Source organism: Desmodus rotundus, chromosome 8, assembly GCF_022682495.2.
Source record: "Desmodus rotundus isolate HL8 chromosome 8, HLdesRot8A.1, whole genome shotgun sequence".
Taxonomy (NCBI): domain Eukaryota; kingdom Metazoa; phylum Chordata; class Mammalia; order Chiroptera; family Phyllostomidae; genus Desmodus; species Desmodus rotundus.
Window position 1 is genome coordinate 52,595,648 of NC_071394.1, and position 72,089 is coordinate 52,667,736.

The 72,089-nt window shown below is 40.5% G+C and overlaps 1 protein-coding gene and 1 long non-coding RNA gene across 3 annotated transcripts; one reads left to right on the top strand and one right to left on the bottom strand.

Annotated features, from left to right (window-relative positions):
- Positions 1-25,150: 25,150 nt before the first annotated feature.
- On the bottom strand, positions 25,151-53,883 carry LOC123478467 (uncharacterized). Of its 2 annotated transcripts, none has more exons than XR_006653673.2 (3): positions 53,678-53,883; positions 31,905-31,950; positions 25,151-28,808 (listed from the first exon to the last, which is right to left on the bottom strand). It is a non-coding gene; the product is annotated as an uncharacterized lncRNA (long non-coding RNA). The 2 variants fall into 2 exon arrangements; XR_008427558.1 differs by having other exon boundaries at positions 53,285-53,883.
- Positions 53,884-56,532: 2,649 nt separating this feature from the next.
- SOX17 (SRY-box transcription factor 17) lies at positions 56,533-58,907 on the top strand. Its single transcript, XM_024578281.3, has 2 exons — positions 56,533-57,039; positions 57,619-58,907. Exons 1-2 carry the CDS (start codon positions 56,733-56,735, stop codon positions 58,530-58,532), a joined length of 1,221 nt encoding a protein of 406 aa, XP_024434049.3. The 5' UTR covers positions 56,533-56,732; the 3' UTR covers positions 58,533-58,907.
- Positions 58,908-72,089: the final 13,182 nt, after the last annotated feature.

Sequence of the window (72,089 nt, forward strand, 5' to 3'; positions counted from 1 at the left end):
TCCTCACTGGTAGGAGGGGTGGAGTCCTGCAGCCAGGGTGAAGAGGACTCATTGTTAGGAGGTGGCTGGTGGACCGGGACAGGTGAGGAGGCAGCTGGTGGAGCAGGTGATCCCACATTCGTGTGTGGATAAACAGGGAGAAACAACTGGAGAGTGAGACAGACGTGCAACCCAGGGTTCCAGTGCACGGAAATAAAGCCTCAAAACCTCTGACTAAAAAATCCTGTGAGGGTTGAGGTGGCAGGAGAAACTGCCAGCCTCACAGGAGAGTTTGTTGGCGAGACCCACAGGATCCTAGAACACACACAAACCTACCCACCCAGGAATCAGCACCAGAAGGTCCCAATTTGATTGTGGGTAGTGGGGGAAGTGACTGAAAGCCAGCAGAGTTGAGCAAGCAGCATTGTCCCCTCTCAGACCCCTCCCCCACATACAGCACCACAACGCAGCAACATGGATTGCCCCATCCTGGGGAATACATAGGCCTCCGCCCCTTACTACGTAACAGGTACACTGAGACAAAAAAAAAAAGGCCCAAATGAAAGAACAGATCAAAACCCCAGAAAAAAATACAACTCAGTGATGAAGAGATAGACAACCTATCAGATGCAGAGTTCAAAACATTGGTAATCAGGATGCTCACAGAATTGGTTGAGTATGGTTGCAAAATAGAGGGAAAAGTGAAGGCTATGAAAAGTGAAATATAGGAAACCAATTGTGAAGGAAAGGAAATCAGAACTCAGATCAACAGTTTAATCCAGAAGGAAGAAATAAACATTCAACAGAAACAGAATGAAGAAACAAGAATTCAAAAAAATGAGGAGAGGCTTAGGAACCTCTGGGACAACTTGAAACATTCCAACATCAGAATCATAGGGGTTCCAGAAGCAGAAGAGGAAGAGCAAGAAATTGAAAACTTATTTGAATAAATAAAAGGAAAATTTCCCCAATTTGACAAAGGAAATAGACTTCCAGGAAATCCAGGAAGCTCAGAGAGTCCCAAGAAAGTTGGATCCAAGGAAGCACACATCAAGGAACAACATAATTACATTACTCAAGATTAAAGATAAGGAGAGAATCTTAAAAGCAGCAAGATAAAAGCAGACAGTTACCTACAAAGGAGTTCCCATTAGACTATCAGCTGATTGCTCAAAAGAAACCTTGCAGGCAAGAAGGATCTGGAAAGAAATATTTGAAGTCGTTAAAGGCAAGGACCTGCATCCAAGATTCCTCTATCCAGTAAAGCTATCATTTGGAATGGAAGGGCAGATAAAGTGCTTCCCAGAGAAGATCAAGTTAAAGGAGTTCATCATCACCAAGCCCTTATTTTGTGAGATGTTAAAGGGACTTATCTAAGAAAAAGAAGATCAAAACTATGAACAGTAAAATGGCAGCAAATTCACAAGTATGAACAACGGAACCTAAAAAAAGCCAAAAACAACTAAGCAAACAAGTAGAACAGGAACAGAATCACAGAAATGGAAATCACATGGAGGGTTATCAGTGGGGAAGGGAAGGAGAGGAGTGGGAGAAAAGGTACAGGGAATAAGTAGCATAAATGGTAGGTAGAAAATAGGGGGAGGTTAAGAACAGTATAGGAAATGGAGAAGCCAAAGAACTTATATGTATGACCCATGGACAGGAACTAAGGTAAGGGAATGAGGGTGGGAGAGGGTGAGCTGGGTGGAGAGGAATAAAGGGGGAAATGGGACAACTATAATACCATAATCAATAAAATATCTTTAAAAACGGAGAAAAAAAACCCGACTTAAAAAATGGACAAAGAATTTGAAAAGACATTTCTCCAAAGAAGATACACAAATGACCAATAAGCATATCACAAAAGGCTCAACATTACTAATTATTAGAAAAATGCAATCGAAAAATACAGTGAGCTAATAATTTATACTCATTAGAATGGATATTATAAAGAACAAACAAAACAAAACCAGAAAACAAAAAATATCATTGAGGAAGTGGAGAAATTAGAACATTCGTTCATTGTTAACATAAAATGGCTCAGCCACTGTCAAAAATAGTATGGTAATTCTGTAAAAAATTAAACAAAGAATTACAATATGATCCAGCAATTCACTTCTGAGAGTACCTAAAAGAAGTGAAAGCAGAGACTTGAAGAGATATTGGTAAATCCGTGTCCATTACAGCATTATTCACAATAGCCAAAAGGAAGCAAACCAAGTATCTGTCAATAGATGAGTCAAAAACCAAAATGTAGTATATTCATACATCTGAATATTACTCAGCCTTAAAAAGAAAATTCTGACTCACTATGCTTCAACCTGGATGAACCTTGAAAACAGTACGTTAAGTAAAATAAACCAGTCATGAAAGGACAAATACCGTAATGTATGATTACACTTATATGAGCTACCTAGAATAGTCAAATTCATAAAGATATTAAGTCGAATTGTGGTTTCCAGGGACAAGAGGAAGGAGAAAATGGGGAGTTGTTGTTTAATGGGTATAGAGTTTCAGTTGAGTAAGATGAAAAAGTTCTGGAGATGGGTAGTGGTGATAGTTGAACAACACTTTAAATGTACTTAATGGCACAGAACTGTATGCTTAAAAATGGTTAATTTTAAAGCTATGTGTATTATACCATGGTAAAAGAATAAATTTTTAAAAATAATAGAAAGCCAATCCAATTAAAATATGGGCTAAGATATACAAATAACCAAAAGTTCATAAAAAAGATTCTCAGTGTCATTAGTCATCAGGGAAACACAAATTAAAACCACAATAAAATACTTCTTCACAGCCACCAGGATGGCTATAATCAAGAAGACAGATAATAAATGTTGACAAGGATGTGCAGAAATTGAAACCCATATACACTACTGGTAGAAATGTAAAGTGGTGCAGACACTTAAGAAAACAGTTTGGCAGTTCCTCAAACAGTTAAAAAACATAGACTTACCATTTGACACAGCAATCCCACTGCTAGGTGTATACCCAGGGAAAAAATGAAAACATACATCTACAAAAAACTGGAACTTAAATGTTCATAGAAGCATCATGATAACAAAAACAATCCAAATGTCCACCAACTGATGAATGAATAACTAAAATGTGGTATACAAAAAATAGACTATCATTCTGCAATAAAAAGCAATAAAGTACTATCACATACTAAAACATGGATGGACATTTGAAAACATTATGCTAAGGAGATGAAGTCAGTCACAAAGGACCACATATTGTATGATTCCATTTATATGAAATATCTAGAATAAGCAAATCTGTAGAAACAGATAACATATTAGTGGTTGCCTAGGGCTAGGGGTGTTGGTAAGAATAGATCACTATGGACTCTCTAGAATGGCTAAAATGAAACAGACTGACAATAACAAGTGTTAACAAAGATGTGGAGTAACTGGAAACTTCATGCATGGATGGTGGAAATGCAGAACAGTACAGCCACTTTGGAAGAGTTGATGGTTTCTTAAAAAGTTGAGCACATGCATACCAATAACCCAGCAATTCAACTCAAGAGAAATGAGAAGCATCCACCCAAACTTGTACACAAATGTTCATATTTTATTCATAATAATCAAAAACTAGAAACACTGCAATATCCATCTACTAATGAATAAATAAATAAAATTTATATATATTTATTTAATAAAATATCACTCAACAGTGGAACTTAAAGAAATATTAATATATGAAAACAACATGGATAAATCTCAAAAACATTAAGTGAGAGAACCAGTGCTCAAAATATTACCTGTGATAAAATTTGTATATATGTATGGGTTTTTTTGTTTTTTTTTAATTTTTATTGTTATTCAATTACAGTTGTATGCCTTTTCTCCCCATCACTCCACCCCACCCCAGTATATATGTATGTTTAAAATCAGAAATATAGAGACAAACAGCAGATATGCAGGCTTGGGGTAGGAGCAGGAATTGACTGCAAATGGGTACCAGAGAACATTTTGGGGAGATGAAAATGTTCTAAAACAGAAATGAGAATTTGGGACAACTGTATAAATTTACAGAAAATTATTGAGTTGTAGACAAGATGGATGGATTTTATTGTGTGTAAATCATACCTCAATGAACTTTTAGAAAAAAAAGGAAAAGGGTAATAAAATCTTACATCATCATTTTATTTCCATAAGGAAAAGTAGGAAACCTCTTCCTAATGGCCCACACTTAATTAACCTCAAGGAAAACAGCCTTGTTTTTTTAAAAAATATATTTTATTGGTTATGCTATTACAGTTGTACCATTTTTTCTTCCTTTTATCCTCCTCCACCCTGTAACTCCTCTCCCACCATCATTCCCTTACCTTAGTTCATGTCCATGGGTCATACATATAAATTCTTTGGTTTCTCCATTTCCCATACTATTCTTAACCTCCCCCTGTCTATTTTGTACCTACCATTTATGTTTCTTATTCCTTGTACCTTTCTCCCATTTTCCTCCTCCCCCTCCCTGCTGATAACGCTCCATGTGATCTCTATTCTTGTGAATCTGTTCCTGTTCTAGTTGTTTGCTTAGTCCATTTTTGTATTTGTTTTAATTTTTTTAGGTTTAGTTGTTGATAGCTGTGAGTTTGTTTTCATTTTACTGTTCATATTTTTTATCTTTTTTTTTTAGATAAGTCCCTTTCACATTTCATATAATAAGGGCTGGGTGATGATGAACTCCTTAACTTGACCTTATCTGGGAAGCACTTTATCTTCCATTCCATTCTAAATGATAGCTTTGCTGGATAGAGGAATCTTGGATGCAGGTCCTTGCCTTTCATGACTTCAAATACTTCTTTCCAGCTCCTTCTTGCCTGCAAGATTTCTTTTGAGAAATCAGCTGATAGTCTTATGGGAACTCCTTTATTCAAAACTCTCTCCTTTCCTCTTGCTGTTTTTAAGATTCTCTCCGTATATTTCATCTTGAGTAATGTAATTATGATATGTTTTGGTGTGTTCCTCTTTGGGTCAAACTTCTTTGGGACTCTCTGAGCTTCCTGGATTTCCTTTGCCAGATTGGGGAAGTTTTCCTTCATTATTTGTTCAAATAAGTTTTCAATTTCTTGCTCTTCCTCTTCTCCTTCTGTCACCCCTATGATTGTCATGTTGGAATATTTAAAATTGTCCCAGAAGGTCCTAAGCCTCTCCTCATTTTTTTGAATTCTTGTTTCTTCATTCTGTTTCTGTTGAATGTTTATTTCTTCCTTCTGGATCAAACTGTTGATTTGAGTTCTGATTTCCTTTCCCTCACAATTGGTTTCCTATATTTCACTTTTCATAGCCTTCACTTTTCCCTCTATTTTGCAACCATACTCAACCAATTCTGTGAGCATCCTGATTACCAATGTTTTGAACTCTGCATCTGATAGGTTGTCTATCTCTTCATCACTGAGTTGTATTTTTTTCTGGGGTTTTGATCTGTTCTTTCATTTGGGCCTTTTTTTTTTTTGTCTCAGTGTACCTGTTACGTAGTAAGGGGCGGAGGCCTATGTATTCCCCAGGATGGGGCAATCCATGTTGCTGCGTTGTGGTGCCGTATGTGGGGGAGGGGTCTGAGAATGAACAATTCCACTTGCTTGGCTCTCTGCTAGTTTTCAATCACTTCCTCTGCTACCCACAATCAAATTGGGACCTTCTGGTGCTGATTCCTGGGTGGGTAGGTTTGTGTATGTTCTAGGACCCTGTGGGTCTCTCCAACAAACTCTCCTGTGAGGCTGGCAGTTTTTCCTGCCACCCCAACCCACACAGGTTTTTTAGTCAGGGGTTTTGAGGCTTTATTTCTGTGCGCTGGAACCCTGGGTTGCGTGGTCTGTCTCACTCCCCAGTTTTTCCTTCTGGTTTATCTTCACAAAAATATGGAGCTACCTGCTCTGCCAGCCACAGCCTTGCTCGCCCTGGTCCTCCAGACACCGCCTTGCCACAAGTCCTCTCCACCCCGGTTGCACAACTCCACCCCTCCTACCAGTGAGGATGAATATTTCTTCTTTAATTCCTTGGTTGTCAGACTTCCATACAGTTCAATTTTCTGGCAGTTCTGGGGGTTTTTTTGTCTTTAAATTTGCTCTTGTCCTCTTTTGGTTGTGTAAGGAGGCAAAGTGTGTCTACCTATGCCTCCATCTTGGCTCAAAGTCAGCTTCATTTTTTTATTTATATTTTTTTCTGTTTGTGTATGAGAAGAAAGTGATTAACTAATTAGTTTTCATGATTCAGAAGTGTTTACAACTTGGTACTTTAATCATCTCATAAATATATATATATATATATTAAGAACCTTGTGTTTAGTATTTTTAATCTTTTTATTGAAATATAAGTCATACACCATACAATTCACCCATTTAATATTGGAATTACATGGTTTTTAGTATATTCATAGGCTTGTGTTCATCACCACAATCAACTTTAGAACATTTTCATTAACCTGAAAAGAAATTCTTTTTTTAAAATATATTTGTTGATTATGCTATTACAGTTGTCCCATTTCCCCCCCTTCACTCCACTCCATCCTGCCCACCCCCTCCCTCCCACATTCCCCCCCTATAGGTCATGTCCATGGGTCATACTTATAAGTTCTTTGGCTTCTACATTTCCTACACTATTCTTACCCTCCCCCTGTCTATTTTCCACCTATCATTTATGCTACTTATTCTCTGTACCTTTCCCCCCTCTCTCCCCCTCCCACTCCCCTACTGATAACCCTCCATGTGATCTCCATTTCTGTGGTTCTGTTCCTGTTCTAGTTGTTTGCTTAGTTTACTTTTGTTTTGGTTTTAGGTGTGGTTGTTAATAACTGTGAGTTTGCTGCCATTTTTACTGTTCATATTTTCTATTTTCTTTTTCTTAGATAAATCCCTTTAACATTTCATGTAATAAGGGCTTGGTGATGATGAACTCCTTGAACTTGACCTTCTCTGAGAAGCACTTTATCTTCCCTTCCATTCTAAATGATAGCTTTGCTGGATATAGTAATCTTGGATGTAGGTCCTTGCCTTTCATGACTTCAAATACTTCTTGCCAGCCCCTTTTTGCCTGTAAGGTCTCTTTTGAGAAATCAGCTGACAGTCTTATGGGAACTCCTTTGTAGGTAACTGTGTCCTTTTCTCTTGCTGCTTCTAAGATTCTCTCCTTCTCTTTCATCTTAGGTAATGTAATTAGGATGTGCCCTGGTGTGTTCCTCCTTGGGTCCAGCTTCTTTGGGACTCTCTGGGCTTCCTGGACTTCCTGAAAGTCTATTTCCTTTGCCAGATTAGGGAAGTTCTCCTTCATTACTTGTTCAAATAAGTTTTCAATTTTTTATTCTTCCTCTTCTCCTTCTGGCACCCCTATAATTCGGATGTTGGAATGTTTCAAGATGTCCTAGAGGTTCCTAAGCCTCTCCTCATTTTTCTGAATTCTTGTTTCTTCATTCTTTTCTGGTTGGATGTTTCTTTCTTCCTTCTGGTCCACACTGTTGATTTGAGTCCCAATTTCCTTCACATCACTATTGGTTCCCTGTACATTTTCCTTTGTTTCTCTTAGCATAGCCTTCACTTTTTTTCATCTAATTTACAACCAAATTCAACCAATTCTGTGAGCATCCTAATTACCAGTGTTTTGAACTGTGCATCTGATAGGTTGTCTACCTTTTCGCTGCTAGTTGAATTATTTCTGGAGCTTTGAACTGTTCTTTCATTTGGGTCATTTTTTTTATTGCCTTGGTGCGTCTGTTACTTAAAGAGGCGGAGCCTTAGGTGTTCACCAGGGCGGGGTAATGCTGGTGGCTGTGCTGTGACACTGTACATGGGGGAGGGGCCGAGAGGGAGCAATGGAGCTTTCTCCACTCTCCACCGGATTTCAGTCACTCCTTCCGGTACCCACAATCAAATGGGGCCCCTCTGGTGCTGATTCCCGAGTAGGTGGGCTTGTGCATGCTCTAGGACCCTGTGGGTCTCTCCAACAACCTCTCCTGGGAGGCTGGGAGTCTCTCCCGCTGCCACCTCAACCCCCACAGGTGTTTTCAATCAGAGGTTTGAGGCTTTATTTCCCTGTGCTGGAGCCCTGGGTTGTGGGGTCTGCTTTGCTCCCCTACCATTCCTCCTGGTTTATCTATGCACGAATGTGGGGCCATGGGGTCTGCTAGCATTCTCACTGCCTTCCCTGTTTGTCCCACAATCTGCCAGTCTCTGGGTCCGGCCCCGGCAATGCGAGTCCTCTCTGTCCCAGCTGCCCATCTGCGCCTCTCCTACTGATCTGGACGAATGTTTCTTTTTTATCTCCTTGGTTGTCGGACTTCCTTGTGGTTCGATTTTCTGTCACTTCTGGTTGTTTTTGTTTTTAAATTGTTGTCCTTGTTTTGGATGTGCAAGGAGGCACAGTGTGTCTACCTACGTCTCCATCTTGGTTCTCCTTAATCACGTGTTCAAGAAATTCTTATATTTTGAAAAACATAATTACTTTTCACACAAAGTAACATACATTATTTATGTTGTCTATAATATATTTGTTATTTTTGCTGCATTGATGACCTTTTTAAAGTTCTGTTTTAATTTATAATATGATTACTATTGATGGGTATAAGCCACAAAAACAAGCTTTGGGGGTTCTCAATAATTATAGAGTGTAGAGTGTTCTCAGTACCCCAGGGTTCGAGAAATGTTGGCCTACATATCCATTATAGTAGTCTCCCCTTATCCATGGGGGGTACATTCCAAGACCCCTAATGCATGTCTGAAAATGTGTATAGTACCAAACCTCATACAATTATGATTTTTTTGTACACATGCATAACTATGATAGGGTTTAATTTGTATAAATTAAGCACAGTAAGAGATTAACAACAATAATAATACAATAGAACAATTATAACAATATATGAGGAGGGACCCAAAAAACAGACTTTATTTATAAAAAAGTGTGTATTTATTCTTACATGTTTAAACTTCAGTCACCTTCAAAGTACTCTCCATTTGATGCAATACATCAATTGAAAAGTTTTTTCCACTGCTCAGAACAGTTTTTGAACTTATCAATTTTGATGCCTTTTAGTGCTTTTGCTGTTTTGTTTCACCTCTTCCACATCAGCAAAATGTTTCCCTTTGAGGACTTTTTTCATCCTGGGAAACACACACAAAAAAGTTGCTCAGGGCAAAATTGGGTGAATAGGGAAGGTAGGGTCATGCTGGTTTTGGTCAAAAACTACTGACCACTCAGCACAGGAGTTGACACGTGTGCTCAAAAATTACCCATCATGAAATGGGCAAACATGTTGAGAGTCTTCAAAAAAAATTCACTGAAGCTGAATGCAGCCTCTCACAAGAAGCCAGCTGGTACACTGACACAGATGGGTTCCTTGAATACTCACTTGTTGGGGGAAGCCTGTGCTGCATGGGGCTCACCCTCCAGAAAACATTTCTGGCTTTTTTTGGTCCCCCCTTGTACTATAATGAAAGTTATATAATTGTGGTCACTTGTTTCTGGGGGTCCCTTGCTGAAGTCTTATATAGACTCAGTGCTTTCAGGTGCAACACACTGCCATTAGTTGAAACACGTTTTCTGTTGATGTCTAGCACACACACATTTAATGTCTTCTCCATCTTAAATAAGTAGTTATCAAACACTGTGCCCACAACTTTTGCCATTCAAGGTGAGACAGCAACACTAGCACAAATTTCTTTCTATTTCACAATTTTACTAATAAAAGATTTGTTCTTACCATAGATCTTAGCAACCTCAGCATGTGATTTTTTTTGTTTCCTTATTAAGTTGAAAACTTTCACCTTTTTACTTAAAGGAAGCAGTTTACAGGTCCTTTTTGGCATATCTGAATTGCCAACATCACTGTTCCTGCACATTGAGGCCATTACTAAGTAAAATATGGGTTACTTGAACATAAGCAGTTGGATACTAAGAGCGTTGACCTAATAACCACGACCCCTCTTAAGCGACTAATGGGTGGGGAACTTACACAGCATAGGGATGCTGGACAAAAGGATGATGCATGTTTAGGGAGGATGGTGCAAGACAATGTAAACTTTCATCACACTACTCAGAACAAAACACAATTTAAAACTTATGAATTGTTTATTTCTGGAATTCTCCATTTAATATTTTTTAGATCAAGATTGACTGCAAGTAACTAAAACCATGGAAAGGAAAACCACGGGTGAGGGTGGAACAACTATATCTTGATTTCCTCAAGTCCCACACAGTTTTCAGCATTCTGACAATATTGCTTTCTTCTTCTACTACTTCCCTGAAGTTCTTTACAGTAAGATTACCTATAAATTATGAATTTAAAAATCCAACTCATTTTTCATTCTTTATCTTATTTGACCACCCTTAAGACTTTGACATTGTTGTCCTGAATCAACAGCAGAGAAATTAATTTATTTCCATAGTTAAATTAAGTTCTGAAATCATATTCCTTCAGCATGGAGGAAAACAGGTACAAAATAAATCTGGTGATAATGATGAAATGAAGTTTCCCTCTAGCTCAGGGATCAGTGATCATTCTCATAGTTTTGTTGTTTGCTTTCTCTCATAAATTAGCTAGGTGGAGAAGGATTTACAGAGAAAAAGAGATGCTCAGATGAAGGAAGGCATGGGGAAGTAAAAGGAAAACTAGGTGAGTCACATGGAAAAAAAAGGTACTGAAAGGGGAATGAAGGAGATAGAAAAATAAAAAAGAGAAATCATTGTGGGAAAGAATGTACAGAAACTGTACCAAAGAATAGTCTATTTGCTGCCAATAAGGAGCTACAGGGATAAGAAATACAGGAATGAGAGGAAACTCTGGCAGGATGCAGCTTCACAATTCTTTTCAGAGCTGGAGCTCATGCCAGCTTCTCTATATTGTCTCTAAAGTATGTGTCCACCCTGACTCTCAGATCCATGTAGGTTTTCCCTCAATGGCACTTCTGGGTCAAAAGGCCAGAGCCCCCCAAATTAGCATAGAAACTGTCTTTTCTGAAAATATGTACCATCCTAGGAAAAAATCAGCTGCCATCCCAATCATTTGTTGAAATAATTCCAATAATTGTGAGTTTAGTTTAAGATATTGATGAGATGCCTATAAAAATCTCAATTGTTATATTTAGTTTCTCCCATCTGTTGTGCTTATATAGGATTTTAATAAGAAGCTATGACAAATTTTAATATTTTTTGATGTCAAAAATCAGAAATAACTCTTGTTCCAAAAACATTTAAGAGATCAAGGCTACAGTCAATAAGTGCTTCAGTTAAACAGCAATAGAGCTATAAATTTAATCACAATTTTAAAATTGTAGTAGAACATAAGGATTGTGCTTACAAATCCCTCATTTTTTTTAAATGAAGGTTTTCCCCATAATTTGAACTTTTCTTTGTTTAGTAATAAATTATAGAGATCCAAAAGTTGAGACAGAAGTATTAATGTGAAAACATTTTAAAAGTGAAATGCTTTGTTATTGAATCTACTAGTGATACTTGCCTGATTTTGAAAGACAACATACCTCTAATTATTTTAAGGTCAGCAGAATATACAAGAAACTAAAGATTTTACAAACACATTATTATAATAACATTCATTTTAAAATACTCTGCCACCTATTATTCAGGCTATAGGGAAATCTGTGTATATATATCTTCACATCAGAATTATTAGTCCTTATTTTTCTTTTTAATCCTCTTCAAATAACAAACTATCGACTAAACATCTAGAAACAAGTAGTTCACAAGTTCTGTTACTCAAGTGTCATCAGTTCTGCTCAATGATTGACCATCAGAGGGGAGATGAATTTCTGATCAGCAAACGGGGGCAGAAAAATAACACTTTTGTCAAATTTAGTGTCTAGGTTAAGATTCTTCCTTAACTGCCACCTGCTTTCTTTAACACTCTGTCAAATCTTCAAGTCTGGTACCATGGACTTACAAAGTGTTTGAGCCTGAAGGAGTGGAGAGATCTTCACGGACAACTATTCATTTGATGCATCAAGAAAATGAAAGCCAGACAGGAGCAGTGACTTGCCCACAATCACTCTGCTAGTCTGGTGAAGAACCAAAATGGGAATTCAGGTGTAATTTAAGCACACTCTCTGTCACATCATGTCACATCAATGCTTCTCTGCCCATTGAAAAGATTGTATCTTTGGCATTTCCCAAAGTTCAGAAATACCTTCAGATCCATGAGGCAATTCATTTTAAGAGGACTGTGGTTGACTCCCCATGTTAGAGCAGACTATTCAGCAATCTTCTGTGTATGTTTACAAAAAATGAGAGGTGGGGAGGAGGTAGATGGACATGGAGTAGGATAGTACAACACAGATGCAGCTCAGTTTAGCAGTTAAGGTGAAAGACTTGCCTCTCATTACCTGGGCTTCTCCTTCAACTGGCTACCTATTCACTTATGTGTAACCTGGGCCAGTTTCTGGGTCTCTCTTGCCTCCATCTTATAGTTTCTTAAGTGAGCTAAAGCACTTACAATCAAGCCTGGTGCATGGTGAGCACTACATGTGTTAGCTGTTGAAGAAAGTGCTATATGGAGCTAGTTTATATAAAGGAGCCCAGAAAAATTGGGAGGCATTTGAACATGTCATGTACAGTCACTCATCTGCAAAGACGTGTGTCCTTTTCAGCAGTTCTTCCCCAGTGGGGTTCTGCACAGCTGCTCGAATTTGAAATCTCAGCTGGGTCACTCATGTGTTGCTTATAAGATGTGTTTTTCATAGGATAAGGGGTTAATACACAAAATTTATAAAGAACTTATAAAACTCAACACCAAGAAAAAAAGTCCTATTTAAAAATGGGCAAAGGACCTGAATAGAAACTTCTCCTAAGAGGACATACAGATGGCCCCTAAGCATATGAAAAGGTGCTCAGTGTCACTAGTCATCAGAGAAATGCAAATTAAAGCCACAATGAGATATCACCTCACACGTGTCAGAATGGCTATCATTAACAAATCAACAAACAAGTGTCCTTGAGGATGTAGAGAAAAGGTAACCCTCATGTGCTGTTGGTTGGAATGTATCCTGGTGCAGCTACTGTGGAAAGCAGCATGGAGATACTTCAAAAAATAAAAAAAATGGAACTGCCTTACGACCCAGGGATTCCACTTCTGGAAATATATCCAAGGAAACCTGAAACACTAATTCAAGAGAAAATATGCACCTCTAGGTTCATTGCAGCTTTATTTACAATTGTCAAAATTTGGAAGCAGCCCAAGTGCCCATCACTACATGAGTGAATAAAAAAAGCTGTGGTGTATTTACACAATGCAATACTATTTGGCTATAAAAAAGAAGGAAATCTTACCTTTTCCAACAGCATAGATAGGCCTGGAGAGTATTATGCTAAGTGAAATAAGCCAGTCAGAGAAATACAAGTACCATACGATTTCACTTATATGTGGAAAATAATGAACAAAATAAATTAACAAACAAAACAGAAACAGACTTGTAGATACAGAGAACAGACTGATAGGTGTCAGAAGGGAGGGGAAGGGAGGTTGGGGGGCTGGGTGAAAAAGATGAAGGGATTAAGCAGAAAAAACTCATAGACACAGACCACAGTATGGTGATTACCAAAGGGAATGGGAGGTGGGGGGAGATAGAAGAGGGTACAGCGGGGATAAATGGTGATGGAAGGAACCTTGACTTGTGGTGGTGAACCCACAATACAATACACAGATGATGTGTTATATAATTGTACACCTGAAACCTATATAATTTTATTAACCAATGTTACTCCAATAAATTCTATTTCAAAATTTCCTTGAAATTCAAAATAATAAAATAAGTAAAATAAAAATTAAAAAATATTAAAAAGTTGTTTTTCAGTGTGACTCTAAGAGATCCATTTGGAAATAAAACCCATGATCTCTTTAGAGCTGTAACAGAGCCAGCTCAGCTAACCCACTTAGTCTCTGCAGGGTAAGATACCACTGCTCTCTAAAATGCTAGAGGTAAGAGTTACCTCATTCCAATCAGTATTCCACACATTTGTTAGTTGGACATGATAAGGAGATTCCATCCTTCAAATCAGTCTGAGACAGGACCCCAAGTAGGTCAAGGAGAAAAACTACCTAAATCATCCAAAGATCTCTCCTTTCTCTCCATCCTCTATGACAGCATTTCATGCTTTTAGAGAGTTTGACTGTTAACATATTTCAGGTGAAACAAAATCATGGGTGTGTGCCCTTTGGAGAACCATGTAAATCAACAAAGCTGTACATAGAACAGAGTGATTGGCCTAGCAGCCAGAGTTTCCCACAGATAGCAGTTATACAGATCTTGCCAAAGAAAGGAAGAGCAACGATGGAAGTGCGATCTGTAGAATCCGTATTCTACAGATTACAGAATTGGCAATGATGGAGCTTTCTTCTGAAATGTCAGTGATAGATGTGTTTATTATTTTAGTCTTAATTTTAGAGGTAATTTAGAAATAGAATATCTAAGAGTAATCACTTATTTAAATTAATAGTGAATCAGCAAAAGTAAAATCATTTATGTATACTTTGAAAAACTATACATGCAGCTATGGTTTAATCCATTTGGATGACACTTTACAACACATGGATTAACAGGAATTCATGTATTGCTAATGGCTTTCTCACATTTCCTTAATGATGTTATAATCACCTATGGAAATACAGAAGCCATTTCCCATCTGCCCAACACAAACATGTTGACTCCTGTTTTGCGTTTCCTCACAGTGACATTCAGGACTTCTCAGGGTTTCCGGACAGTCTTCAGCCCTGAAGCTAAAGTTGTTTTTTGTTTCTCCTTAGATTGTGTTAAGGAGTACCTCATAAATCCTGGGCTGGCACCTCTTTGGAGACTGGAAACAACAGCGATGAGTATGGAGCTCTGGGGTTGAACCATGTGCTGCTCAGTGTGCTTCAGCTTTCATAACACCCTCCCAGTGTGCTTCCTGCAGAGGCCTATCGTAGACGTGGCCTCTCTTCTCTGCTGGCACTCAGGGATAAGCTTTCTGATTTACTCTGATATCTTTCCCTTAATCTTTATAAGAAAATTGGAAAAGAGAAAGAATTGCTTACTTTTTTAAGTGAGTTTCAGTGGTAGCTCATATTTCAGGGTGCTTGGTCATAAGAGCTTTTATCCAGGGATGCTCAGGGGCCTACTTTTGAAGGAAGATGTCAGAGCATTTTCTGGCTCTTTATCCAGAATTGGTAAGAACATGGCATTTATGAAGCCAGACTTTCAGATATTACTTCTACAAACTACATTCAGTAGCCACAGTTCACTCCATGTCTTGGTAAATACACAGTCCCATGGGGCTAGACTTATTTCCAACTGCCTATGACAGAGGCCAGCTATCAGTTAGAGTCCTTTTTATATATAAGCCAATTTAATTGGGAAAACAAAGATTTCTAGATAATATTATGACATAGCAAATTAATTTACTCTGTCTCATCTGTCTGAAAGCATTTTGCCTCTGACTGATCCTCAATGTTTTATCATGAGGAAAGTTTTCCCTGGTGCCTGAGGTAACTCTAGGGCAGGGTAAGGGGACTCCTTTGTGTGTCCATAGCCTATCATTTGTGTGCACAGCCCTTGCCCCATGACTTACTAGCTCTTTGAAAACCAGAAATAGGTCTTCTTCACCATTCTATCTCCTTGATTAGCAGGGCTCCAACGTGAACGGCACATATACTAGGTCTTTCCCTGGGCTTCTGACTAGGAACTCTAGGTACCTGCTAATCCACTGCACTCAGATATCACATTTTAAAATCACTGAACTCACCCTGTTCTCCCTTAGAGCTGCTTCTGCTCCTGGGCCCCTCGTCAATAGCCACTATTCACTTAGTTGCCCAAACATGAAACCTGGGAGTCACACTCCACTTTCCCACCCCTCTCACCAGAACCCCCTCACCCAAAAGGCTTCCATCTGTAACCAGTTACTTAGGTTCTGCCATCTTCTTGTGGTTCAAATTTATCAAGTATTTTTTATTCGTAGTGACTCTAACTTGATTTCAGCAACAATAATATGAATTAATGCAACTGCTTCTAAGTCAGTGTCCTTGTCTTTAAGGCTGCTGCCATCCACCATTGTCTCCACAAGAAATCATCTCATGCACATAGGTTAGTTGTCTCACTGCCCACTGGAAGGAGCCCAGTAGCCATATTGTGGTTTCATGGACCACTGCTCTTTCACTCTGTCCATCATCTATTCCTCTTACCTCTGGTCACAGTGTCTGACTTTCCTTGGGGAACCTACCCACCCCCTACACACTCCCTCCTTTTGCTTTGATTTCTGGCCATTCCTCTCAATCTTCTGTTAAGCCAGCTCCAGGGCTGAGAGACAAGGAAATGGGTTCCTCTGGCACAGTGCTTTTGATTTAGTCTCAGCCATTTGTCTCCATTAGTCCAGGGAAAAATCAATCTTTGGTAAGAAAGAGATCTTTCTGTTGAGTTTGCATCCCATGGAATCAGGGCCTGGATCTGGTGGCATCTGGGCATAGACTGTAGTCCTGCCAACAGTAATGGGCCAAGAGAGCAGACACTGAGACACACAGATTGCTGATACATTGGAGCACTTAGATTAAAGGCTTGCTCAACCACTTTACCTCTAGTTTTTTCAGTTACACAGGTCTTTTTCTCTATAAATTCATCTGATATTTTTTTCTTTTTAACAAGAGACTTGACTACCACAAATGGCCATAAAGACCCTTGGGGGTAAATGTTCCCTTGGTTTTTGATGACTCCATAAGGTCCATGCTTTCTCTTCCAGATTTGTGCACAAGGAACCCCTTTTTCTGGGATTTCCTTTCTTTTTCTTTGCTTGTATAATTCCCATTCATTTTCCAAAAAATCGGCTAAGACTTTACCACTTCTTCAGGCCTCTCCTGACTCCCCAGGCCCCCATATCATGACACTCTGACAGTACTTACCATGTTACATCCTGATTGCGTGTATATTGTTTGCTGGCATCCTCCAGGCTACAAGCTCCCTAAGGCAAGAGTCATGTCTTTTCATCACTATATCTCTGGAATCATATATATTCTCTCATATGTATAAAAGTAAAATGAGAGCCTGAAAGAGAGATAAAAGAGAAATTATGCAAATTGCCTTGGTTTAATTTAAATGTGATCATGTATGTTACAATGTTCATTCTCTTTGACTAAATCATAGAGAATAAACTGGGCAAGAGAAAGATTGAGAGCATGGAGGGCAGTTGCAGGTTTTAGGCATGAAATGATGGCATTACAAATCATTATAGTGTGAGTGGAATGGAGAGGAAGTGGTAGATTAAAAATATTCAAAAGCTATAAAAGCCAAAAATGGGGGGAATGGAGTAAAAAGAAAGAAGCTGATGACTCAAGATTTCTTTAGACAGGGAACTAGACAAGGAGGAAGACTTTTGGAGTTAGGAAAGTTGTTTTTATTTTCTCTTCTGAATTTCTAAAAGTTGAGATATAATTCATCTAATATAATATTCACCCTTTTAAAATACACAATCCAGTGGCATTTAGTATATTCATGAGGTTTTCCAACCATAATCATTATCTAATTGAGAACATTTCATGATTTTTTCAAAAACAAAACAAAAGAAAACAGTAGGATCTGGCCAGGTGGCTCAGTTGGTGGCAGCATCATCCTGTACCCCAAAAGTTTGGGGTTTGATCCCCAATTGGGGCACATACGAGAGGCAAATAATTGATGTCTCTCTCTCAAACAATTTCTCTCCCTTCCTCTCTCTAAAATCAATAAAACATATGCTTGGGGAACATTTAAAAAAATCTCAGCATTCTCCATTGCCCTATCATCCCTCTGGCAATGACTAAAAAGTCAAAAAGTAGTTTTTGACTCCATTCTGGACATTGCCTGTTCTGGATATTTCATACTAATAGATTTATATATGGTTTTTTGTGTCTGACTTACTTCACTGAGCATATTTTAGGGTTCATCCATGTTGTGGTATATATCAATACTTCACTTTTGTAGCTGAATAATATTTCACTGTATGGATATATTGTTTCTTTATATTTGTTTATTCTTGATTTGATGGATACAATTGTTCCTATATTTTGCCTATTGTGAACAATGCTGCTATGAACATTGGTGTATATTTTTGTGTAGACGTATTTTCTTCCCTCTTGGGTATATACCTAGGATTGAAATTGCAGGATTATATGGCAAATCCATGTTTGACTTTTTTGAGTAACTGCTAGACTGTTTCCCAAAGTGCTGCATCATTTTACATCCCAACCAGTAATGTATGAAGTTTCCAATTTCTCCACATCCTCATCAACACTTGTTATTGTCTGTTGTTTTGTGTATTGCCATCCTAGTACTTGTGAACTTGTGAATGGTATCTCATTGTGTTTTTGATTTGCATCTTCTTAATGAGTAATGATATTGAGTACATGAGTACTTTCATTTTCATGTGGGTTAATTTTTTGGTCATTTGTATATTTTCTTTGGAGAAATATCTCTTCAGGTCATATGGCCATTTTATTTTTTTAAGACAGTAAACAAAATTTTATTCTAAAAATAGATTTTAGTAATAACAAAAACTGATCTGGTAATTTTAATAAAAGGGGGAAATTTAACATAAATTTGCTTAAATTTTTTCTAAAACATACAAAATTGTTACTGTTATATGAAGGGAAACCACCCTGCCCCAAGAAAACAAAATTATCTTCTGGAGGGTGGGCCCTTTATAGCCAAGGCTTCCCCTACTAGGTGAGTGTTCTAGGAACCCATCTGTATCAGTATACCAGCTGGCATTGTTGTGAGAGCCTGCATTTAGCTTCAGTGAATTTTTCTTTTGAAGACTCTTTCAACACATTTGCCCATTTCATAATGGGTGATTTACAAGTGCACCTGCCCACACTTCGCTGAATGTTCAGCAGTTTTTGACCAAAAATGTCATGACCCCCATGCCCCACCCTCCCTATTCACCCACTCTTGCCCCCAGCAACTTTTTTTGTTGTTGTTCATCAAACTCAACGAGTCCAAAAACTGTCTTGAGGAAAAAAATGTCTTTATAGGTATATTGGATCTAATGGAGAGTGCTTTGAAGATGACTAAAGTTTAAACAAGAATACATAATTTTTTATAAATAAATTTTTATGGGGTTCCCCCATATGCTGCCAACTCTCATTTGTGAGTATTTAGATTACTCACTTTATGAATTATCCAAGGAAATTTTAAAATAAGGTAGAATATTGTCTAACATTTAGACATATGTATAGACTACTTTTACTTAATGTAAGTACATACCCAAAGAATACAAATAAATTCAAACCTTCATATATCTATTTTAAATGGGGTTATTTGTCTTTGTTATTGAGTAATAAGAGGTCTTCATATATTTCAGTTACTAGACCCTTCACAGATATATGATTTGCAAATATTTTTTCCCATTCTATTGCTTGCCTTTTTACTTTCTTTATAGCGTCATTTTAGGTACAAAAGTTTTTAATTTTGATGAAATCCAGTTTATCTATTTTCCATTTGTTTCTTGTGCTTTTGATATCACATTTAAGAAATGATCACCTAGTCTAAGATCACAACAATCTAGCCTATGTTTTGTCCAAGAGTTTAATAGATTTTAGCTCTTATATTGAGATTTTTTATCCATTTCCAGTTAATTTTCATATATGCTGTTGGGGATGGGGGTTCAATATCATTCTTTGGCAAGTGGATATTCACCACCATTTGTTGAAAAAAACTGTTCTTTCCCCCATTGAAGAAGTGTCTCGACATCCTTGTACAAAATCAACTGAACATAAATATATAGGCTTATTTATGGACTTTCAGCCTTATTCCATTTATCTATGTATATCTGCATGACTGTGCCTCAGTCTTATTTACTGCAGCTTTTTAGAAAGTTTTCAAATTGGGAGGTGTTGAGTCTTCCAACTTTGTTCATCTTTTCTAAGACTGCTTTGTCTATCTAGATTCTTTAAATTTCCATAAGGATTTTAGGATCAGCTTGTAAATATATGCAAATATATAAGTTGGATTTTGAGAGGGATGATGTTGAATCTGGAAATCAATTTGGAGAATATTGCCATCTTAATAATACTAAGTCTTTCAATCCATAAACATGTAATATTTTCCCATTTATTTAACTGATTTTTTAAAATAATGTTTTATAGTTTTCAGTCTACTCACATTTCTTTTGTTAAATTTAATCCTAAGCATCTCATTATTATTGGTGATATTGCTAATGGAATAATTTTCTTAATTTTCCTTCAGGATTATTCATTGCTCTTGTATAGAAATAAAATTGAGTTTTTAAAAAAAAATTGACCTCTGTCCCATAATCTTGATTAAATCACTTATTAGCTCTAGCACCTTTTGAGTACATTAGATCTATTTTTGAGATACTAAGTCATGGGTGTCTAGCATGCTACTGAAAACAAAAGTCCAAGGCTCAGGATAGTCTGAGATGTGTTTGGGATTCCTCAGCACTTATGAGAGCAATTCATTGGAAAAGATAAGGCAGAGCAGGAAGGTTGTGCACAGTGAGAAGAGAAGAAGCCTGTGCCAGACCCTCAGGAAACACCAACAAGCAGAGAAGAAGGACTCTGAAAAATAATACATTAATTTTATTTTCATCTAACAACCAAGGTTAGAAATTTAAGGTTTTTCCCCCAGAAGTCTTCTTGTACAGGATGGGGCAACAGTAAGTTTACAATTTTGAGTATGCAAAACACAAAGTTTATTTTTGTACTATCATTAATTATTGTGTTATTTTCCATATGAATAACTATAAGCATACTTTTGACTCACCCTATATATTTCTCCTGATTCTAGTAAATTTAGATGAAGAGCTCATATGAGAACTTTCATCTCGATATTTCCTTTTTCAAATAATATATAAGAATGTTAAGATAAATATTGCTAAACATTTTAAAGAGTAACTTTACTTCCTCATAGTATCATTCATTAGTGATGGTTACTGAACATTTTATGCCAAACTAGAGTGTTGAGGTCAAATAACTATTGATTTTTTTATATCTCTATAACTAGGTCTTTGTTTAAGATAATGGAAAACTGAAAATACCACATTAGAATAGTTTTTGAGGCCAGTTTTTAAAAATAACTAATTAATTTCATATTTACAAAAGGGTAGAAGAATTTCAAAGTTCCTATCTCCATTTCCTCTTGATTTTTTTCATACTTGATATTCTTTTTACCTTGACAGAGCAGACTCACATCTGCTGTGTGTTTTGCTGTTATTGATATGGATGCTCCAAAGTTAACAGATGTCTTCTGATGTCAGAGTCTTTTGTATTTCCTTTGGATGCATTCCAATGCTGGATAAAGTCATTTTTGGCTGATCTGGCTTATCTCTGTCTTAGGACCAATGGCTAGAAGATGCCAGAGGCCCTGTTGCCAAGGCATTCTCCATCACAGTTTGTCTAGACAATATCATCAAACTTACATGTTTGTGCTCTGGGTAGCATGTGTTGTATGATGTACACTGTGGCAGTGACAACATGGAAAGTGACTAACATTTGATTCAAAACTTTGGTATCTACCAGTACTAAGAATTGTTTTTAAAAAGAAATAGATATAGCACATGGTAGCCCTTCTTGATTTCTTACTAAATTTTTGGTCAGGAGATACACTGAGCATTTGAAGTTTGAATATATATTGTTATGTTTAAGCACGTGGTACAAAGCACAACATTTAAATAGTTCACATTATAAAGATCTGTCTTGGAGGCCAGTCAATTTATTCCTCCCATGAGCAAATCATATTAAAAATCCCAGATCCATCAGAAAAACAATTTTAAAAATTAACTATATTAAGAACAGCATATTCACTGAGAAATTACTTCTTTTTGTTAAATTATAAGCCTAACCCTATACTTAAACCTTACCTTAATCCTAACCCTACCCTGAACCCAAATACTAACCTAAACTAACACTAACCTTAATCCTATTCCTATCCTCAATCTCTAACTCTTAACCTAATCCTAACCTATGAATGTAACTTTAAACCTAACCATAACCATAACCTTAGTCCTAAACCTATGCCTGATCCTAATCCTAATCAAAACCCTAACCTAACCACTAATGCTAACTCTAACCCAAACCCTACACCTAACCTCAGCCCTAACCTTAACATATTCCTAACTCTAACTTTCTAACCATAATGATAATTTGCCCTTACCCTATTCCTAAACTTAACCCTAACCCTAACCTTAACCCTAACCCTAAACCAACCCCAAGTTTAACCCTTAAATCTAAACCTAACTTTAACTATAAATTTAACTCTAACACTAATTCTAACTTAACCCTAAGCCTAAGCCTAACCCTAAACCTACCTCTAATGCTAATTCAAAACATTCACCCTAACATTAATTCAAAACTATACCTAATACTAACCCTATTATTTTTTAGTTTTTTAATGCCCAAATTAATTTTTATTTTTTAAATATGCTTTATTGATTATGCTATTACAGTTGTCCCAATTTCTCCCTTTGCCCCTTTCCACCCTCTATTTCCTCTGGCAATCCACCCCTTAGTTCATGTCCATGGGTCATGCATTTAAGTTCTTTGGCTACTCCGTTTCCTATACCTTTTTGAGCCCCCTTTCTATTCTGTACCTACCAATATGTACTTCTTAATCCCTGCACCTTTCTCCCCATTCTCCCCCTTCCCCCTCCCAACTATTAACTCTCCAAATGATTTACATATCTATGATTCTGTTCCTGTTCTGCAGTTTGCCTAGTTTGTTTTCTAGATTCAGTTGTTGATAGTTGTGAACTTATTGCCATTTTAATGTTCTTGGTGTTGATCTTCTTCTTTTTCTTAAATAAGTCTCTTTAACATTTCATATAATAATGGCTTGGTGGTGATGAATTCCGTTAGCTTTACCCTGTCTGAGAAGCAGTTTATCTGCCCTTCTATTCTAAATGATAGTCTTGCTGGATAGTAATCTATGTTGTAGGTCCTTGCTTTTTATCACTTTGAATACTTCTTAGCAGTCCCTTCTAACCTGCAAAGTTTCTTTTGAGAAATCAGCTGACAGTTTTATGAGAATTCCCCTGTAGGTAACTGACTACTTTTCTCTTGCTGCTTTTAAGATTCTCTCTTTATCTTTAATCTTTGGCATTTTAATTATGATTTGTCTTGGTGTGGTCCTCTTAGGGTCCATCTTGTTTGGGACTCTCTGTGCTTCCTGGACTTGTATGTCTATTTCCTTCACCAAATTAGAGAAGTTTCTTTCATTATTTTTCAAATGTTTTCAATTTCTTGTTCTTCCTTTTCTCCTGCAGGTACACCTATGATTTTAATGTTGGTACATTTAAAGTTGTCCCAGAGGTTCCTAAGCCTATCCTCATTTTTTTTTAATTCTTTTTTCTTCCTGCTGTTCTGACTGAATGCTTTTTCCTTCCTTGTGTTCCAAATTGTTTATTTGATTCTTGGCTTCATCCTCTCTACTGTTGGTTCCCTGTAGATTTTTATTTCGCTTAGTGTAACCTTGATTTCTACCTGGGTCTTCTCTATGCTACTGAAGTACTCTATGAGTTCCTGGAACATTCTAATGACCAGCGTTTTGAACTCTGCATCTGATAGATTGCTTATCTCCATTTTGTTCAGTTCTTTTTCTAGAGTTTTGTTCTGTTCTTTCATTTGGGCCATATCTTTGTCTCCTCATTTTGGCAGCCTTCCTGTGTTTATTTCTCTGTATTAGGTAAAGCTGCTTTGACTCCCTTAGTAGCATGGCCTGTTGTAGAAAAGTGCACCTGTTAAGTTGTATGGGGTGAAACCTTAAGTAATCACCAGATCAGGGCAACCCATGTAACCCCATTCTGTTGCTCTGTGAGGGGAAGGGCTTAGGAAGAGGACTATGGAAGCTACCTGGCCTATGGAGTTTTGCCCGAGAGGAAACTGTCTCCCAGCACTGCCCTGTTGTCAGTCACTTCTCTTTCTTCCCATATGCCACTAGTGCCCTTCCAGCTGTTGTCCTGGTATTGAAACCCAGAGGGGGGTGGACCTGCATGAGTCCTAACTCTGTTGCAGGCCCTTTAAGAGGAGTCTTTTTAAGAATCCTGCAGTATCTTCCACCACCCCCACCCCCACTGGTTTTTACAGCCAGAAGTTATGGGGACTTATCTTCCTGGTGCTGGAACACTGGGCTGGATGGTCTTGCCTGGCATGGTATCTTTTGCTCCCAAGGTATCCCTCACATTTTTTATCCACCACATGTTCATGTGAGACCATCCATTTCCATCTCTGTGCCTCTCTGAACCACTCTGCATCTCCATGCCTCTCCTCACCTTTCCACCTCTCTGTGTCTCTGCCCCTCCTACCCACCCGTTGGATGAACGTGATTTCTTTAAATTTTGGGTTGTCAGACTTCCTACAGCTCTATTTTCTGGCAATTCTGGGTGATATTTGTTGTGTAGTCCAGTTGTAGTGTTTGCTATAGGTGTGTTCGGAGGCAAGGCATGTTTACTTTCACATCCATCTTGACCAGCCAAAGCTTGATATCTAGATTGTTCATTTTAGAAAGGTCCGTTTTAGAGGTCAGCCCATTTATTTACTTCGACCATGACGCTTCATGTTGAAAGCAAAAATCCTAGATATATCAGAAAAATAATTTAAATATATAACTACATTAAGATATGTATGATCACTGACATAATTTCTTGTGCTTAATTACCAATTTATTTATAAAAAGCATGTTTGGATTTTTTACTACATGAAGCTTAATTGCTCTAAAGTCTTAATTTAAATTGTTGGTTATATTATTTTTCTTCTCAAAGTCATTAAAGATGTTCCCAAAGCAGGAAAGAATTTTTGATATATTGTTAAAAGTAAAACATGGTCTTTCCACAAAAGTGAGTTGAGGAATTTAACCATTTTTCTCATGCTCTTTCCACTTGCAAGCAGAACCCTAAATGTCCATTTATCACATCAGGAATTATTTTCCTCAATTGCTCAATGACAGTCAAATTTGGTTTTCCTTCATAAACAAAAGCAAAGTCTTACAATTTGTTTTTAATAAGTATCAAAATTAGAATGTATTTAAAAGGTTAACCTCATAGGCTCTGACCAAGAGTTCTACTGTGAGAACTAAGAGAACTGGACCCCTCTCTTTGGGTATTTGAGCCAAACTGAAGCCAGTCCACATACATATGTGAATTATGAAGAAAAATAGATGAGTCAGGAGACTAACACACTTAATCAAGATCAAATCAAGGGACATTTATTGGAGATAAGTGGTGACATAATCTACAGAATAATTTGAAGAGAAGAAAATGTTTTTGAGGTTTTTAAATTACCCTTTAAGAAAGAGTTCCAGCAGGCTGGGATATGTTTCAGCAAGAAGAGTCCCTACTTCCAGACTTCCTATTTATTTTTGGCTCTGATCAGGACTATCCCTATCTGGGTTGCCTTTAGAACAAATCAACAGAGCGAGAAAACAGCCCCCTGTCCTCAGTGCTGCTCTCGGTGACCCACCTCTTTCTTGTCCTGGTGAAGCCAAAGCAGTCCACCCACAGCTCTGCAGATTTCCGTTCCAGCTCAGCTGCTGTCACTGCCACCCAACTTTATCCACAGTGGAGCAAGCCAGCCCCTCTGATGGAGGTCTTTCCCCCAAGGATCGTCAGAACTGTGGGCTCCATTCAATGTCCCTCCTTCCCCCATTCTCCCTTGCTGTGGCACCTTCCACACTCCCATGGCTTTAAACGGAGTCCTGAGCCCTGTCATCTCTTAGTCTTAGTGACCTCCCTTAGTCTCTTAGTGACTTGCTCTGTCACCACCAGTGCCAAAGTCTGGCAGTTTATACCTCTTGGAAGTTTAAACATTCTTCAGAATTACTTTGTTCAGAAAAGATCTGTTTTAGCTCATCTCTTATCATCCAGCTGAATCATGCAACTTAATTGGGTTGGGTTGGGGAATATTTTAGAGAAAGTAGATCACACAGTAGTGGAGAAATCCATCCTTGTGGGGTGGGAACTGAGATCCTCAGATTCCACAGCTACTCTAGTGAAGGTCTTCTTGGATGAAAACCAAAGCCTATGCCATTGAAAATAATGAATACCACAACAAGGTTGCTAGTGTTACTTAAGTGTAATCCAAATCCCCACCAGGGGTAATTTTCAAGCACACTTGCCCTCACATCTCCATTCTGTGTTTTTAATTCATGGACATGACCCAGCAGGCATATTCCATGCTGTCACTTCTGCCCCTTCCTAGCATAAGATGCCCCACTCCCCAGCCCACTCTACCTTCTGCTCTGAGAGCAGAGACCCTATGATCTCAACAAGTTCAGACAGAGTCAGGCAAGGGAAAAAAGCAATCAGATTGTCTGAATCTGAGAGGCCATGGGAATACTTGGAAGCAGAAGGAATTGCTGATCTTGGAGAGTTCAGCATTTTGTGACCATATTTTCCTCCTTTCTTCTTCCCAAATCCTTTATCCACCAAACTTACTATATTTGATAGTCTACAACTCTTGACTTACATTGACTTTTGAGAAATTAGGAAAGACGGTAGAAAGTCTGGGAAACTGCTGGACTGAATTTCCTTATCGATAATTCCTATCAGCTCCAATATGCCAATGCTCTCCTGACATCTCTGCATGTTTTCAGGTCATGCCTTTTCTGATTTGCCTTGTATTGTGGTTTGCTTTTCTAACATATAAGATCAGGTATTTAAATATATGCATTATTTTATTTTTGTGAAATAACTAAGTAATATTCAAAGGGAGGAGATCAATTAGTGGTATCTTACCTAAAATATATTTCTAAAACATACCTAAAATATATTTCTGAACTGCAAGTATTCCCAGCATGGGTGAGCTGGCCCAGCCCTTAGAAGTGGAATGGAAGAGGGAAGGGAGGGAGGGAGGAAGGAATAAAACCAAACCGTGCCTTCAGAGAGCCTCTTAGTGACATTTTAACCAGCCCCTGTTACAGACCGCCTCCATGGAAGCGGCTTTGATGTGGAGTTATTCATTCTAGTGGTTGCTGTATTTACTTTTGTGAACCAGAGGGGTAGCTAAGGATACAACAGAATGACTTGAAGATTTACCTTTGGTTAGATGTTTGGTTTGAAACCTGCCAAGGTTAACATAAGAGTGAATGTAAGTGCATAAAAACTACCAATCCTGGTGAGATCTACAGGGGCCTTGCTTTTATTCGAGTGCTTTGCATCAGGGGTCCCCAACCTCTGGGCTGCAAACCAGTACCAGGCTGTGGCCTGTTAGGAACCAGGCCAGCCACAAAGCAGGAAGTAATCTTGAATGTAATGCTCTTGAATCCTCCTGAAACCATCCCCCGCCCCCCAACCCTGAGCTGTGGAAAAATTATCTTCCACAAATCTGGTTCCTGGTGCCGAAAAGATTGGGGACCGCTGCCTTGCATCCATTATCCCATTGAATCTCACTGCAACCATATGAAGTAAGCACCATTGTTGCCTGTTGTAAAGATGAGAATAATTTGCCCAACATCACACACACTAACTGCAAGGCCAAGATTTGATATTAGACTTTTAAACGCTATGTTATATAAATACTACTATTCCTCTCTTACTGGCTCCTTTCCCCCTGTGTTAATTTATTTTTAATCCTCACCAGAGGATATGGTTATCAATTTTAAGGAGAGAGCAAGAAGTGGAGAGAGAGAGACAGAGAAAGAGAGAGGGAGAAATATCATTGTGAAAGAGAAACATTTACACCCCTACGGGGGATCAAACCCTCAACCTAGGTGTGTGCCCTGACCAGGAATCAAACCCTCAGCCTTTTGGTGTATGTGGCGATGCTCCAGCCACACCACCCAGCCAGGGACCTCCTCTGTTTATAATACATTATTTACTAAAACTGGAAAGCAAACAAACTGAGTTGTTTCTTATAGGACATAATCTTGGTACAGAAATTGTGTCTAGTGGGTTGGAACACCACCCACCAACAACATCCCCACCTATAGTCTAGGTGCTGGCATTCCACTTGGGGTGAGTTGGCTGAAAGCTTTGCTCCCCTAGATCCCATATCTTCACTGGGATAACACACAAAAGGAGTTACAGGAGACAATTCTGCCACATTAACCGTGCTTCCTCTGCTCCTTCAGTTAGAATCCTTCCTGATGGCTCAGTTCATTCTTCAGGTGTTTTTAGTCACCCATATTCTTCCAGTCCAGTGCCTTTCTGCTTGAATTAGCCAGATTTGATTGCTCTAGCAGAACCTGCATCTTTGGAATTCTTATAAAATTTATCATTGTACATGACATCAGCTGGTTTAATACTCATGATAAATTATCCCTCAATTTATAAATGACTATCCTGAGGCACCAAAAAATAACTCTCTCAAAATCATATAACTAACAAGTAATAGAACCTGTACAAGCCCATCATTCTTTATCCACAATTCTGAAATCCACACAGCTCTATAAACTTCTGACAAAAACTGAATTAACATGGTTGCTTACAGTCTTTATATTATTTAATGTGAAATTCAAGTTGATAAAAAAAATTCATGCTCCTCCCTACTTTAATGGGCCTGAAGGCTTCACCTGTTTGTGATGAGCCTACTGACCTACCACCATATGGTAGTGACCATTTGATGGTCCTTTTGATGAATATTAACTTGCAGGCATTGGAGCTGTGTGGAACAATATAGTCTCTCTCATGCAAACTTGCAAATCTTGGGTCAAATCCAGCCAAATACATAAACACAGCTAACTTTTAAAAATCATACTTTCTCCTTTTTTATGTCCAGAGAAAGTCTCCCTGTTTGTCCTCAGTCACTCCAGTGAGCACTGACATGACAGTTTGCTCTGCAGTGGGTGCAACTTAATTCCGATGTGAAATGTGAAGACCGGCTGGGCTGGATGAATCATTTTCCTGGTCTGCAGTCTTTCATCTGAAATTCTAAAGTAAAAACAAACAAACAAATGAAAACCACTGAAAACTAAAATTATTTGTACAACTTCTAGGGCAGAAAAAATCTGATGTTGAAGGTACCTTTTCATTTTATTCATCCACTAAATGTGAATATTTCTTTTGGGCAAAATTTTTAATATGTTAGTTTATAGGGTACTGTCCAGGCCTCTGGGCAATTACTGTATTTTGCTGTGTATAATGAGCACATTTTTGTCCAAATTTTTGAGGGAAAAATAAGGATGCTTATTATACATGGGCATAACAATTACATACTATGGATATAATAGTGGGTATAGTAATCCTGTGTATAATATGTACAAAAATGTGGGTGTGTACTATACATGGCAAAATACGGGTAATTACTATATGCCATACTCATCATATTCTCTTTCTACTTGGCCTCCAACTTTGAAGAATGGATTAAGATCCTGTAGTTGGTTCATGCAAGAGCAAAAGGCCCATTTCACCCTTCTGATATTAGTAATACACTGCCTGACAGCCTTTCTACAGTGCAGTTTCGATTCAGATACTAGATACGCTAGCTAACCACCCCTGCTATACATATGAAACATAATTTGCATGGAAATGATCATACAGACACTATGATTGTAAACCTGCCCATATTTTAAAATCGAAAAGTTTAAATAATGTTAGGAAATACTAAACATCATGTTTTATTTGAAAACCTACAGAAGTGTGATTTCAATAAGCAAAAAAGCATTACAAATAAGTCCCCCTACTCCCCAGGATTTTTCTTCCTCCTAATGATTAGTAGTAGTGCTTATGGTCACTGCATGGAAACACAAATCCAAGCCTGAACCTTGAGACTGAAACTGAGTGTCAGTGGTTGGGTATGACATGCTTATTCTCATGACCTGGAAAAAAATATTTTTATATATATTTATCAAAAACTAAAGCCAATCAAAAAACAAAAATTATTAAATTGCACAGAATCCATAGATCCCCAAGAATGTCTGCGATTTTAAGGCCTAATTATGTTTAAAAAACATAAGACAAGCCTATGAATTTATTTAGTCTACCAAAAGCTCTCTTGCTTTCAAGTAGTTCCCTGTGGTGTGATTAAAAATATAAGTGTTCTTGGCATCCAGTGGAGTCCTGCCAAGAAGGGCAATTAATTTCTTACAAAGGCTAAATAAATGGCCAAACCGAAATTGCTAAAGATGAGAAGTAAATTAAAAAATAAACCAATAATATTTCTAAACAAATCAATAATATATCAGCATATGTGATTGAAATTGAATTCAGTTGAAATTTAAAATGCCTACCTTTTATCACTGGAAGAAAAAAAATGTGAAGGAACTTCCTGTATTGTATTATCTGGAACTATTAAAAATATTTTGCTTATCCTATCTATACTCATATTTTTCATTTGGCAATTGTAAACATAGTGGATACTTTCTACTGCAGAATGCTATGTGCAATATTATGCCAAATGGTGTGTGTGTGTGTGTGTGTGTGTGTGTTTGTGTTTGGGGGTGGGAAGGAGATATCAGCTTGGTAGTAAGTTGCACTTCAAAGACACAATAAACAATGCAGGGGTTTTTACCCTTACCAGGCATGTTGGAAAATAGATGAGGAAATTCCCTCTGTTTCAGAGAAACCTAGAAAAGTTTAACCCTCTAAAAGGCCATCTGCAAAGCTGGACTGATTAGGACTAAGGTGAGATTCTAGGACCAAATATCCTAAGCTTCAGCATTTGGTTCAGGACTCCGGGACAATTCTGTCTTATCCCAAGGTTTTCTACAGCCAAAAAATCCACAAAAAGTGTTGAACATATTCTAGGGGTGGGTTAGAGAGTACATGGTTTTTGTTTTGTGGCTTTATCTTCTTCCAAAGTAGACGTTTGTTTGTGAGGATACATTAAACAACAACATGAGGTTTACTTGTTTTTAACCAGTACAATTCCTCAATGGTAGAAGACATTACCAATAAAAGATGAAGTTGATCCAAAACACTTTATTCGATATATATTGCTGTCCTATGTAGGCTTTTAATGTAAAAGTCAGTTTGTAAATTATTTCTATTTTTCAATTTCTAATGTAATAATTGATTGGATATGTGTGATTGAATTTATATAGAAATAGACACATATATATAATATTTAATTTACCAGTGATCATATCACAGCTGTTGTAAAAATATAGGAAAAACATACAAATTGTTGAATCCTGCCCAGAATTCCGCTTCAATTATTTGTTTGTTTGGTTCAGTAACTATTTACCTGTAATTGTATTCTCTTTATTTCAAGACTAAAGAAATAAAGAAAAACACCTCCAAAATTTTCCTGGCTAATTCTCAGTAGATTCCAAAAGGTCTGATTGTATCCTTGACCTCAAGCTTCATCTGAATACTAGTAGTAAAAGTCTATACTTTTTGTATGTTGGGGCAACCAAAAATCTGTGAATGTGTATGTCCATTTGATACTAATTTAACTGAAAGCTGTCTTCATTTATTGTCAATTGAATGTGACTATGATAAAGCGAGCCCATTTTCTCACAGTGGTTTTATATTCTCCATAGAGATTGTTTCTTTTTTCCAGTGGGAGACATAGTTCTGTATATTTTAGGCAAGGTAAAAATGAATGAAATCCTGCCTAAATGTCTAGCGCCACCTATTGGTAACTAAGTATGTATTGATTCTTGGTGATGATATTTCAACTAATTAAGTAGAGGTGACTTTGACGATTCTTTTTTCAATTCAAATATACATATGCATACTTTATGATGACTACTATATTTAAATATGATGGTAACCATAGTTACTGAATTTTTCTAAGTTATGGTTTGTATTATTCAGTTCACAATTCCCTTAAAGCAGCACATGCAGTGACAGTATACTTTTCAAAAGTAAAACAAAAAGGTAAAAAGATTCTAGAGTACAAGGAGGAAACAATAACATGACATCTTTACATTTTGTTTTGTATTCTTGTCTTGAAATATATATGGTCACTCACAACACAAAGGATCCTGATTACGTATTCACTATGTCTTTGAAGCAGACTTTGGATTTTTTTCCCTGACTTTTAAGAGTTTGAAAAATAGTTATTTAAAATTAACTCCTTACCTGTGTTAAGAATAGATGGGCCACAAATGGTGCTGATATAACTGAACTTCCACATGCAAAAGAATAAATAAAGTTACACTCTACTTCACACTATAACAACAATAATTAACTCAAAATGGATTGAACATCTAAACAAAATGTAGTATATACATTCAATAAAAGATTATTCATCCTTGCCCTTACTGGTGTGGCTCAGTGGATTGAATGCTGACCTGCAAATCAAAGGGTCCTCAGTTTGATTCCCAGTCAGGGCACATGCCTGGGTTGTGGGCCACATCCCCAGTTGAGGTTGCATAAGAGGCAACCACACAATGATGTTTCTCTCCCTCTCTTTGTCCCTCTCTTCCCCCTCTTTAAAAATAAATACATAAATCTTTTTAAAGAAAGATTATTCCGCCTTTATATGGAAGGAAATTCTGACACATGCTACAACATGGATAAACCTTGAGAGCACTATGCTAAATGAAATAAGTTTGAAATTAGTTGCAAACACAAATATTCTACTTTAGGAAGTAGCCATATTTATGGACTGAAAAGAAAATGATGGTTGCCAGAGGCTCGGGGAAGGAGAACTGGGATGTTGTTTAACTGCTATAGAGTTTCGCTTTTGCAAGATGAAGAGTTCTGGGTATTAGCTGCATGACGATGTCGATGTATTTAGCACTAATGGACTATTTAACACTAGTGAACACTTAAGCATGGTTAAAATGGTAAGTTTTATGTTATGTGTATTTTACCACAATTAAAAATAAATAAATAAAATGCTAAGGAATGGATCAAATGTAAGTGCTACAATTATAAAATTCATAAAAGAAAACAGGCATAAAGCTTCATAAACTTTAATTAGGCAATTGTTTCTTAGATACGATGTGAAAAGCACAAGCAACCAAGAAAAATTAGACAAAATGGACTTCATCAAAATAAAAAAGAACTTTTGTGTTTCTGAGGACTCCATCAAGAAGTGAAAAGAAAACCTGAGAGGAAACATTTGCAAATCATATATCTGATAAGGGACTTGTACTAGAATATAAAAAAATTCTTATAACTCAATAATAAAAAAACAACCCAATTTCAAAATGGGCTTAAGAGTCTGAATAAACATTTCTCCAGGGAAGATATGCAAATCACCAATAAGCACATGAAAAAAATGCCATTAGGGAAACGCAAACCAAAGCAACAATACCATTCTTACCCATTGGGGTGACCATAATAAAAAAGATTGGTAATAACAAGCATTGGTAAGGATGTGGAGAAATTGAACCCACATATATTTCTGGTAGGATTTTAAAATGGTTCAGCCACTTTGAAAAACAGTTCCTCAAATAGTGAAACATATAGTTACTTTATGGTCTAGCAATTCCACCTCAACAGAACTGAATACACAAGTCTGCACAAAAACCTGTATACAAATGTTCATAGCAGCATTATTCATAATAGCTAAAAAAAGTAGGATCAACCCAAATGTCTATCAACTGATGAATGGATAATAAAACATGCATAACCACACAATGGAATATTATTAAGTCAGAGAAAGAAATAAAGTACTAATACCTGCTACAACATGGATGAGCCTTGAAAACATCTCGCTAACTAGAGAAACCAGTCATAAAAGACCATTTATATGAAATGTCCAAAATTACTACAGCCATACCACCCTGAACACGCACGATCTTGTCTGAAATGTCCAAAATTGGCAAAACTATAGAGACAGACTATGGGTTAGTGATTTGCTAGGGTTGTGGAGGTCAGGAGGAAAATGAGGAGAGACTGCTAAAGGTTTCTTTGGGGGGTGATGAAAACATTTTAATATTGATTATGGTATGGTTGCAGATTTCTGTGAATATACCAAAAGCCATTGAATTGTACATTTCAAAAAGGATGAATTGTTTGGTATGTTAAATATATCTCAAAAAGAGCTGATAGTAACACAAGAGTGGATGGGTCAATACTAGATTTACCATCATTGACTTGTGACATTGATTAAAATAAAGGTTTAATATGGGTCAAACTAGAAAGAAATAAGCAACCTTCATGGTATTAAGGTGTATACTGTAAAATTATCAGTTTAGATTTAATGAATGTGAGGTTACTACAGTGTTTTATAGATTGCACATTTATTTTTGTCACAGTAAATAATTTCCACTAAAATTGAAAAGATACTTTGTTCTTATAATTCTTTATCTCCCATACTCATTTTTTACAGCAAGTAAAATGAAAAAGTGGCTTAAATCTAGAAACTGTCCCCCAGCTATGACTACCACCCCTCTTCCTTGGATTGTCTTTTATATATGTTAATTTCCTAAGAACACAAGCTGTTACTTTCATTCAGAATGTGAAAAATACCCTTAGGTAAACTCTTAAAAATTGCCTTTTTTTTTTCACAGCCTTCTTACATTACAAGCTTAAAAAACCCCTAAGGCAAGAAGACTTGACCAAGCCAGGGTTTTAAGAATGAAGCAGGTGATAATTTCCTCAATTGCTTGGTAAAAATGCTATTCATGGAAGTTATCTTAGACCAACCACAGCCCTAGGTGAACTATATGCATACCAGAATATGGAGGGTTAAAAATATTCTACCTCCCTACTTCGTCAGAGAAGTAGGGGTTTTGAAATCTCGTTGTCATATGGAGAAAATTAGTAAGAGTCGCAGAATGTGCAACCCATCTTGTGCAACCCTCACATTTTATGGAAGAAAAACAAGATGATTAGTCCAAAGCCATACAGCTAATTTGGGCTCAGATGGAGCAGAATTAGGTTGATTGGGTACCATTGAAGTACATACAACATCCATCCATCATTAGGTGGAACCTTGAATCTTTAATTCTAAATATAAGTAGGGTGATCTAGAGAAAAAAGGAATGTAATAGTATTTGAGGAAGGGGTCACTGCAAAGGTGATTTTATTTTCTTTGCCACAGCTCTTTTATGTTCACCACATAAATTTAAAGTTCAATTTTTAGTCTCTTGGAAGATTTCATGCTCGCTCTTACAATATTATGTATGTATGTAAGTAAGAAACCTTACTTACCTCTCTATTTGTAGGGTTGACTATATCCCCTTTGCTTTTGGGGTGCTTGTGGCTCCCTACTAAGAATTTTCTAAATGTTGAAATTTTTCAATAAAACAATTTCACAAGATAGTTCTACCCACACTCCCACCTTCTCTCTTCCCCCAACCCCCTTTCTTCTTCTGGTTCTGGAAATTGGCCAGCAGGATTATTTATGGCTCTCAGTTCACAACACACCTTAATAATAAACAGGAGCAGTTTCCCTTTGTTTTCAAATTTCAACAGTACAGTAGTTAAAAATTGGCTCCCTTCAGAACACTCTTTCTCCAAGTCTAATGTGCTATGCCATGTGTATACATGACTAACCGGCACAATACGTACAGTAAAGAAACCAGGCGAGAGATTTATTGATTCTGGCTGAAACAAATTGAAAAGTAACCTTGAACACTTTGTAAAGTCCATAATGAGTTCCACAAATCAACTCTGGAGCCAGTTTAGGACGTCCATTTAGGTGAGGCAAAGACCCTGTGTTTGATCTAACTTAAAGTAATCCTAGTGTAAAAAGTGGGTCCAATGATGACCTTCTAAAATTCACAGTTTTTTAAAAAGATTTTATTTATTTATTTTTAGAGAGGGGAAGGGGAGAAGAGAGGAAAAGACACTTCAATGTGTAGTTGCTTCTCATGCACTCCCTACCAGGGACCTGGCCCGCAACTCAGGTATGTGCCCTGACTGGGAATCAAACTGGCGACCCTTTGGTTCCCAGGCCAGCCCTCACTCAATCCACTAAGCCACATCAGCCAGGGTCAGAGGTTGTTTTCTTTTTTTTTAAGCAAGAGAAATTCATTTATTTCAAATAGATTAATGATTGGGTAAAAGATGATATTTTGTTAGGTATTTGGGGGGTACCTTCTACTAACAAATACTTTGTGAAAGATTTGTATAATGAATAAATGTCCCCATTTCAGAGCTGATTGCAAATAAAATTCAATGACTTGGACCTTCTAGAAAATTTCTGTTGAGCCAAAATTTAAACTGGGACTATGAAGTAGACCATAGAATTATTTAGTGTAGTTGATATTTACCCCATTTGAGCTCAATGTATTTTCATAGCATTAAGAGGCTATGTCTTCTGAAATTATGTTTAAGCTTTAAAAAAATCTGAATAATCATAACAGTATAGAGAACAATACTTATTAAGCCCTCCTCTACCAATTAACTTTCTGAAATTAGAAATGGAGAGACTGTATATAAGCACATTTAAATAATTAAGATAGTAGTGACACAATTTTAAACTCAAATTTTTTGTTATTGATGTTTTTTGTTGGTTGGTATGTTTTGTTTGGGAACCATATAAGAAATCTGTCTTTCCTTGCATCTTAAATTATATTCATACTGTCTTTATGTTTATGTTTGAAATTATCTGGTTCTATAGAAGTAAAGAATTTCATTTTTTGCCCTGGCTGGTGTGGTTGAGTGGATTGAGAGCCAGTCTGCAAACCAAAGGATTGCCGGTTCCATGGTCAGGGCACATACCTGGGTTGTGGCCAGGTCCCCAGTAGGGGGTGTGAAAGAGGCAACCACACATTGATGTTTCTCTCCCTCTCTTTCTCCCTCCCTTCCCCTCTCTCTAAAAATAATAAATAAATAAAATCTTTAAAAAAGGAACTCCACTTTTTTAGATTTTATTTAGTTATTTTTAGAGAGAGGGGGAGGAAGAAATGGAGAGAAACATCAATGTGTAGTTGCCCTTGAGCGCCTCCTACTGGGACCTGGCCCGCAATCCAGGCATGTGCCCTAACTGGGAATAGAACCTTTGGTTCTCAGGCGGCACTCAGTCCACTGAGTCACATCAGCCAGGGCAAGAATTCCATTTTTATGGGAAGACTAAAAGTAGGTTAAAGTGGCTAAAAGGTAAATTATCCATTTAGCTATCCAGAAATCTGATCCTTTGATGAGGCTACAGTACCACACCCCCCCTTTTCTGGCCCAAAATAAAAATGATTAGGATCTCCAAAGTGTGGGGTAATAAATAAAAGAACCAAAAATGAGTAAAAGTTCTTCTTTCTGATGACAATATATTACTTGTTTTGGTAGGGGGCGGGGGGACACAAAAAATCCCCAGATTTCAAAACTGAATAGTAAGCCCTTAGTTTACTGCTTATCAGTAGAATTCATTTTCTCTTCCAACCAATGTTTTCAAACAGAAAACTTGCTACAATCAATTTTAGAAAAATATTTCTCTTTGAAGCAGGAAGGACAAATAAGATGTTTAAACAGCAGGTGGTAAAAGCATTTGCTAACCTTCAATGTGGTAGGATGATGCCAGTAGCCACACCCATGATGTCTTGCTTTACAATGAACTGATAGTGTTCTTGCACCCAGTCAGAATTATCTAGCAATTTCCATGTTATGGCATGTTGCCACAGACACTCATGCTTAAATTTGAAAACATTCTGGTAGTATAAAGTTCAATTTGTAAAGAAATAATGATTCTCTTTGTAATTTTGAGTCCTCAGGCACCTAAAGAAAGAATTTTCACACAGAACATGGTGATGTGCCTTTTAAACCATCTGTAAAATTATTTAACTTCATATGTAAAAAGATGAAATATTCATTACTGATAATTTCCTCCTACACAAATATTTTTCAAGCTCATTTAAGCTCCAGACTTATTTAATATCACTGGACACTAAGCAAAATTTTTCTGAGATATTTCATCAAGTCCCCAAATGAGTGAGCGAATACTTGTTAAATATACACTAACCAACAACACATATTAGATAAACCAAAGACGGCTATATGTTAAAATTTTCTTCTCTTTCCTACAATTTCCCAAGTCTCAGTTTTAACTTGATTAAGGTACACTTATCTTTCTTTTTTTTTTTTTTAAAGTTCATGAGTATTCCTGCCACAAACCTTAATTGCCATTTGATCTTAATAAGATTGAGAGAGGGTGAAAACTCATTTTACCCATTCCAGGCAGGAAGATGGGAAAAGAGGAAGCATTAGAATTCTAAAGTAGATTTGTATAATGCTTGAAACAAAAGCTCTCGCAAAAGTATCCATGAATTCAACTTGAAAATAACACATAAAGTAGTAGATAAACTTTAAACTCAAACTGGCAGATGTTAAAACTATCCTATGACTAATCATAAATCAATTAGTTTATGTGCTAAGGTATTTTTCTGTTAACTACTCTGAGGAGAAGTTAATCCGTTTACTGCTAATGTGGGAATGCGCTGGAGTAGGAGACCGGAAGGAAGGAGGAATAATACCCTGATTGGTGTTATCTACAGTGACTGCATTGTCCAACCAGTTTGCAATTTCAAACACACTTTTAATATCAGTGTCTTTTCTAGATTGTCTCTGATTTCTTTTTGTTTTTAAATAACAGCTTTATTGATATTCATTTACACACTAAATAATTCACCCATTTAAGTGTATGATTCAGTAGTTTTAATAAATTCAGAGTTGTGCAAACATCACCAGAATCAAGTTTATAACATTTTCATCACCCCCCAAATTAACCCCATACCTTTTAGCCATTACTGCACCCCTGTTCCTCTATAGCTACCCCATCCCTAAGCAGTCAACAATTTACATTCTGTCTATAGATTTACCTATTCTAAATACTTCATATAAATGAAATCATACACTATATGGTCCTTTGTGACTACTTTTTTCATGTAGCATAGTGTGTTTTCAAGGTTTAATGTCTAATTTAGAAAAAAAATTCATTTGAGAATGATTTATACTCACCAGAGTTCCTTAAGTAAAAATTGAACAAAAAAATCTACATATCCCTTATCCATATTCATCTATTGTTAAACATCTAAATGTTTTCAATGTCTTTGTTATTGAAGCAGTAAAACATTTTTAAAATTATACTTAGGAAATAAATGGCATGCTTTGCTTATAACTAATTTGAATTGTAATGTTGAAACTTCTTAAAATTACTTGAAACCCAAGGGCTTCATTCAGTGGTGGATATGTATTTGATATAGGCCAGTTGATTTTTATATGTGCTCAGCAATACATAAGAGCTTAAGAGTTAGCAACTTAAATGAATTGAAATGAACACAAAGAAAACAACATTTAGAAGGCCAAGAAGATACCAAGTCCTTTTCCACCATTCTTATCAAATTGGAATTATAATCAATTAGTATTTATTAAGCATCTTACTTTGTGTCCCAAAATGGTACAAAATAGTATAAAGAGGATTAGAACAGGAGATCAATTTTAACAAAAATAACCTACTGTGATATACTGTGACCTGTACTCTGTTAACAAAATTCTGAAAAATAGCTATAAAATTGATAATTCTTTCTGGGAGGAAGATGCTACAGGAATCACAGAGGGAGAGGAGATATACCTCAAAAAGCTTTGAATCATAATTTTTGCCCTTTGGTAAAAGGCATTAAAGATGGCCCAGGCTAAATCTGTTTTGTGAAAAACAGTGATAAGGTGAAGTTAAGAAGATCCTTTCCTCTTAAATGTTTTTTTCAAATAATCAGAGGCTAAGAACCTAAGGTAGCTTTCTGTTTGTTTGCTTTGTCAACTGTTGAGTCATTGATACCAATTCAATGCCAACAGGAATCCCTAACTCGGAGTGCAGTGAAGAAGGAAACTTTGTTCAGTTCAAAACAGCTCAAATATGGTACATCTTGGCTATGAGAACAGCACAGCTGTGGAACAGCTCAACAGTGTTACTGCTCCATTATGTTACAGCACAGCTGTGGTATAGCATAACCGTGAGGCAGCCCTCCAGAAATGAGGCCGTACAACTAGACAGCTCTACTCTGCTTTGCCCTGCCTGCTCAGAGCTGGTCTGCGCTATTCTGCTCTGAGAAATGCCTTCAGTGTTTTGGCTTTGTCTTGGGAAAGGCAATCTTCGGTCTTTGATGAAAAAGAAAGTGCACCACTCCCCAAGCCAGAGGAGAGTTGACTTATTGGGTTGGCCAAAAAGTTCAATGGCTCTAGTAGTGTTTAGTGTCTTTAACTTCATTCAAAACAATGTTATTAAATTGTATTGTGACAGCTGTCATAACAGTGTGCATTTTTAAAAACTTATTAAAACTGGTGAATTTTCGTGCAGCCATTTTAATATTGAAGATGGAGGAAGGAAACATTTTTGGTGTATTATGTTCTATTACTGCAAGAAAGATAAAAACACAACTGAAGTGCAGAAAATAAAAAAGATTTGTGCAATGTATGGAGAAGGTGAATGTGTCAAAAAGTGGTTTGTAAAGTTTCTTGGCACTATTGTCCTGGTTGGTATGGCTCAGTGGATTGAGTGACAGCCTGCAAACCAAAGGGTCATAGGTTTGATTCCCAGTCAGGTTGCATGCCTGGGTTGCAGGCTGAGCTCCTAGTTGGGGGCATGCAAGAGGCAACAGGTTGGTGTTTTTCTCCCTCTCTTTCTCCCTCCCTTCCCCTCTCTCTAAATTAATAAATAAAATCTAAAAAAATAAAAAATAATTTCTTGGTACTATTGATATTTTGGCCAAATAATTCTTTGCTGTGGGGCTGTCTTATGCATTGGAAGATGTTTGGCAGCGCCCCTGGATTCTACCCGCTAGAAGCCGATAGTGGGAGATAGCCGACATACTCAAAATATCCAAATCAATAAAGTTATTGGTGAAAATGAAAACAGTGTCTTTTATGGAAAAAAACTAAATGGACTTTTTTGGCCAACCCCATACACAGACAGAAGTTGCTACCACTGGTCCCTGACTGGTCCATCCTTATGCAAGTGATGACTCCAAATCCTCACAATTTGGTCCAAAAAGCACTGTCCTGATTGATCAGAATAGAGTTGCTTTGATTGGTCAGTGAAGGTGCTAACAGGGGATGATATAGTTTCACAGCAGTGATCCGTGATCCAATGGGGAAAGTCTCAGTCCTACTGGTTGAAATACAATTAAAGGAACTCCTTTATAAGGTCTGGCTCAGAGAGCAGGTGCTAGTGCAGGTGAGCAGTTCTGTGCAGGCTTTTCCCTAAAGTGTGGTTTGCATGAGAGGCCCCTGTTGAAAAAAACAGCTGCTAGGCGCTACTTTTTTCCGACCCCCAACCCTGTTTTTAAATTTTATTCATTAACTTTTAGAGAGAGAGGAAGGGAGAGAGAAAGAGAGGGAGGGAAACAGAATGAAACACCCATTGGCTGCCCCTCACACGTGCTCCTACCTGGGACAAAACCTGCAACCAGGCATGTGACCTGACTGGGAATCAAATCCTGGACCTTTTGCTTTGCACAAGGACACCCAAACAACTGTGCCACACTGGTCAGGGCTAGGATCTGCTTTGAAACTGGAGCCCAGTTAGCCCTGGCCGGGTGGGTCAGGTGTTTGGAGCATCATCCTGTACAGACTGCAGTTCGATCCCCAGTCAAGGCACATTACCTAGGTTTGGGGTTCAATCCCTGGTCCAGGTGCTTACTGGAGGGAACAGATTGATGTTTCTCTCTCACACTGAAACATCAGTGTTGCTCCCTCTCTAGCTTTCTCTCTCTCTAGGAAAAAAAAATCGGAGCCAAGTTAGCCACCAGGAGCACTTCTTGATAGGTATTTCCTTTCTTGGGGTCCCTAGTTTTGTAGGAATAATAGCATCCAGGGTACTCTAAATTTGAACTGGCAAACATTACAGTTTTTGTCTATTTTGCAACAATTCTATTATGTATAATCAATAGTTTACTCCTTTTAATATGTTAAAGTGATATTTTCCAGAACCACTAAGATGCTTACAATACAGATTCCCAGGGCCCTCTACAGATTGAGTAGAATCTGTTGGGAGGAGCCTGGGAAACTGTTTGGAGTATGCTCTCCTAGGAATTTATAATACTAAACTAAATCTAGGATACTGTGTTGCCATGTTCATTATCCAAGCTTAGTCTATGGACGTGGAAAATATCACTGCAAAAATGTTGAATGAAGAGCACATTGTCCTAAATTCAAGCCAGGCTGGAATGTTCATAGTAACCTAAGAAAACTGGAGTCTTTCAAGGAGTAGAGCAGTAATACAGTGGCTAATTAGAAGACGGTAGAATCAGCCTTTTTGCATCTATGAAGCCATGGTAAAAACATGGAACAGTAGAAAAAGCACATTGTGGAATCAAAGAATCCAATCCTTCCTAGACTTGTGACTCTGGTGAGTCATTTCATCTTTCTGAACTTCATTTTCCTCTTGTGGAAAATAAAAGGAAACAGTAAAATCATCTAGCTAATAGGGCCACTTTGAAGATTAAATTGAAATATGTATATAAAATACTTTGCAAAGTACTGTATAAATATTAATCATTAGATTTTGCAAAACTACAAATTACTTTCTAAATTCATATCTTTAAAAATGAATACGAACTTTTAAAAAACAAACCAACGTACCACATAAGATGTATTGTGCAAGTTCATTAATCTGGAAATAAATCTATAAAACAAATCATTTTTCTCCTTTGTGTATTACTCCATATTGTAGCAATTTGACATCTCCTTAATCACAATTTTACATCTCCTTAAGGAAGTTCTTGTTCTAAAAACATGAAGACATTTATTAATTCCTGACAGAGAAAACCTACAGATATGTGAAATAGTAAAGTAAGATAGTTTAAAGATTATTTGAGGTCAAGAAAGCTGTTTATAAAGAAATTTAAAACCGAGTACCATATTTTTCGGACCATAGGATGCACCTAGGTTTTAGAGGAGGAAAATAAGAAAAAAAATTTTGAAGCAAAAAACGTGGTAAAATATTTAATAATATTTCACCAATGTAAATGTAAGCTACATTCCAACTATTCGGACTAAGACACACCCCCCATTTTCCTCCCAAATTTGGGGGGGTGCATCTTATAGTCTGAAAAATATGGTAAATGACTAGACAATTTAAGCATCTTTGAGAATATGGAGAATTGAATTGAATAACAATAAAAAATTTTTTAAAAAGAATATTGAGAATTGAGATTTAGAATGAAAGCAACTGTGGGTAAACAGTTCAAGTATATGCCTCGAAAATACAATTTCTCATCAATTAACAATTTAAAACCCTCTGTGTAAAGAAAAGTCTTTGCATGGTAATAATATATAAGTAATACCAAACAAATTAGTATTTTATTATATGGAAATATTTCCCATATACAGAAACTTGCAACCACAGCTCTTCTTTGATGATGATGGAAACAAAAGGAAGAGAGGAAGTAAAGGAATTTTTGACTGCCAGAATTCCGAGTATACTTACAAATTAGTACACTTGGGGGATGGTGTGAGGAGAGTTGGGCCAAAAAGCCTGATCGGTTAGAAAGACGAAAGGCACCTGGAGCGAGCCCACACTATGTACAGGAGCAGCACACTTAAGTGCTCTAAGGGCTTCAGGTAAAGGCCTGCATCCCTTTACTTTGGCTTCTGGTATCTGACCCTCCCAATTTATACATACATATATATAATGTGTAGGGGAAGCTATGGTTAATAATATAGGATTCAGTTTGGGGCACCAAAAGAAAGAATTCAAATCCATGCCTTAAAAGCAGGTTATTGGAAGATACCGGTAATCTAAAAGGTCTAATTCCCCCTTTCTTCTTTGCCACCAAGGTTGCTTTCCAACCCTTTCTCCTTCCATACCTACACCAAATCCCAGCAGAGGAGCTGGATGCATTGCTATCTCCACACACCACACGCCAGCTGGCTCTGCCTGTCCCACAGATAACCTCATTATTCAACAGTAAATACTGTCAGTAAATGGCTTATTGTTGACTGTTCGTTAATAGCACACGTTTTCATCTAATATCACTTATGATCAGTTTGATATCTCCTTTACAAAAAAAAATAATGACTAAAACCCTAAAATATCAAAATGAGAATAGGGCTGCTGTTTTAAGGTTCTAGTCTTCCTGTGGGAGGCTGAGACCTGAGGTCTGCACCCTGTGAGGTGCCTGGCCTGCAGGGGAGGTAGAGAAACTGCAAATAAACAGGTTGGAACTTTGGTAGCAATTTGAGAGTAATCTGATGTCTGCTGAACCTTATAAAAAATGGAAGCTTGTATTTTGCACAAAATACAAAAAATAAACTTCATTTTATTTTTCCAGTGATTAAGGGATGGGTTTTTTTGTTGTTTTTGTTGTTATTTTAAAAGTTTCAATGTGTGACAGGCTGGGAAAAAAAGAAAAATCTGATCTTTCCCCACAGATTGTTTGAGAATCCCTGCTTTAAAGAACATTTCATTTTTATGAGCATTTCAATTTGTCATTTAGGAGTCATTTTCTCCCTAGAAATAGAGACCTGGGAGGGGAGGTGGCAGGAGCAGAGGAAGAAGCTGGGGCGCCTGGCCTCCGATCTCCTGTTGTTTGCTATGGGTGTAGGCATCTTTCTTAGTCAACCTGCAGGTGGCCTGACAGAGATTCCTTCTTCCCAACTCCCGGCTCCAGCTGATAGCTGTGGTCTCATCCCCTCAGCAAACACCTTCAAAGAGCTGTCGGTAGATATGAGTGGGCAGGAAGATTGGCTCTCTCCAAACACAGGGAGATTGTAGAGGGAGAACAGGTGAAAATCATATTCTTAATCACAGACAAACACAATTAACTGGCAACTGGATTAAGATACCTAATCAGTCAAAATTATTTAGAGGCTCTTATAACCAGCACCCTTCTTTTGGAAGTTCTTACTTTGTGAGGTAACACTGTTAATGAAATACATGTCCATAGGGAACATTTCTCCTCTTAAAGCGACATAATGAAGCTTCAATAAAAGCAATAAAAGCTCTTTAAAAAAAAGACATGAAAATGCATAGTAAACAAATAACCAGCAGCCAAAAGTGTCCCCACTCTTGGTTCAACTGAGAGCATAGGAAAAAAACCTTTAATGAGCTCAGTCTCTGGCAATATTTCATTCATTCAACCAGTCTTGTTGAGCTCACATGATGTGCCAATCACTAACTGTTCTGGGCACAGAGAAACAGCAATGCACATCACAGAAAATATCTCAGGAAGCTAGCACTTAATGGGGACAGGGATGGACAATAAACAAATATAAAATAGGGTGACTGCTAATAATGAGTGCTTTAAGAAATTATGAAGCAGGTGAGAGACCAGAGTGTGACAAATTTGTGGGGGAGGTAGCAGACATTAGCTATTTCAGGTAGGACAGTCTTTCAGAGCAGGGGTCATTGAATGAGGGAGCTGGCCATAAAAAATATTGGGGGCATTGGTTCCATGCAGAAGGAAGAGAACACAGACTTTGCAGGGGAAAGAGCTTGGCCTGTTTTAGCCAGAGGCCAGTTGGCTAAAACATAGCAATGGAGGCAGAGAACAGTGAGAGATGGCGGTATAGAGATAGAAAAGAGCCAGTTTATATGGGATCACATACATTACCATAATGGATAAAACATTTGCATATGTTTGAAATAGAATTGGTGATTATGTGTTATGTGTGTGCATCAGAAATGTTCACTATTAAAATATATCCAAATCAAATGCTAGGCAAAAGTGTTGAAAAGTATTTACATTAATTATCTTTATAGATAGCTATTATAATTCATTTGTTAGATAGAATAAAATAAGTATTGGCAAAATCAAATTAGCATAAGCCCTTCAACTAATGAACACTTAATCTGCTCAAAAATTAAAGCTTCAATTCAAACAATTCTAAGACCAAATTGATCTATTAGATCTGTTTTTAAGTTTTACTATATACAATGATCATATCAGTTGATGGATATATGTATGATTAATATTTGTTAAATCATTCATGCTTATAACCTTTGCTTAACCAGAAGCTGCTCCTTCTAGCTCTGGGATTTTTTTTATCATCACCTTCCTGTAATAAGGAACCAGTAAGATTTTTCTCCTCTAGTTTTGCAAAGGGAGAAAAGATGTGCCAAGGAGAGAAGAGCCTGTGATGGGCCCTTGGCTGTCTGTTGCAGCTGAACTTGAATCTGCTCACTGTTGGGGTTGCAGAGGCTGCCAGCAGTGCATTTCCCGAGCTATGCTGAGAGACAGCACTCACGCAAGATGCAATGCAGCTCAGGGAGGAACTCAGCCAGATTTGGAGGCTCAGTGGTTGGTCTTCATTTTAACATATTTCCATTGAACTTTCTTTTTCTCTCATGCTGAAGATGAAAATGACTCATGGGAATTCAATCATGCATAGAAGCAGTATAAATTCGGTTGGTTAACCTCTGCACTTGGGCAGGTCATGAAATCTGATTTGTTATGCATTATTTTTTTGTTGTTTACAATCATGGAGAGCAATGTGTGTGTGGGTGTGTCTGACAGAGGGGAGAAGCAATATATTTATGAAGTATTTCCTCAAAGCTGCCACAAATTCCATTAACTTGTGGAAAATATTATTTCATACTTATTCCTCTTTCTGCCTTATATCTTTAGTAAAAGAAGTCCTACTAGGTCAAGTCAATCTCTAGTTTTGCTTTAGTCATCACTGAAACCCAAGGAACATTTTTTTGGTTTTAAAAGTACAATTTTATATTCTCTCTTTTGTATTGGATTGTATAGGCAATCCAATATAAAACAAACAAAAACAATGCCTTGTGATTTTGTTTTTAATTTATTCCTGAGGGTGTCTTTAGTAAGTAAAGACAGTGAAGAAGAAAACTTTGAATTTTACTTTACGGTCACATGTTTAACTTAAATAATTTTAAAATAAGTTTAAACAAGTAACTATTTCCTTTTCTTTCTTCCAAACTTGAGAAACGTGGAGTGCTAGGGGAGATTTGCACAGAGCTAGTAGCGTGCCTGGAAGCCCAGAACAGGGGGTCCAAGAGAAGGCAGACCGAGTAGCTGGGAGATTGATTACAGTGAGCAAATATGTAGATATAGTGAGGGTAACGGGAGCCAGGTTTCTTACTGTCAGAAAAGAGATTTGCAAATATGAAAAGGGAGAAGGCTAGCAAGAGCATGAGATATTGGAATTGAAGGTACTGTCAATTAACTCAAAGTTTTAATAGTTTTTAGAGGTAAATGTAGAAATAGTTGTAGATGTAGGTGTATATATGTACATGCATGCATATGTTTCCTAGCTCCGTCTGCTGAGAGTGTCTAGAAGTGATGATACCCCAATATTGATGGGAACCCAGATCTTGGTTTCTAAGTGTCATCCGTCACTAAAAGATCTTTTTGACTCCTTGGAGAAATGACTGAATCAGGTCTGAGGCATAAATAATACAAATGAGCCTGGAATATCTCGTTAATGCCCAAAAGTAAGGAAATGTTCAAAGAATGATTAGGACAGATCAAAAGGATACAGGAACCAGCTTGGAAGGTGTCCTTCTGGCTAAATCTGCAATAACGTAGGCACCCAAACAAACAGCATTCGTTAAACATGACAAACTATGAATTAAAGAAGAAATCCATGAGTCTATACTAATATAAATAAATAAGTGAGTAAATAAAAGAAGGAACAACTCCCATATAGTACAATGTATAAATAAATATAGAAGTAGTGACTGGAGTAGAAAACCACCGTTTGTCACCCATCTCAGCAGATGCCAAGGCAGGTGAGTGGAGGTTTGATAAGGAGTAGATCTTAGCGTAAGGACAAAGTTCTCCTTACAAAAAGTACTGATCAATTGCATAGGGAGAAAAGGCAGATATTAACTTGATCAAGCAATCAATATTAATTTATCAGTGATAAGGGCTGACATCTGGCTTCCCTTGTCATGCCCCAAGAAGAGCACCTCACCATTTCTGTAATTTTCCTGCCAAGAATGCATGAACCAATATCAGACAAACCTGGTTTGGGACATCATTTGGAATAAAAGTCTTGTACTCTTTTAAAAATGATAGAGGTTAGAAGAGACAGGGAAAAATGAAAAACTGTTCCAGATGGACGCCTGAAGAGACGTAATAGATAAATGCAAGGTATGAGCATGGATCCAATGTTGGACCAGAAAGAAAAAAAAGAGTTTGCTGGAGCAATTTGCAAAATTTGAATTGGGCATGTGGCTTAGGCAGTAGTGATGTGTGGTAGTAATGTTAATTTCCTGATTTGTTTGGTTATTTGGCGGTTATACGAGAGAGTGTCACATGGAGTATTTAGAGTGAGTGGAACATCATGACCCAACTTGCTCTCAAATGGTTCAAAAAAAGACTAATGACATATAACATACATCCATGCATGTTTTGATATGAACGTAGATATTGATATATTATGTATTTATGTAGTATCTATAATGTATTGTATATGTTAATGTTATATAATTAATATATGTAGTATATATTAGTGCCATATATTTATATTGTTCTATACATTTACATATTTTTAGAATGAGATAGAGCAAATGTGGGATAGAGCATCTCTATCTGAATAAAAAAAATTGTTTAGATAGAGATGGAGCAAAAATTATAAAGCACTAACAACTTAAAGAGTCTCAGTGAAGGTGACAGAGTATACTATTCTTGCAACTTTCTTGTAAGTTTGCAATTATTTCAAAATAAATGATTTAATAAGAATACCTGTGTCTTTATATAGTCATGTAAGTAACGAGTGTTTTCATATATCAGTTTAATATATGATTTTCCTATGAAAAACATTTCCATGTTCTCAAACTCATGCTGGAATAATTTTATAGAACTTAAAAGCAGGGAGTGGGTTATGCAGTCTTTTCAGCCCCAGGATTCCCTAAATGTCAAGTGAGTTCCAGGAAAGTGTTACATAATAAGAAAGTGTCACAAAGAAGAGTGGTCCTTTGCTCTTCAAATTCTAGTTTTAAATTGACCACTGAAATAATTTATTAGCTTTACTAAAATAATGTCTATCCAATAAATTCATAGTCTTAGTTAATAAAAAATAAAATTGTTTTGCCCTGGATTAAAGGTGGAAACTTCTGGGCAGTAATTAAAAGAAAAAAAAAAAACTTTGCTTCAAAAACAGCAGCATTGCCCTGGCTGGTGTGACTCGGTGGATTGAGTGCCAGCCTGCGAATCAAAGGGTCACTGGTTCGATCGCTGGTCAAGGCACATGCCTGGGTTGCGGGCCAGGTATGAAAGGCCCGCATGTGTCTCTCCCTCTGTTTTTCCCTCCCTTCCCCTCTCTGTAAAGATAAATAAAACCTTTAAAAACAGCAGCATTCCATTATAACTCAAAGCAGCACCGTCTTCTTTACAATCCCTACTTTCATTTTATCTTAATTTGCTATTTTTTAGTACAAAAAACCTCCTTTAAATGCATATATACCCAGACATGCGCAGACACAAACTTACACACACACTAGCACACTTTTACTCAGTGCTTTTACCTTGCAAAAGTCTTTGTGATTATTTGTTCACTTCTTTATCTGGAAAAGTTAGGAAGAGATTAGGTCTTTTAGGTCTTTTTCCCTTCCTTCTATAAGAAAATCATTTTTTAAAAGGATGAGGCAATTTAAGTGACTACAGTTTGCTTGGTAGCAAGTTATTGAACAACCAAGACTAGAATTTAGAATCTTATCCTTATACTACACTGAAAGATGTAGGCAAGGTTTGTACATCTTGGGTTACTCTTCCTTTAAATACATGTGTACCAGACATAGTGTCAAAATTAAACTTTGTCTCTGTGCCTTTAGGAAAAGAATCTAGTCCTACCCAGGTAAGTGCTGATTGCAAGGGGTCTCTGCATTGTGAAGGTTTTCTAATGTAATACTGAATGTTTTACATTCTGGGTAGTTATTCCTTGCCAGTCTTAACAGAGTTTTAAAAGGCTGAAATGCATAATACAAAGAATTTCTACCAAGAAAGTAAAAATGTTCACACTCAAATGCAATTAGAAAATACACAACAGTTTATAGACCTGTCTAAAAGCTTTTGTCAATGCATGAAACAAGTTTGTTTAAAGCATGACAACAGTAGTTATTACTAGTTATCATAGAAGCCACAATATTATGAAATTTCATTAATTTTTGAGAACATTTGTTTAATTGTTACAATGCATTTATCTTCAGTACTAAGGTACCTTTTTCTTATTTACTCATCCGACATATCTTCAGATGCTAACATGCATTAATTTAAATTTTACTTTATTATTAAACACCTATGTAGAACTTACTTTGTGCCAGTCCCTATTCTAAGCAGTTCATGAACAATTAACTCATTTTATCCTCATAAAGCTCTCTGAGATCATTACTATAATTATCCTCCACTTTACACAGGGGGATACGGAGAAGTTACATAGTATGTTCAAGGATGCACAGCTAGTCATCTATACAACTAGGATTCAACTCCGAGCAGTTCAATTTTCAAATTTGTGCTCATAAGTAATGTACCATGCTTCATGGAGCCTCAGGCTTATAGAAAGAAGCTGGGGAATTATCTGTTGATTAAATGAATAGATTATTATCTTGTCTCTTAGACTGATTTAGAAGCACTAAACAAGTTACCAATTGCTCCATGCCTTAATTTCCCACTTTGTGAAATAGAATTGATAATGTTTGCCACCCATTTCTCTTCCGAACAACAGTAAGAATGGAGAACATTTACCTATCTGCTATGTGTGTTTTTGTGCCTGAAAGACTCGGGCAGCAGTAAGTCTAGAGGGGACCAACATCAATAGACCTTACACATGCGATGAGACCACAACAATTCAGTATAGTTTAACAATCTCTTTCAGTCTGAATGAGTGTGAAGTATAGGGACAGAGCTGTGGAAACCTCAACTTCCTTTTATTTGAACTTTCTGCCCACATAATTTTGAACTGGTTGTTTTTAGCTGAATTAGAATTTATTTATATGAAATAATACTCAACTGAAATGTCATCTAGGGCTTAAATTATGTGATGTAATAAAAATGTCTAATTGTAGATCTCCTAAATGAAAATGCTTTCTTGTTACAGCCCCACATCGTTGCTGTTAAATATGATATAATGACCTGGTTAGGGACAACACTAGAAATTTTGTGCCCAGCATCCTTAATCCATCTCTACCTATCTCTGTCTTTGCTTAGTCCCTACAAATTCCAGCAGGTCCTTCATTAGCTATAGAGGGTATGGAAATAAATTCAAAATAGGACCCTCCACTGTTACCAGCAAGAGCAAACAAGTGGTCCAAGCATCTGTGTCATGTGACCTTGAGCAAGTCATCAATCTTGTTCAGTCTCAATCTCCTCTTCTAAAAATTGAGGATAATAACAAAGGCTGCCTACCTCCAGGGCTGTCGTGAGGATGAGATGAATTAAGGTACGTGAAACTGCTTTGTAAACTATACTCTATGGTTACAAGGACATTAATACTACAACTTCTGGTTTTTAAAAATCCCCCAAAGAATCCTGGCCAAGTACTTCAGTTAGTTAGAACATCATCTGGATATGACAAGGATGCAGTTTGATCCCGGGTCAAAGTCCATGCACGAATCAACCAATGAATGTATATAAATACATGGAACAAATGTTTCTTCTCTCTCTCTCTCTCTCTCTCTCTCTCTCTCTCTCTCTCTCTCTCTCTCATCAATAAAAAAATCACCCCAAAATAGAAATTTGCTTATGCATTATATACACATGTAAAATTTTCCATCATGTAGATTCTTGGCCTGGACTTTCATGTTTAATGAGTTCAGAAAAGCAATAGGACTTGGATTAATCCTCAGAAGTGGTGGGATTTCAGGTGCCTAATGATTGGAGACTGAACTCCTGGTGAAGGACAGGGTGAGAGAGCAAGTACAAGCCTGAAGTCAGATGACCACATCGCCGGCACAGATGTGTCTGGGGTGAAAACTGAGTCTTTGCTGAGGTTGATAGAGATAATTTTTAGTGCATTGCCTTGAAGGGAGACGACCCTATCACTTGATCTGAAAGGGCAACTGTTATAGTATCTACAAGGACTGCTCTAGGGATATAAAGATGACACAAACCAAAGTCTTTGTGCTACTCTTAAAGAGTATTTACAAAGTTGTCCATAAGGTCCAAAAAATGGACAGGGAAGAAAATTCGGGTAATGGAGGTCAGCTGAAGACTGACTGCAAAGGAATCCAGTAAAGATTTCTGTATCTTCTCTTCTCTTTAGAAAATGTGGAAGCCGACTGAGGTACTGTTTCAAAATCCGATCTGATACGCTTGTGGTTAGAGCAGCACCGAGCTGCCGGGAGCGGTCTGCCCTGTGATCTATTAACTTTGATCACTTTCATGGTCCCCGAGTGCACACCTTGCCTCAACCAACACCTGACAAAATCCAGCCCTGCTGGGTTGGGAAACTTGGCAAGCCAGAGTTTGGGGGGTGGAAAGACAACCTATTACCTCTACTAGAGAAAATATCTCAAACCGCTTGGCAGACTGATATCAGCATCGCCTTTACATGCCAGGAAAAATTATTACGCTACAACAGGCCCTTAGAACACCCGGTTGGAAGTGAACAAATCAGGGAGGAAGACTAATGACTGCATTGCACATTCCTCCGAGGCAGGGGCCGTGTCTGCTCTCTTTTGGGTGGGAGTGCAAGTGGATATGCTGCTGCTGATAAGGCCGTCTGGTCGGTTGAAGATACAACTCGACAACGAAAGCCTGGGGCTACTCGAGGGTGTGAATAAGGTGGGAGGAGGGGGTCAGCAGGAGTGGATGCACGGACGCCATGGCGCTATTGAAATTCACGTTCAAGTAGAGAGGCATCTGTGAAGGGAGCGGGCAGGACGGTGTGGGCTGTGCGTGTAAATTGTCTCAGGGAATGAGCTGGCTGCCTCTCCCTTACCCGCAAGGCTCCGCTACCCCGGGAGTCTGAGGTGCCCTAAGCCAGAAAATTAAGGGAAGGAGCACACATTGCTACCAGGGACCACAGCCGGGGCTGTGGGGCGGGTGTGTACGAAACACTCCCGCGGACGAGTTTCTGAGCAGGAAAGTGGACCGGGAACAGCACATTTCCTGCTTCGCCTGTGCAAACCCCAGGCGGAGCCAAGCGGGAACAAGGTTACGGTCGAGGAGTCGCCGGCTGCCAGGGCAGGGTTTGGGGGCTACCTGGAGGAGTCGGTGGCCTGTGGAGGAATGCGGGCGGAGAGAGTGGGAGAGGGAGTGAAAATGCAACCACGTCTCTCACCCTGTTTCGCAACAAGCGCCCCCAACGCCCAGCTCGCCGTGGCCCTTTTTCAGCCTCGGATGGAGAAGCAGCAGCTGCAGAGGGGCAGGGTCGAGGCGCGAGGAGCGCGGGACGCGGGGCTCGGACCCTGCGTGGCTTCCCGGCGTGGGGTGGGGGGTGCAGCGCCGCGGCGGCCGCCGAGCGGAAGGTCGCTATCTCCGCGACCACTCCTTCCTCCCCACCTCTCCCATTCCGCCCGCGACCTTCGACCTGGCAGCTCCGACCCTTAGAACACCCGCCGGCTCAGGGACTGGGAGGAGCGAGAAAGGGATCAGGAGACGCAGCGCCGCCGCCCAGTCGGCCCCCCGGTGCGCGGTGCGAATTGGCGGCGCCCAGCTGCGCGGCCCTACCTGAGAGTAGCGGAGCCCGGCCGGGCACTGCCTCCCGCTTCGCTCCCGGAGGCCGCCGAGGGCGCGCGATTTATACTTGTGAAGACCCTATTGTTGTTCTTTGTCCTAGAGACACAATTGTCTATTCTGCTGCGGGCCGTCCGGCGTTTCTCCGGAGTTTGCGGCGCGCACTCCCTTCCCCGCCCCCACGGACTTGCTCTCTAGGGCCAGCCTGCATCTATCTGGGTGCCCTCGGCCTTCCCTGTGGACTTGAGTGTCCTTCATCCGGCTCCTGCTTCCTGAGCATCGAAAAAACAAACGCCTGCAGGAAATCATCCAGCCTTTGCCTGGTCACGCAGGGGCCTGGGAAAAGCGCGGTTGTGACTTTGGTCTGAGCCACAGCTCGTCACCTACCAGGGTAATTTCTGCGCTTGCTGGCCAAAGGTCCTAAGCGGTAACGGGCACAGCTTCTTGTGCGCTAGACGTTTCCTCACCCAGCCTTTCAAGCCTTGGGTCTGGCCTGGCGACCTTGAATACGATCAGTAGTAGCCTGGAGCCCAGAGATCCTGGACTGTGCAATGCGAATCCGGACGGCTACGCGATCGGGTGTACAAGGCTCTTGTGAAAGTTGCTTGTATCACCCGCTACCTCAACCCCCCGCTCCACCCCCCCTGAATCTCTCGTGTTGAGAAAAGCAAGGCTTGCAGGAAGCCACTCCGGATGTTTGCCGCTTTTCATGTGGCATTTGTGGCTGGCTCCGATAACGTCCTGAGCTCCACTTCCAACACCGTGTTTAGTAAAGAGACCGAAATAAAGAGTCCACACACTGGAACTGGTTTGCGGCGCTGCAGCCCACAGCATTCTCCCCCCTAAATAGATGATGAATGAATGATCACTACAAGAAATTAGATCTAGGTAACAGTATGTAAAATGGACTAGTCTTGAAAAGGCACCATAATTCCTTCCTGGTAACAATAAGTAAATTGCTGCATATAACTCCCTGGGAAACTGTCATAAGGGGGAGGGGCTCTAAAACTTGACGCTCCAACTGCGTAGATGCAGTGCTCTCCCCAGGTTTCCCAGTAATCTTACCCAACAAAAATCAGTAGCGAGTCCTCAGCAAGAAGTGCAGGAAATAATGGGAACCCCAGCTTTTCTTCCCCATCAGTTTCTCAGCTCTCTTGGCACATCTGTGTGCCACCGGGCTACGAAGCAGACGCCAGGATTAAGAAAGTGTACAAGGGCAAATAGGTGCATATACATTTTCTTTGATTCACACCTAGATTGTTTTCTATTTTATTTTTTACAGAATTAGTCAAACAGATTAAGCAGATAAAATGGATTCTGGAATTGGCATTGTTTTTGTTTAGTGTTCGATCTTTATTCTAAGAAAATATTACTTAATAAAAACGTTTGTGCTAATAGAAAACTCTACACTAAGATATTTAAAAAGGCATTTATTACTATCCAGAAAAGTTAGAGAAGATCGCCAAGAATACATCAAGGATCAAGGCACTAGGAGATTAATTTGTTCTCTCTACTCCTATAGTTTCCTTACTTATATAACCACTTGCAATGCAATTATGCTTAATTTTTCAGCCCCCTTTTTCAGGAAAAAAAAAAAGCTTTAAAGGAAAAGTACATAATCAAGTTAAATTTGTTTAAGATCTACTGATCCAAAGCCACCATCACCTCTCTAAGATTTCCTTAAGCAGATTAAAGTTTTTTTTCTTGTCTGAACAGGAGAGGTTCAGAAACTACAACCACTTTCTCAACTTTTCCCCTGAATGAAGGCTGGCAACTATTTCACAGATCCTCACACGGTTAAAGCTGGTTTAAAAAAAAACAAGCGTGTAGTTCTTTGGAGAAATGGCAATATCAGAGAAACTGAAGGCCAGCCATTTCCAAAACTCTTTTTCTTTATTTTTATGGATGCCATGAATAAGCAGGACTGACATTACTTTGTCATTGTAATACCACCAAAAAGTTGCAACATTTACCTCCCAGATCCCCCGTATAAGCCTTGGTTTTTCATCACCCCCTCAAAGTAAACAAAGAAAATATGTTCTGGAGATGGGATGCATTGGTTTCTTTGTAACAGTATCTAATTATGCAGAAATGACTGCCTTCGTTGCCTTAGAAAACAACACAAATACACAAACACAACAACTTAATGATTAAGAGTTCCAAGTTTGAAGGCACACTACCAGAGAGAGACTCCATTCCTCAGTGCTGTGATCTCTGGCAAGTTCCTCAACCTCTCTGTACCTGTTTCCTCTCTTGTACAATATCCTGCGTTTACCTTGGGGTGTTATAAGGGTAATTTGCTGTTGGGACAGCTCCACGAACAATGTGTGACATGCTGTGCCACATATGAAAAATTTTCTCAGATTTAAGCACAAATGTAACAGTCGTTCAGATTTTCATTTCAGTCTGAAGAAGCATATAGGAATCCCTAAATATTTGTCAGGATAACCACCTTAAACTGTGCCTAAAAGCTATAGTTATTTTGCTGCTCAAAAGGGTTGCTGTTTTTCCTAATGGATGGGTATTTAGATAAATGTTGCTGTTTGTAATCGCATGTTAGAATTCAGAACTAGGTCTTGCTCGTTTTACTGAACACATGTGAGAAAACTTTGCTTACTATGCATTCATGTACAGATTTTCAGTGGTTAGTTCTTGTTGTTGCACAAAGGCTTTAAATTCTTCAGGAATGGCTACAGAACGTCATTCCATATTTAACCTTGTTTAGAAATTATAATTTACCTCGGACATTCATTTTGAATATGATACAACAAGCAAGTTGAGTCCTTGGGGGAGAGAATCTTTTATTTATTATCAATAGTGTCTATTGCATTCGATAAAATACATTTGAAGAACACGCCCGTGGCGTTCCTTGATCTAAACTAGGTCACCCACCACTGAAACACCTTTAGCTCCTGTAATAGGGTGGATGCTTAGTGTGTTGATCCGAACTACCGTACTCAATTACTTCTATCCAACACCCTAGGTTTCTCAGGGGTCCTTCTTCCCGGTCCGAGAGGACGTGGAGCCGGAGTCCGGTTCCAGCCAAGTTTTCGCGCCGGCAGGTGTAGCCGTGGGTGCGCGGACAGGGGAGGGGAAAAGGGCGGGCGTGGGACAGAGCTTGGACTGGGGACGCGGACGGCGGGCTGGGCGTTGGCCTCAGGACTCTGGCCCGGCCCGCCCCCGCTGCTCTATTGGCCGCAGTCGAGCAGAAAAGGCCCAGCGGCCCAGAGGTGCCCGCAGTGTCACTCGGCCGGCGGGGGCGCTGGCTCCGTGGTGGGCCGGGACTGGTCCGGAACGCCGGTGGCGGGTTAGGCTTCGAGAGACAGACGAGCGACCCGTTTGGCATCTCCAGCCCTCCCTCGCTCCTCACCCCTCCCCCCAGGTCGGGGGAGGCGGCGGGTCCGGCCGAGGGCTGTGGGGCGCGGGGCAGGTCTGGAGAGCCATGAGCAGCCCGGATGCGGGGTACGCCAGTGACGACCAGAGCCAGACCCGGAGCGCGCTGCCCGCGGTGATGGCCGGGCTGGGCCCCTGCCCCTGGGCCGAGTCTCTGAGTCCCCTCGGGGACATAAAGGTGAAGGGCGAGGCGGCGTCGAGCAGCGGGGCGCCGGCCGGGGCCACGGGCCGGGGCAAGGGCGAGTCTCGCATTCGGCGGCCGATGAACGCCTTCATGGTGTGGGCTAAGGACGAGCGCAAACGCCTCGCGCAGCAGAACCCCGACCTGCACAACGCCGAGTTGAGCAAGATGCTGGGTGAGTCCGAGTTCGCGAACCCGAGTGGCGTGAATCGCGGAGCTGCTCCCCGGAGCCTAGAAGGGTGCGGGCGTTGCGCCCAAGGCCCGGCGTCTGCTGCCGCCACGTTCTGCCTGGGGGCCCTCCGTTACTCTCCCGCTCCCGCAGCCCCGACGCTCCCGACAAGCTTCTTAGCCTCGGGCGTCGGTGCCCGAATTGTTTGGGTGACCGGGGGCACGGGTCAGTGGTGGCGAAGGCACTGCAGGCGCGGAGCTGGGTTGGTCGTGGCGGTTCCCCGACTCCTTTCCAGGGTAGGGGACGTGTTTTTAGTTCTTAGGGTGACCGGGAGTGGGCGAGCGAGGAATTCTCTTCTAGGAGGCTAAAAGCAGGGAGTGATGCCCCGAAAAGACCCTAGATCGCTTGTGTCTCCCAAGTGCTGGGACTCCACTCCGCCTCCCGAATTCCATACTTTCACTTTTTAACTTGGCTCCTCACCCCCTCTAGTTGCACGGTTCTAGGTCGGAGGGGAGAGGTGGGGCCTGGGAGCCAGAGCTCCGACAGTAAGCCCCGCGCCCCTCTCCGTCTCCCGCGGCGCTGCAGGCAAGTCGTGGAAAGCGCTCACTCTGGCGGAGAAGCGGCCCTTCGTGGAGGAAGCCGAGCGGCTGCGCGTGCAGCACATGCAGGACCACCCCAACTACAAGTACCGGCCGCGCCGGCGGAAGCAGGTGAAGAGGCTGAAGCGGGTGGAGGGCGGCTTCCTGCACAGCCTGGCGGAGCCGCGGGCGGCCGCGCTGGGCCCCGAGGGCGGCCGCGTGGCCATGGACGGCCTGGGCCTGCCTTTCCCCGACCAGGGCTTCCCGGCGGGCCCGCCGCTGCTGCCCCCGCACATGGGTGGCCACTACCGCGACTGCCAGGGCCTGGGCGCGCCCCCGCTCGACGGCTACCCGCTACCCACGCCCGACACGTCGCCCCTGGACGGTGTGGACCCGGATCCGGCCTTCTTCGCCGCGCCGCTGCCCGGGGACTGTCCGGCTGCCGGGCCCTACAGCTACGCTCAGGCCTCGGACTTCCCGGGGCCCTCGGAGCCGCCCGCCGTCCCGGTGCACTCCAGGCTCGGGCCCGAGCCGGCGGGCCCCGCGATGCCCGGCCTCCTGGCGCCCCCCAGCGCCCTGCACATGTACTACGGCGCGATGGGCTCGCCCGCGGCCGGGGGCGGGCGCGGCTTCCAGATGCAGCCGCAGCAGCACCCGCCGGGCCCCGGGCAGCCGTCGCCTCCTCCCGAGGCATTGTCCTGCCGCGACGGCGCGGACACCGGCCAGCCTGCTGAGCTCCTCGGGGAGGTGGACCGCACGGAATTTGAACAGTATCTGCACTATGTGTGCAAGCCCGAGATGGGCCTCCCTTACCAGGGACATGACTCGAGTGTGAATCTCCCTGACAGCCACGGGGCCATTTCTTCCGTGGTGTCCGATGCCAGCTCTGCGGTATATTACTGCAACTATCCTGATGTTTGACAGGCTCCCAGTTCAACCCAGCCTGCAGGCCAGAAGCACAAACAGTGTTACACACTTCCCGGAGAAGCTAAGGAAATCCTTAGCCTCGTGTTGTTTTGTTTTGTTTTTAAGTTGTCTTGGCATATAATTTATGGTAATTTATTTTGTCTGCCACTTGAACAGTTGGGAGGAGAAAAATGTGAGGTTTTGTTTTAAGATTTCTTCAGATACTTGTTTCCCACAGTGTCATTGTCAAAAGCCCGTTTCCAAGTTCCAAGTTTACCCGTTTTGAATGTCCCAGAACAACTTGCTCCATTGTCTGAAAATTTATTGATCAGAGAAATTTTCTCTTCGGGTGTGATTTTTCAATCGTATAAAAATAAAATCTGGACTTCTACCTTCTCACTTGCTAGTGACTCTGTCAGAAACGCCATTTTTTTGAGACCGATGTTAAGTATTAATAAGATTAGACATTTTTAACGGTGACATTTAAGGCATAGATCCTGTAAATTTCTCATTTTCTTAAAATAGTAGACCTAAGCGACTTCAATGAACATTAGGATTCCAAGTCTGTTATCATGGTTTTTGCTAGGAAAAAATCCTCATGAATGAGCCTGTTACAATGAGCCTGTAAAAGGTAATAGTCAATCTTAACACTTGAAATACATTCAATTTTACTCCGTCACTTCTATCAGAAGAGAACAGTCAAGTAATTTTGGTTTTCTAGTTGTTCGTTGAATCTTGAGACGTGCTTAAAGAGGCTTTGGGGTTTTCTGTTTCTTGTCATCTGTATTTCACCAATAGTGTTTATATTCCCTCTCAACAATGAACTTGCCTTTGATAATCCTCACATGTCTACACCTTGGGAAGTAGTGTTACTGGGTTGAAAATAATTTCAGGGATTCACAGGAATAAAATGTGCCTTTAGCCTTGACTTTTAATGAACCTTAGCATCTGTAATTTCATCAGGAGATCTTGGTATTGCAGGCTAACTGTGTGAGTGGCTGCTCACATTTCTTGGTTTGTGTGCAGTGTGCTTTACAAATCCAACTGCTGTAGCCCTAAGGCATCACTGTCCTGCCATCCTCGGGAAGAAACCCGGCCACAGGCTTGTGAAGTAGGGGGTCAGCACTGCTATGTGTCGCAGCATAAATTACAGTGTCCCTTTCCATCGCATTGTGCAGACTGAGACATAAATAGAAACAGATGACCTGTAGTGGGCACTTCTTGTGCCAAGTGATTTGTCAATGCCATTTTGTACTGAGTTAAACTTGATCAATCCTGTGAGCCTAGATACTATTCTTCCCACTATGCAAGTGAGGAAAGATGACACTGAGCCCTCACCCACCACATATGGCGAAAACTTGGTGCTGTAAGTTCTAACAACATTTGTTCACTGTTTTCCTTTGGGCCAGGGTGAATCCATAGGCACTGGGAGAACTCTATCCTGGTGGTGAGAAACTATGTAATTTTCCGTACTGATACATTTCTATAGATAAAAGGAGTAAGAGGGTAGCTTAAAGCTTTCATGTTAAAGAGGGATACTCAGCTGAAATGGTTGGCTAGATTCTCTTGAGAAACTGTAGGATGTATGCTTTGTAGAAAATGTTCTTGGATGCTAGGAATGTCCAGGACAAAGTTTCAGGAAGGGAAGGTAAGTGTATTTTGGTGGGGGTGGGGGCTCTAGTGCTCTACTTTTTTCCACATTCTTTTTCTCTGACCCGGGACAGGTTCTGTTTCCAGCCTGAGTTCCTACCCCAGGATGTCCCAAGAGGCCTCACTTCCTCAAGGCTGAGTTGCCAGTTCAGATCACACTTAGCATTTTAGTGCATACTTGGTAGGCCCAAGGAGATTCAGTTGTACCCTTGGCTGCTACCTCTAAACAAAATAAATAGGGAAAACAGAAGAAGGGGTGCTTAGGGGGAAGAATAAAAAACCCTGTTCTTTACATTCTTAAGTACTTACTAGGTACAGGTGGGAAAATAAGAGTCAAAAATTTAGGCATTCCCAATGCCTTTCACCCCAGTGGAGGACAAATTAGTCTTCCCAATAATTGGGGGGGAGGAGGTCAGAAGCATTTAGCTCATTTCTTCTCTTCTGACTCAGAAGAAGCGATCTCAGGTAACAGTAACGTGATTACATTTGTCTTGCTTTGGGAACAAACATGAAAGACAACATTGCTTTCCTCCCTATTTCTGCTTCTGAAATACTTGAGAAGTTTGCCAAGGGGTAAAAATTCAGGGCAGCTCTCACTGAGTTCTGCACACTCTTCCATGTCTTGCTTATTTGAATTCACCTTAGATGATGGTCGGAGGGAACCTAGGAGTCTCCTCCCCCAAAGCATGCATACATGCGCATATACAACATTTCATTAATTTTAAGCAATTCACGACCCCTTTTAACTCATCCAAATGTTGCAGGAATCTGAAGCCCCAGATTTAGAAACCCCAGTGGTGAATGTTTGTTAGGAAGCATGGCACCAAATACCAAAACAAAAAGCCATTTTCCCTATATTAAAAAACAAAAGGATGTCTCTAGAACTCTCTCATATTATTCAGTTCTCCCTTTTTGAGACATGGGAATTAAGGACCATGGGGAGTTGTATGACCCTCTCTCCAAGTGTAAAAGAAACCCATGATGCCCTGCCAAGATGAATGTGTGGTCTTTTGTGTTGTGCAGTTGTGGTGGCAGTAGTAGGTAGTCTCCAAGGTTGGCCCCATGAACCACACCTTGGGTATTTACATTCTTGAATAAACTCCTCCCACACTGAATCTGGGTTGGACTTGGTACTCTAACCTAATGGAATGCAGTATAAGCGGTGCTGTGCCAGCCCAGGCCCAACCCTTAGGAAGGCCAGGCAGATTGTGTTGCTTGTACTCCCGGGAGCCCTGAGCTACTGTGTAAAAGGTCCAGTTACCAAGGTGGGGAGACCATGTGGGGACACCACTGCAGAAGAGAGGCCCTGTGACTCCCTGAAAGGAGAGAGGGCTCAGCCTTCCTGACAGCTGACTCCCACCTGTTGCGTGTCCACTTGCCACCATCTGATTGGAACTCCAGAGCAGCCAGAAGAATAAATGCCCAGATGAGGTCAGGCAATTCACAGTGGGGAGAGAGTAAAGAAAAAAAAAGAAGATGGTTGTTGTAACCTTAAATTTCGGGATGTTTTGTTATATAACAAAGTTTATTGAAATAATTGTTCTTAAATGGCCCTCTTTAATTAATTAATTAATTAATTTTTAGAGAGGGGAAGGGAGGGAGAAAGAGAGGGAGAGAATGTGTGGTTGCCTCTCACTCACCCCGTACTGGGGACCTGGCCCAGAACCCAGGCATGTGCCCTGACTGGCAGTCAATTGGTGGCCCTTTGGTTTGCAGGCTGGTGCTCAATCCACTGAGCCACACCAGCCAGGTGTGGCCAGGGTTCCCTTTTTTATTTTTAAGTATAGGAACATGGGCACTGATGGAAAGGGACTTTGAGGGCCTGTCAGAGGCACCAATATAGTTTTAAAGTAAAGGACAGAATGTAAAACTTGGACTCGGGTTAGCTGACTCTGTGATATCACCAAATGCATAAACCTCTCTTCAAGCAGACTCAGATGAAGTGACCACAGATACCAGCTAGTAAGTTTTTAAGTATTCAACTTGTCTCATTTTAAAAATGGTTTTATTTAGGAAACAAACACATAAAGGATACATCGTTCCTCCCACCATCTCTCTGTCTCAGATATACTTCAGTAATGTGGCAGGCGATAGGAATCCGGCCCTTTCAAGGGCTGAGATATCCTTTCTCCATGTCAGCTAAAGTCTACACGCCTTTGAGGGACCCAGAACAGTAAGTAAGAGGGTGTTTTCCTTCCCACTGAGACACTGACTACTTCTCTGTTAAAGCTACCATGTTGTGTCTGATAAATTGCAAATAAACTTGTAAGTTACTTATACAATCTACTAAGAGATAGCACAATGAAACTGTATCTTGGATTTATTATTTTTATCTCTGAATATTACTCTACCTTTAATTTGAATCACACTACAAAACATATCAGCTTCCTCTTTAAATTTGTGCTGATATCAGAAAAAGCACGTACAAGCAAAAAGGAATTCAGAGAAAATGGATTGGGATACTATGAACCAAAAATAGATCATCTCCATCTAACATTTTTAAATGTCCATTTCATTTTGAATTTTCAGAACTATGCCTGTCACATTATAGATGTTCAACATTCCTTTCCACCACCCTTTCTCCTTTGATTTGTTCCGACAGTGCTGGAGAGGGAGAGAGATTTTTACAGTCTTTATTTAAGCATAGAGTTAGTGTTCCAGCTTATAAGGTGTTTTCTTTTGACAGAATATTCACCTGGCAGTTATGTCCCTACCCATCCCCATCTGTAATAGGACAAGGAAAGTTAGGCTCCTGTTCCTCCACATGATAAGCCTGGGGGCAGATCGAGCTTTCTTCAGGTAGCACTTATTCCTATTTCTACCTTCATTCCAGTGAGGAAATTGCTGTGTGTTTTCTTCTGAATTATTAGGCAACTTTGTGTGACTCAACAATTCAATTTGCTCCATTGCCCTCACACACGTGCAGAACCCTTACCGCCGGCAGTTCTCACAGCTTTATTCAAAATCCTGGATGTTAAAAATTCTTAGCACGGTATAAAACAATATTTAAATAGTAAAACAATACTCCTTAGTGCACCATAAAATTTCTTAGCACTAGTATACAGCAAGTGTTGAACAGTTGTTGCTGTGAAAATGATAATGTTCCTGAGTGTCAACTTTCTCAGTAGCTCAGGTCCAAACAACAACTTGGCTGAATTAAAAAAAAAACTTTCATCTTACTCTTACTGAAGACATTTTAGCTTTGAGGATTTTGTTTCCAATGTAGCCAAAGTTTTAAACAGTTTGACAAATTCATAACAAATATTTCCAATACTGCTGTTGTTCAGGAAGATGAGCAACAGTGGAATGGGGAGAGGAGAGCAAGTTAAGAAATCATTTTAGTGGAACTTAATCAACAAACCTAACAAGCGAGCAAAATAGAACCAGACACAGAAATAAAGAACAAACTCACAGTGACCAAAAGGGGGGAGGAGGGAAGGGGGATAAGGGACGGAAGGAGGTGGAATGGTTAAGTCAAGGAACGCGTATAAAGGACCCTTGAACAAAGACAAGGGTTGGGGGCTGGGGGGGAGGATTGAATGTAGGAGGTGGAGGGTAGGCAGGGTAGGGGAGAATAATGGGGGGAAATGGGGACAACTGTAATTGAACAATAAAAAAATCATTTCTAGCTTCCAGAATTTCCAACTAATACTGAAACTTGATACTCAGGTTTTTGAATCGGTCAGTCCTCAGAAAATCATTTTCCTAGGTCAATAGTAGGTGGGATAAAGAGAAAAACAATTCTGAGACATCTATGAAATGAAGGAACAATTTCATAGTTGCTCCCTATGTAGTGGGTTCTTCTGGTTATTGTAATAAATCCACTTGGACGTTTGAAAACAATAGTAGGAGTTGCAGGTGCACACGCACATGCCAAAAATACTAAACCGAAAAGGGCTTAGTGAGGTTGTGGGAGGGAGAAATAAAAATTCAAGTTTGTAGTTTCAGTAAAGAGGTGGTAGGTATGGAAAGTGTATAGTTTGCGTTTATTCATTGAAAAATAATTAAAAATTAAGTGATACACATACAATAAAGCAACATGGCAGATGAGCTTGTAATATAAACTAATAGTTGTGGAAGAGTCGATCCTCCCCACCTCCAGCCCAGGCTCCTGTAGCAGTCAATCCTTTTTTCACTTTTTAAGTTCCTTCGGGCGTTGCGTACATTAACAACTCTCTTCTTCTGGTGGTTAATTAATTAATATGCCTGAGCAGCTAATTCTGTTTATCAGTTTTTGACATTGACTTCTTGCTATAATAACTAAGCATTTCCTCTGCTCCTCCGTCTACCGAATTGTAGTTAAATCCTTATTTCCATTTCTTCTATAGATTATCATTGCCTTTTGAAGTGCTAAGATTAAATACCCCTTTTCTGTATCCACTGTAAAGTCTGGACGTCTTTACTCCGCTCTGCGAAGGTGAGGACATTGATGCTCCCACCCTTCCCAGGGCACACTCCTCCTCTATTCTTCGAAAGTGGGTATTTTTTGATACTCCTCCCCCCGCCCCCGCAGAGGGTGGGGGGGCAGATGGAATACTGATGCACTCGTTATATAGAAATATTTCTACACCATTTCAATCAATCCCAGACAATAGGGACTGTTCACTACCGGAGCTGAAATTTTAAATTCACTCATTTCTTACACCCACTAGGAAAAAACAGTAGTATCCCTAAGGCTTCACACAAACAAAAAATAAACTCATGTAAAGGGCAAACACTAAGCTCAGTGGTCTGTTTCCACCCACCCCCGCAGCTGCGTCCGGGGTTCTTTAGGCCCCGGGAGGGGGGTCGGTGGCAATTCCCTCGGACACTTGCAAGCGGAAGGGGCGCTGGGAGCCCAGGGCGCCATGGTCTCCCTCACCAGGAACCTACCCTCCAGCTGCCTTAGTTTAGAGGAACATTTTAACCATACCTTGCCATGTTTTTTAACTTAGATGGTAAAAGATATTACGTTTAGTGTTTAAAAAAAAAAAAGCTGTAAGTGGGTCAAGGAGAGAACGGCGAGCAGCGCGGCACGCGCGCGGCCACCCGGGTCACCAGGACGAAGGGACGACCACGTCGTGGGCTCGCTGGGCGGCCTTCCGCGCCCACCTGGCGCCGCCACACGCGGCGCAGAACGAAGCCGACTCCCAAGGTGAGAGAGCAAGGCTTCCACCTGGAACCCGTTCAGGAGCCCGCCGGCCGCCCGGAGACTTCAGAAGGTCCCGACGCGACACCCGGGTCCCACGTCCCTCCGAGGGGCAGAGGGGTCTGGGTCCCGCAGGGTCCCTCTCCGCTCAGCGGCGGGTCGGCCGCGCAGCTGTGGGTGGGGCGCGGGGGAACCGGGGGGCCGCGCGTCGCGGGGCGCTGCGCCCGAGCTCGCGGCGGCGGGGCAGCGGGTTGCTGCGGGCCGGGTCGGTGTGGAAGTGTGCCCGCGGCCCCGGGGCCGCGCGGTGGGCTGGGACTGGCTGGAGAGGCCGGTGGGTGGGTTCAGGCCGGAGCGACTCCAGCAGCCCGCGCGCCACCTCCCTCCCCGCAGCCCTCCCCCGCCCCAGACGCGGGATCCCGGGACGCCGGAGCCCGAGACGCGGGGCGCCGCCTGGGGGGCTGGTCCGTTTGGGCCCTGGGCCCTGGGCGGAGTCGCGGGGTCCCCTCGAGGACTGGAGGGCGAGGTGGCGGCGAGGTGCGGGGCTCGGCCCGGGCCGCGGGCGGGGCCTAGGGCTAGTCTCGCGCCCCGGGTCTTCGAGGGGCGGCTGAGGCGGAGCCCCGGCGGTTGGTGTGGGGACCGCCTCGCCCGAGCCGCACCCGAGGCGGGTAGGACGCAGGAAGGGGGGCGGAGGCACGAGCACGCGGGGTGATGTTTGCGGAGAGGGCTCCCGCAGGTGAGAGGCCGGACTCCGGCCAGGTCCCAACTGGAGGGTCAGCGAGCCGTGGGGAGTTGCACCTCCGCGCGACAGTTCCCTGGCAGCTGCAGAATCGTCTTCACGGCGGGAGGTGAAATTTAAGAGGTTCAAGGAGAAACTGTTAACCATCTTCTAGTATAAATAATAAAGAACACGGTATTTGAAAGTCTGGGGAACGGTTTTGAAAGGTATTGTCCAATCAGGCAAGCCTCTCCAAAAGAGAAAGCTCGGAAATGTTCTTACTCCAACTTTTAAGGAAGAGTTGATTTCTCCTTCATTTCTAAGGTAAGCAATCAAGTGACTGACGACAGAGAAAACTGTTCGTCATTAATGGAGCTGGAAATGCACTCAGCAGCGTCATTCAGGAAAAACGTGCACAGCTTTAGACTTAAGCGAGAGGGGCTGCAGTCTTGAGCTCTTTTTTTTTTTTTATGGTAAAGTTTGTGTTAGAAAAGCGGGAGATGGTGATCTCTGGTTGTGAAGAGTTCAAGTGTCTTACTCTTAAAGTGTTTTAAAGTTGAGGGAGTTTGCTTTTTGTTTGTTTAAAAGAGGAGAAAATAGTCAGAATTTATTTTCATCTTACCAATATAAAACCATTTGTCTTCACAAGTAGCTTTACTACATTTTTAAATTTCATATTTTTCATAAAAATTTAACCAGCACATTAAGGGAACACTAAGTTATCCACCCCCATCCCCACGTCCGCCCCAAGGCTGAACTTCAGAGCTGTTGAACTGCTTACAAATCCTGTTTTCCACGACGCACATTTTCTCCGCATCTCCAGTCACGCAGACATGGAGGATGTTCTCTCTTCCCTACCCGCAACAGTGGGGTCGCTTTTCCCCACTCTTCTGCAGCTTGTGTTTACAGTCAACAGTATATATTTGGCGCCCTTATTTTCTTAGGAGATGAATCTCAGTTCACCTTGTTGGCGGTTCTCTTCACTCTTCCCTGGGGTCAGTCCTACTTGTCCCATTTCAAGTGCAATGAAAGTTGTTTTTCTTCCTTGACTTAATCCTCTGAGGTACAGTTACCAGTCCTAACAGTCATGCAAAAACTGAGTTTGTGCACATGAACACAGAGTACCGCCCTTAAAATACAGGTGACTCAGTGGGGAGCACATTTTTTTCACCCCAGAAGGAAAGGGGCAGAAGCTGTGCGCATCCGAGGTGCCATCTCTTAGGAGGCCAGTTCCTTCTGTATCCTATCTCCGGGTGCTCGCAGCCTAGCGGTGGATAGAAAACTCCGTAAGCGGTACTCTCTCCTGGAGTGTCCCTAAGTTGTCCACCTTATCCAGGCAGGTGTTGGCCTGCCAGGATGCCTCCTTGGCACTTCCAGATACAGTTCCTATATCACAAGACACTGATTCTGTCGAGGTAGTGAAATCTGCCCAATAATCGTTGGCTGATGGGGCCCCTGATGTTCCTATTCTGGCATAACGGTTAATATTAACCTTCACTATCACACTGTCATGGTTTGGACATTTGTAGGGCGCCACTTTGCTGGCTTCTGGCCGGTTTGTGAGATGCCCGAGCTCCGAGAGTTGGAAAGTCACTGGTTCCTCGCTGGGCGAGCGCCGGCAGAGCAGTCTTCCTGCGGGGTGGGGGGAGGGGCACAGGACCTGACCCACGGCCGGGACGCTCGTGCGCTTCCCTACCCCTGCCCAAACCACAGGATGAGGCTTGGCGTTGGACGGCCTGGGTACGCACACTTTCGGACTAGGACTTCCCTGCGGGCCTGCATCGTAGCGGCAGCTACCCCGACTGTCAGGGACTGGGCGCGTAGGCGCTCGACCACTACCGGTGCCTACGCACAAAGAGTCCCCCTGGACCGGGTGGAGCCCGCCTTCTTCCCCTCGCTGCCCCGGGACTATCCAGCAGCCGGCCCCTACACACCTCTGACCACACGGGGCACCCGGAGCCGCCCACCAGAGGCACCCGCTGGCAGCAGGCACCCGGCTTGGCCACGACTCGCGGACCCCGCAGTGCCGGGTCTCCTGGCGCCCAGTAGAGCTCTGCTCAACTACTGAGGCGCTGCCCTCTCCTGGACCACACGGACCGGAGCCAGCTGTATTCCCCCGACAGCTCGGCTGCGGGGCTGGCGTGAACCCTCGGGCTCTGTCCTTTGAGTTCCCTAGCCCGTTTACCGTGTACTCGTATTGCTACAATAGTCAAAATAGATGAAAGTTTCCTATCTTTCTGAGCACGAACATTCATTCCAGTAAGAACAACTGTTAACATTGTTAACATCTCAAAGAAGGCAATGCAAAAATGTTCTCTGCTTACAGATATAAAAAACCCTTCTTTTTTCATTTTTTATATATGCGCACTACTTTACATTAAAGTTTGATTGTTTTTATAAAGTGAAAAACGAATGAACCGCGATAGAACGCACTTTTTTCTTCAAAAGGTATCTCATTCCAGATAGTTTTAAACATTTAACTAACATTTATTGTGTGTATTTTCAATTTCATATCACTGTTTCTAAAGTTTTTAATTATTGACATCTTTGAGATTTGTAATAAAGCTTGTTTAAAATAAAGCTTGTGCAAGATTAAATAAGATGTCTGTCACTGTCCCACAGGAAACAGGCTATACTTAAAATAGGTGAATGGAGAAAGATCAAGAGACACACCTTTATTAAGGGGATATGTGGAGAGACTGGAGGCCTCCTCAATCAGGCAGTAGCTCAGAGCATCATCAACCCTGAGTGGGAACTGGGAGAGGCAGTTACTGGAATCCAGGTAGCTTCAGGGATCCTGCCAGCTGGGGCCAATGGCGTTGAGAAGCAGAATGAAGCTTGTACCAACTGTGGCCCTGAAGAATGGGGTCAGAAAATAGATCCTGGAAAAAAATCCTGTTGCTCTCTGACTCTCGGATTGTGCCTCTCATTGGCCAAACCTAACCACAAAACTAGAGACCAGGGAGCCTGTGGTTGCTGCCACAGGGAAGAGGGTGGAGAGTACGTCTACTGGGGAAGAAGTCCACGCTTTCCCATAAACAGCTGCTTAGGCAGAAGTTCAGCATAGCACTCCAGACTTAACTGAATAAAGCTGACCTGCCATACTATATGTCTGAACTGTAACAAGGCAGGAAGGAATCTTAGCTGCTGCTCTTCTCAACCTCAGAAATTTTGTTCATGAGGGGGAGATCCTGGAGGCCACGAGTGGAGCATGGGCATGAAGTCATCACTGTGGGAGGTAGAGCAGGGACAGGAGAGTACCTGAGTCTAGGTGACAGTATCTGAGACTGAATCGAGGTTTCTGGGAAGTAAGCCATACCTCTGAACTCTTCAGTTATGTGAGCGAAGGTAAGTCATTTACTGTTCACACCCCTTTGAACTGATTTTCTTCTTACCTGAAACAGGGATTCATAACAGATAACCAGGGATAGAGCAGGCTGGAGACATGATTGCTAATTCTTCTGGTTTTCAAAGGGAAATATCAAATGTGGGGTGTCGTGGGACCAGCAGCATTTGCATTGCCTGAGACGTTGTTAGAAAGGCTGAATCTTAGGCTACCTTAGCACTGCTGCCTTAGAATCTGGCCTAAAACAGTACTTCTTGAACTTGAATGTACACATGGATCATCTGGGGGATCTTGCTAAAGTAAAAAAAATTGACTGAGTAGGGCCAAGATTCTGAATTTCTAACAAATTCCCAGGTGAGGCTGACAGAACACACTTTGAGTGTCAGACCCTGGATTCCTTATCAACACTGATTTCTTAGGCACCTTTCTTGGCCTAAAACATCCCAAGGTCAGGAGCAAACACCATAGAGTAATTTCAGAAGAGCCACTGGACTAGACAGTTTGGGGCCAGTTTTGCCTGCTAGTCATGTCTGCCCTGTTTTTCACCCCCACACAGCCTGACCTACCTCCCAACTTGTCTTAATTATCTCACTTTTCTCTAAAGTCCTGTAAATGCTCAAGTTAGAACCACAGGTATGCTGGCCCTAGGAAATTTTGAGGTTGGCTGAGAGGAGGAGCCAGGGAGAGTAACAGTGGGTATCTGGATCTCCAAAGCGGAGAACCTGATGGACTTGAGCTGGTATAGCCCTAGTGTTGGTGCCAGGGAGAAGCCATTGCTCCCAGTTTCCACTAACTGGGCATCTCCATTGGTCTCACCCTAACTTCATTATTGTTTAGTGTTTCGTGAATCTATTTCTTGTTTGCTTGTCTATTATTAGATTACAGTCAGACATTTCCTGTAATACAACATATTAGAGTTAGATACCTTCTGAGTCTTCTGAGTCTTACTACCTTCTATAAGCCAGTGATTTTCAAAATAAGCTGCACATTACAATCAGTCTGAAAAAAAAAAAAAAAAAGCCTGAGGTCTGGTCTCCCACTAAAAGATCCTGACTTCATTGGTTTGGTTTGCAGTCAAGGTGATTGGTTTCTTGAGGTGATTTGAATTGCAGCCATTAAATAGATGGACATATTGATTTTACACTTACTGAGAACTGAGAAGTCAGTTATTTATGTACTTATTTAATCCGATGTTTATTGAGCATCTATTTTATGCCAGACACCTTATTGCTTCCGAAGATATACAAGGCCTATTCCCTGTTCTCAAGGAGTTTGTGGTTTTATATGAGAGAGTAGTACACAGATAGATAATCATTATTATGTGGTCGGTGCAATAAAGTACAGAAAGTGTAATCTGGCAGAAAGCAGAGTGATGGATTCTATGTGAAGGGCATGGAATAAAGATAATAGCAGCTGACATTTATTGAGTACTTACTGTGGATCCAGAAGGCCCCAGGGAAGTGCTGACACTTCTCTGAGGACTTGAAGGAGAAGGAAAGAGCCAAATGAAGAAAGCAGGTGGGGATGGGAGGGTATTTCTTTCTGAGCTGAGGCTGGGGGAGATGAGGGTGAGAGGATGAGGAAACTAAGGGAAGCCACTTCTGTTTTCTTTGTAAAATCGGGGTGGACACATGACCTGAGTGAGGATGGTGGTGGGTGGTGGGAATGGTGGAGTCTAGGACTTGAGAAGGTCATCTTCAGGCGGAGAGCCCTCAGTGCACTGTGGAAGGCCAGATGAACTTGGATTTTAGAGATTGGGTTTGATCTTCAGGGTGGCATGCTCAGCAGCTCCAATGTCGAAATAGATGGGACTATAGCATTCTTTCAAAGCTGGGCTTTAAGAGCAGTGGGGAAGACAGACAAGAGGGATAGGGAGCGTTGGTGAGATTTTGGCTCTACAGTTCAATGGAGATGCGAATGGAGAAAATGAGGTCTGGAGAGAGCTGTTAGGCTTGGAGAGACAAAAACTGGAGGGAGAAACTGGGATGAAAAGAGAATGCATCCGAGGGGATTTCAGAGATGAAGTTAGTCAGGGTGATGATAAATTACAAGGTGTGGGTGGGGTGGGGTTGGTGAAGGTGGTGGAGGTGAAGGCCACTGGAGTTGTGCAGCCAGGGTACGTGGGATGGATTGCCCATGTGGATACTGAAACCCCCGATGGTGGGAAGAAAGGAGGGAAGGAATACTGCAGTGCTCTCTGGGCATATTTTATGAGACACTCCACCACTGGGGGTGGATTTAATCAAGTAATTTAAGAGATGGAGGAGGGGGAGTTATTGCAAAAGCAAAAGGCATGCTGAAAATATAGCACTGGTGAAACAAAATTCCACTCAGAATGGAAAATATTGAGGGAAAAGTGGCAGAAATTCTTAGTGATGAAAAGTTTTATGATCCTTCTGCAAACCTGGAGACAGATTTTCTTTTTTAGGGGTAAAAGTTCTAGAATTTAAATTTTGTTGCCTATATCAGCAGCTCAAGGCCAACTAAGAGAGTGTCTTATCAATTTGTAATCAATTGCATGGTTTACAGATAAGTGTTATTAGCATTGCCCTGTGAGAACTTCCTTTTTGAATTAATTGTCCTTAGTTGCTAGGAGCTAAGCTTTAAAAATCATTTATTTTTAAAAATATTTTATTTATTTATTTTTAGACAGAGGGGAGGGGAGGGAGAAAGAGGGAAACATCAATGTGTGGCTGCCTCTTCAGCGCCCCCTACTGGGGACCTGGCCTGCAA

What these genes read in the sequence shown, in the direction of transcription:
- SOX17 (XM_024578281.3), top strand. Translation starts at nt 56,733, where the DNA reads ATGAGCAGCCCGGATGCGGGGTACGCCAGTGACGACCAGAGCCAGACC. An exon ending in CGAGTTGAGCAAGATGCTGG is followed by an intron (nt 57,040 to 57,618) that starts GTGAGTCCGAGT and finishes GCGGCGCTGCAG; the next exon opens with GCAAGTCGTGGAAAGCGCTC.